Here is a 72,089-nt window from a genome sequence, read left to right as displayed (position 1 = left end):
AAAGGCAACGACTTGACCAAACAAGAAATTGAATCAGTACTGGTCAAGAAATTTGGAGAAACACTCACCAAGGGTGCATTAACCTGGTATTCTCTTTTATCTGAAAATTCTATTAATTCTTTTGCTGAGCTTGCAGATTCTTTTATTAAAGCACATTCGGGAGCACAAAAGGTTGAGAAAAGAATGGAAGATATTTTCAAAATCAAACAAGGGGATTCGGAGTTGCTTAGAAATTTTGTTGATAGATTCCAGCGTGAAAGAATGACTCTACCTCGTGTGCCTGACAACTGGGCTGCAATAGCCTTTGCAAGTAATTTAAATGACAAAAGTTCTAAAGCCACGAGACGACTCAAAGAAATCCTTCGAGAATTTCCTGCAACCACATGGAATGATATTTACAACAGGTATAGTACGAAGCTGCGAATTGAAGAAGATACCGTACCTAAGTTTCATCATGAAGAAAGGGGTGGTCCCCGAAGATCAGAAACCGAAAAAAGATCAGGTAAAAACAGGTACGATCCATATATGGGACCTGCAGGAAAAGACCCACGGTCGAAACAAGATAGCCAGCAAAATAAGCAAAAATCGAGGAACCGGGATTCTGGCTCTTCTTCAAAGTTCAGGAATGATCGGAACAGACAAGAATCACGAGATGATGACAGAAGTTTAAAGGCACGATTCGGTGGATATAATTTTAATGTCTCTACCTCCGAGCTCGTAGCTGTTTTAAGAAGCATGGGAGATAAGGTACGGTGGCCAAAAGAGATGCAGTCAAATCCAAATAGACGCAATCCAGATCATTGGTGCGAATTCCACAATGATCACGGGCACAAAACTTCAGAATGTAGATTCTTGTAGAGTGAAGTGGATCATCTATTGAAGCAAGGGTACCTCACTGAGTTATTTAGCGAGAAAGGAAAACAAGCTTATATGAAAAACAGGCAAGAGCCACCACAACCTCCTTCACCCAAGAGGACAGTGAATGTGATAAGTGGGGGAGAAGATATTCATGGCATAACCTACACAGCCTCCAACAAGGTTTCTAAGGTAACAATTACACACGGGAAACGGGTGCGGTAGGTCCTAGAAAATGAAAGTATTTCGTTCGATGATGCAGATACCGAAGGAGTGACAACTCCACATAATGACGCACTGGTAATATCTTTACTTGTACATGATACTAATGTAAAACGAGTTTTGATTGATCCAGGGAGTTCTGTAAATATTATATTACTAAGGGTACTACGAGAAATGCAAGCTGAAGACAAAATGATACCCAAGGCGCACACCTTGTCAGGCTTCGACAATTCAAGTGTAGTAACAAAAGGTGAGGTATTTCTAACAACTTTTGCTATGGGTGTTGTGAAGGAAACTAAATTTCAGGTAGTTGATATGGAAATGGCCTACAATATGATCATGGGGAGACCATGGATACACGATATGGACGTTGTCCCATCAACTCTACATCAAGTTATTAAATTCCCATCACCATGGGGAATTTGTCAAATTCGTGGAGATCAACAGATGGCTAGAAGTGTCAACGCTGTAACAAGTACGAGCACCGTAAATAAAGAAAAATAGCAATTACAGGAAACAGTTGAAGGTAAAAAAGATCAAACTTCAGCTGAACAAGAAAAGACAGATTTGGACTCAAGGCCTGACACAATTCAGGAACCTGAAGAAAATGAAAGCATCAAAACGACAATTGAAGAGCTCGAGGCAGTGATATTATTTGAGCAATGGCCTGAACGGAAGGTCTATGTCGGGGCCAATTTAAGCTTAAACATGCGAGGTATGATAATCGAATTTTTAAAAGCTAACTTAGACTGCTTTGCTTGGTCCCACGCTGATATGACAGGGATACCACCGGATGTGATGACTCACAAACTCAATGAGGACCCTTCTTTCACACCAATAAAGCAAAAGAAAAGAAAGCAAGGTGCTTTCAAGAACCAGGTGATTCAGGATGAGGTCCAAAAATTATTAAAAATCGGATCGATCCGTGAGGTAAAGTATCCTAATTGGCTAGCTAACACGGTGGTCGTACCCAAGAAAAATGGTAAGTGGCGCGTTTGTGTGGATTATACCGATCTAAACAAAGCCTGTCCAAAAGATTCCTTTCCTTTACCGCATATAGACCAACTAATTGATGCAACCGCAGGTCATGAACTTTTAAGTTTTTTAGATGCATACTCAGGATATAATCAAATTAAAATGGATCCTGGTGATGAAGAAAAAACTTCTTTCATCACAGACAGGGGGACTTACTGTTATAAAGTAATGCCCTTTGGCCTCAAAAATGCTGGGGCAACCTATCAAAGGTTGGTCACCAAAATGTTCCAAGAACATTTAGGGAAAAACAATGGAGGTATATATAGACGATATGCTCGTCAAAACCCAGCGATCTCATGATCATATTTCTCATCTATCTGTTACATTTGAAATTTTGCGAAAATTTAATATGAAACTCAACCCAGAAAAATGTGCATTTGGAGTTGCATCAGGTAAGTTTTTGGGTTTTCTTGTTTCTAACCGTGGTATTGAAGTGAATCCTTCTCAGATCAAAGCAATAGAAGAAATCCCTGATATCCTTACTAATAAAAAGGAAGTACAAAGATTAACGGGAAGAATTGCAGCTTTGGGGAGATTTATTTCCAAATCCTCAGAAAGGTGTTTTAAGTTTTTCTCTGCACTCAAAAAGCAAGATCATTTTGAATGGAATGAAGATTGTCAACAAGCCCTTAGAAATTTGAAAGCTTATTTGTCAAAACCACCGTTGTTGGCAAAACCAAAGGTGGGGGAAAAACTTCTCATCTATCTGGCCGTATCTGAAGTCGCGGTGAGTGCTGTTTTAGTCCGCGAGGACCAAGGTAAACAATCTCCTATTTATTATGTAAGTAAGTCCTTATTGGATGCTGAGACACGATACCCACAGCTAGAAAAATTAGCATTAGCTTTGATCATGGCATCTAGAAAATTAAGACCTTATTTTCAATGTCATCCCATTAATGTAGTTACTGCTTTTCCACTTCGAAATATTTTGCATAAACACAAACTTTCAGGAAGATTAGCAAAATGGGCTATAGAACTAAGTGAATATGAAGTTGTTTATCAACCCAGGACCGCTATAAAATCTCAAGTACTAGCTGATTTCGTGGCTGATTTTAGCTAGGGGATGCATTTAGAAGCAGAAAAAGAATTACTAGTTTTTAATGGTGCAAACCCGGGGACTTGGGTTTTATTCACTGATGGTTCATCTAATGTAAAAGAGGAAGGCCTAGGGATAGTCCTCGTACCACCTGCGGGTTAGACTATTAGACAGGCTATAAAATGTCATTCTATAACTAACAATGAAGCAGAGTATGAGGCTGTAATTGCAGGTTTAGAATTGGCACGAGAACTCGGCATAACACAGATTATAATCAAGAGTGATTCTCAACTCGTGGTCAATCAAATGCTGGGGACTTATACAGCCAGAGAGACACGAATGCAAGAATACCTCGCAAAGGTACGGGAGTTAATAAAGCAATTCCAAACTTGGAAAGTAGTGCAGATCCCAAGAGATGAGAATGTAGAGGCAGATGCTTTAGCAAATCTCGCATCTGCAGCAGACGTAGCAAACGATACAAATGCTTCAGTCATACATTTATTTCATTTCCGTTCTCGAATCTGATAAAAACGAGGTAAATTTTAATCATTTAACATGGGATTGGAGAAACGAAATTGTTGCCTTTTTACAGCACGGTACCGTGCCTAATGACAAAGGAAAGGCTCACGCGCTTCGCAAAAAAGCTGCTCGATATTGTTTATATCAAGGAAATCTTTATCGAAAGATGTTCGGTGGACCACTAGCAAGGTGTCTCGGACCCTCTCAAACAGAATATGTGATGAGAGAAGTGCACGAAGGACATTGTGGGAATCACGCAGGGGAACGGTCACTGGTAAGAACATTAATTCGCACAGGATATTATTGGCCTAAGATGGAAGAAGAAGCAACCGGTTTCGTGTCCAAATGTGATAAATGTCAAAGGTACGACAACAATATGCACAGACCAGCTGAGTTACTACATCCTGTTATAGCTCCGTGGCCCTTTATGAAATGGGGAATGGATATCGTAGGTCCACTTCCACAAACAAAAGGTCAGGTAAAGTTTCTACTTGTACTTACAGATTATTTCACTAAATGGGTAGAAGCAGGGGCATTTAAACAGGTACGAGAGAAGGAAGTTAAAGACTTCATATGGCGAAATATAATATGCCGCTTTGGAGCACCAAAGGAGATCGTGTGTGACAATGGACCACAATTCATTGGAGCTCAAATCACAGAATTTCTTCGAAGTTGGCAGATCAAAAGGATAACGTCTACGCCATACCATCCAGTAGGTAATGGACAAGCGGAATCTACTAACAAAGTCATTATCAACAACTTGAAGAAGAGGTTACAGGATTCAAAAGGTAATTGGCCTGAGGTGTTACCTGGAGTATTATGGGCTTATCGTACAACGACCAAAACAGGCACTGGAGAAACACCATTTTCAATGGTTTATGGTGCGGAAGCCTTAATTCCAGTTGAAATAGGTGAGCCAAGCACACGGTACGATCAGGCAACGGAGGAATCTAATGATGAAGAGATGCGGGTCAACCTTGATTTACTTGAAGGAAGAAGAGAAGCTGCATTGATAAGGATGGCAGCACAAAAGCAAGTAATTGAACGATATTACAATAGGAAAGCACGCCTCAGATTTTTCAAAATTGGGGACTTCGTGCTTAAAAAGGTGTTCCAATCTGCAAAGGCTGCTAACTCAGGAAAGCTAAGTCCAACATGGGAAGGACCGTACAAAGTCCGTGACATTGCGGAAAAGGAGCATACCAGTTGGGGACAATGGACGGCAAAGTTTTACCCTCACATTGGAATGTCGTCCACTTAAAAAGATATTACTTTTGAGAAAGTACCTACGGTCAGGTATCACCATTTAAAAATTTCTCTCTTGGATTATTAATGTTTTACTAACGATTTTAGATGCTAGGCAAAACACCCTAACTCGTGCCAAATGATGAGTCACAACCTGCAAGGCAAAATGGAGTATTCTTAAATTCCCAGCCCAGGGTTACAATTAATCTGAATGGAAATACACACGAGTTAGGCAGTCTTCATCTATAATCGCACCTCCGAGTCCCGTATATCTTTCTGTTTCAGGAAAAGGGCCAAAGTAAAAGAAATAAACAAGTGCTCGAGGCTTCATACTTCACCGCTCAAACACTTGGGGGACTACATATTGTACACAGATACGTGTAGAAGTGCATATACGAATATCGAACAAAAGTCGGCCACAAAGAAACAAGTGTTGAGAAAAAGTTACGAAGTCTTCAGCATTCATGAGAACAACAGAGTCATCTCTCAAAACTCATAAACAAAGTCACCTCTCAAACCCTTCTTAATATATAAAGATAGGGTCATGTCTATGTACTAAAACAGGTTATGAAGAAAAACCTTGTTTATTCTATGTTATGTACAAATCTGTTACAAAAAAAAAATAGTTACGAGAAAGTTGTAGATGTATTGTAATACATGTAATAGTCAAACAGTTGTTAAAGTTCATGAATAGAAACTTGCCAAAGTTGTTTCATACAAAATGTGTGTATTCCTATTTCTTTCATCGTATTATAAACACCATTATGAAGTTGAGACGTCTTCTTCATTAAGTGTCGATAAAATAAAAGGGTCCTCTTTTATAAGCCTCATGTTGATAATCCATAAGAAGAATCATAAAGCATTTTAAAAGAATAAAAATGCTAAGCTATTCTATAAGTCCTAGATAAATGGGCAAGAATAAAATATACGGAAGTACCAATAAAAACTTTCTTAATATAAAAGACTAAGTACAAACTTAGTCAGCAAAATATTTGTTTTTTACAAATGCCCCATTATGATAACTGGGGACTTCGTCAAAAGATCCCTTAAAGTTGCCAAGGGATAACACCACCAATTAATAAAAACAAAAATAACAATTTCATTTTCAGCTAGTCACTGAAGGGGTTGGAACATCAGAAGTTGCAATTTCATTTTCAAGAGTAATTTTAATTGGGCTTGGAAATTGAAATCACTGAGGGGAGCAAGAATCACAGGAGCTTCAGCTTCCATGGAATGTATCATAGAAGTTTCACCCTCGGGAGTCGGAATTGCAACCTCAATTGCTGCAGTAGCCACTTTTTCATTTAAAAGCTCTTCCGTTCCAGGAGCTTCAAGTGCAGGAGAAGGAGTATCAACAGGTTCTTGACTTTTCTCGATAGTGTCTAAGACTTTGGCTAATTCAGATTGCAAATCGAAGCTTTCCTGAGCAGCTTCCATCAGAGCATCACGACGAGATTTCAGGAAAGCCCAACTCACCTCTATGTTGAAGTTATCCTCCAGAAGTCCATACTCCCTTTCCCACATAGCAAGATCATTCTTCAATATTTGATGTTCAGCTAAATGGGAATCAAGGGAAGCTTCAAGGGAGGCATGAGAGCTCTTCAAAGCTCGAATCTCGTCAGAGGAGGTATGTAAGTCAGCTTGAGCTTGAGTCAAGCTTTGCACTAATTCTCCTGCATATTCTTCTTTCTTGGCTAAAAGTGCCTTAAGCTCCCTAACTTCTTCACTAGCCTTTGATAATTGTTCTAACATTGAGCACTCCAAAAGCTCTTTATCTCTTTTAAATTGGCTCGAAGAAGCCTTGGCAGTCGCTAGTTCAGAAGTCAAACCACGCTTTTGCTGTTCCAGGAGATTTCTACTTTCTTGCAACTCCTCTATGGTCCCCTGAGCATTCTCAAACTGTTCTTTCCAATTAGCTGCTTCAAGCTGGGCTCCCCTGGCTATTTCCTCGGCCTCATGGATGAATTTTTCAGACTCACGGGTTTTTCTTTCCAGAAGGGAAATTCTTCCCATCAATTCGGTACCAATGAGGTTAGCCTACAGAGACAACTCATAGAAATGAGGATTTGTAGATCGAAAATAAAAACTTGTTGGTAAAGGAAATATACCTTCAAAGTAGAATGAACTATGTCATTTATCAGAGTCAGGAAGCTGTAGCTCTCCATATTCTTCTTCTCAATATCACCGATTAGAGGCTCGAGCCAAACATCAGCTCTACCAGTTTTTCTCAAAAGGCTATGGTTGGCAGGAACTTCAAGAGTAACACTTCTCATAGCCATGGTTCTACTGCTAGAACCCGCCTCTGTATGCTGAACGAAGGGAGGAGGAGCCATGGAAGGAGGAGTAGTAGAAAAGGAAAACACAGCAGCATGAGCCATAACAGTCAAAGAAGGGATGGAAGGAGAAGATGAAGAAACTGACATAGGAACAGAAGCAGGTGCAGTTGAAACTGGCAAAGGAATGGAGGAAATAGGAACGAATGAGGAGATAGGAGCTTCATCAAAAATAGGGCCGAGCTCGCCACTCTCAAAACCACTATCAAAAAGACACTGATTTAATTCATTAGTATCTTTTGGCACGGTGTCCTCGTCAGAATGAATCAAAACAGGCTCGGTGGACGAAGTTTGAGCAGGGGTATCCTCAATTTCATCACTATTAATGACTCGTCTCCTAACTCTTGGCCTGGCAATTAAAGAGGTATCTTCCTCTTCCTCATTCTTAGAACTTTCTCCTATAGCTTTCCTTTTGGGAAGCGAAGCTCGAGCTTTGTTCAAATCAAGTGCAGCATTAGCAGACATGCGAATGACCATAGCTACTTCAGCTGTCATTCCTCTAACACCAAATCCTGATCAAAAGAAGGATACATAATCAACATTGAAAAAAGGTGCTTGGCATGTAAAAAAAACGTGTAAAAAGGGACATACCATGTGTTTTCACCTTCCAGCCATGTAAAGAAGAAATTGATTTCCAAGTTCTTTGATCCTTAGGAGCAATCTTCAAAATTGAATCTACCCAACCACGGAAGTTAGGAATAAGTTCCACATCTCCCATGGTTGCTACAAAAAACCAAAAAGAGACGAAGTGAGAAAAAGAATCAGAATTCTCAAAAATAGGTGTGGTAAATAAAAGGAAACTTACGTGCAAAATTTCACTTCTCAGGGAAAGGAATATTTGTTTCACCAAGCAAGTCCACCATACGTACAACAACATAATGGGTGTACTATCCACGATCCTTGTCATCTTCAGGGTTTACCAAAACCTTTTTGCTTCTTGCAGTTAAGGTAAAAACCCCATGGCGCATTAAATTGGGATGGTATAAATGAATAAGGTGAGAAAGGGTGAAGTCGACATTGGCTTTGGCAGATAAGTATCTCAGACAAGCCACTACTCTCCACACTAGGGGACCGACTTGGGCCAAACAGATTTTAAAGAAACGACAAAAGTTAATAATGACTGGGTCAACCGGAGGATTAAAACCCAAAGTAAATGGGTAAGTATAAACGAAAGAATAACCATTTCTAAAGGAAGAAATTCTTTGATTTGGGGAAGGAATTAACATTCGTAGACTATTGCTCCAGTTACAATCCCTTCTGATGGTAGGGATTGTAAGCTCGGTTACTAATGAAGGATAAGTATCAGCTTTTTCTAAATTTGCAATTTGCCTTTGAAGAGGCGTTCTATCACTCCCAAAAGACAAATCACTGGGAACAATTTCATCGATTAAGGTTCTTGAGAAGAATCAAGGATTTCTTTACCTTTAGAAGAAGGGGTCTTCGGAATAGAACTCCCTATATTAGGAGAAGAAGAAGCAGGACCTGATAAACCATCACGAGCGGACCCTAGGCCCAAGCTCCGAAGCCTACCTCCTCTGCCTCTCCTATGTCTTGTAGGGGCATTGGGGAAGTGATCAAGAATTTGAACTTTTCCAAGGTTAGGGTTTGGAGATGACATTGTTGAAGAAGGATGTACTAAAAGGGAGAGAAAATAAAAGTAAGTAAGAAATTGCTTGTTGAAGATCTATGAAGAAGAAGGTAAACGAAAGAGGGTTAAAAATGCTTATAATGACAACCGTCAAACATAGAAGTGCAATGAAGGAAAGCCTATAATAAAGACAAATATCATTTCGTGAATAGTGTGAATGAAGAAGTCTCGAAAAAAGGGGTAGAATTGCAGAATCAATCAGAAGGTGACACGTATGTAAAGCATTAAATGGAAGAGACAATTGAAGCGTCAGTATTTGTCATAATATTAATTACGGCAAAAATTTCCTTTTTATGAAAATCCACTTCCCAATTATTTACTTGATAAATAAATGGAAAGTGGGGGGACTATCTGTATTGGGAAAAAACTGAATTTACATTGTAGGAGATGTGGCATGACACGTGGACTGGTCAAACGGTCAAAACACAATAAATAGCCAAGAGGCACGGGTGACAACAGATAAGGGAAAAAGAAAGCAACATTGGTGCGGACCGTTACTAAAATAGGTACGAGTCTCGTACCTATCCAAGTCATCTAAAGACCGAAGATCGGAAGAAGTTGAAGATACGAATCTGATGACGTAAAAGAGTTTAAATATAGCATTAAATATCAAATACGTTAGAATATTGTTTTAAAAACAAATGATTGTGTAACGTTTCTTTTAATGTCATTTATTGCTCATAATTGCCTCATTAAGACAAAGGCATTACCTCTTCTCCTAGGATTAGCTATAAAAGGAGAATAACTCACCATCTGTAAGGAGACGAAAGATTATTGGGATCTTACTGAAATACAAAACTATTTACTGCTTTACCATCATTCTCAGAAGTATTTTGTTTTCGTCTCCTGATTATCAGTAACCCGAATTTCTTTTTAGCCTTGACCAAAGACTCAGATTTTTGGTTAAACAAATTGAAAGATGAAGTTGTTTGGGTTTTTAAGCTGCTGTGCTAGCCTTTCTTTTTGTTACTCTAGGGTTCCTCCCCCTTTTGTGTGTGAGATGTGTGTAGTTATTTATAGAGAGGATAGATTTTTAGGAAACTTCCTGGAAAGAGTATCGGGTGTAAGCTTGGGAAACAAGAAAATGAACTTGGGGTGTAAATTAGTTGCATAAGGACGAGAGGTATCCTATGTGTTCTTTTGTGGTGCCAAAAATGTGGGCATATTATGAGTACCAAAGATTGAGATTAAAAAAATGATGCATTGATTAGTTCTTCCCTTTTTTTTTTTTGCTGATTTTCATTTCTTGTTAACACATAAACAAAAATTAAAATCTACTCCTACTAAAATAAAAGCAAGAATCACTACATACTATTGAAAACTTCTAACTTAAAAATTACACTAGACTAAATATATTTATATTTTTGTAAACTTTTTCTTTCTTTGTAAACAAAGATAAAACTTATACTAAAAATGTGACTCTTTTTATCATTTTCAATTTTCTAAGTAAAACCTATAAAAAGGTAAAACAAGAGCTAAAATACGTAGGTTAAATTTTAAAATATATTACATACCAAAAAGTGATGAAAACTCAAATATAGTCAAAAATTAGGTGCTCACAACATCAAATAATGTAAGTGAAACCAATTACAATAGATAAATTTCAAATCTTTATAAAAATTTTCAAAAGTCAACCCCAGGCCCGCCCGGTCAAAATTCGAGTCCAAGGGTTGATCTTGTCTGCCCATAATCTCACGAGTATATATATGTATTTTCTTTTCGAATGCAGGACTAATTTTAAACCCTATAGGCATGGTATATAGAATGCAGGACTGATTTTAAACCCTATAGGCATGATATCTACCCTTTTCAAACAATATATATATATATATATATATAAGAACCCTTCCCAATTTTACTCATATCTCCAATATCTGTTTTACAAGAATTGTTATTATAGACCAAAGATGAATGAATTACAGAAATGATATTGCTAAATTATAGGGAGTCTGTATATGCCCAAAAAGTAAACCTAAAAATACCAGGCCTTCAACCAAGTATGAATATGCCAATATTCTAATAGTGCACCCAATGGTATCCTGGTGTGTCAAAGTTCCCAAGGGCCTCAGGGACCAGGGCAATGCTCACACCAATTTTTTTAAAGAAACCTTTTGTGAGCAAGTTTGGAGAGCCATCCCCAGTGTCTCAATGTACAGAGGAGTCTCATGGACTCCTAGGCAATTCTCACACTGGAGGGGCAGGACCTTAGATGATCTAAGAGTAGTAGTTGAAAATAGTGTATTAAAATAGGAGACAATTTTGTTTTTAGAAAGATAGTTTGGGTTTCAGAAGTGCATAGAAGCAGATTATCATATCACAAGAATCATGGGCAGCACACACTTAGTAGAAGGAGTTCAGCCCTGAACTCCATCAATCAACAACAGACAAGGCAAAGTTTCACATGGGCTTAATTCATTAGCTATTACCAGGTGATCATACATGCAAATATTAGTCATAAGGCTGCATGTTGGGGTTGTACAATCATACAAGAAGGTAATGAGGTTGAGAACATAGAAATAATGAATCAATTAGGATTTTGTTAGGGATGAGTACTTAAAACAGGGCAAGAAGAACATGCTAGTTGAGAAATAAATAGGCATAGGTCTAATTTACAGACATGTAGACATGTTGAAAGCAAGAAACATATAGGTTTAATTAAACATAAGTAGACAGGCTGAACAATAGGTTAAACAGAAGTAGACATGCTGATAATAGGACATATAGTTAAAGTAAATAGCAGTAAACTTGCTAAGTAGGAAAACACATAGATTTGATTAAATAGAAGAAACACATGCTAATTATAAGGAAACACATAGGTTTAATTGACTAGCAGTAGTGAAAGCATACCAGTTAAGAGATAACAATAAAAGAGTAAAATGAACAGGGTCCAAAGGTCTAGCCTTGGCTTCCAGCCTGCTAGACAATGTAACAAACAGCGAGTAGAAGATTGTGCTAAAGGAAGAGAGTAAGAACTTTGCGTGCCTTTCTATATCTATGTGCGTGTGTGTTAAAAGAAAAGAGTGAGGTTTATATAGCATTGAGTAGAGTAGAGTAAATAAGATAAAACAGTTTAAAGGTTTGCAAATGAGGCAAAGAAATAATCAGTCAATCAATTTAGGCATGACAGGGCTAATCAATAAACAAAATTCATGGGATTATATGAAAATTTACTTGTAATTGAGGCCCAAATAAGGTAAGTGGTGAGTCTGATACCCAATTAGAATCAGAACACCAAAATTCGGCAAATAACAGGCAATTAGTCACACAAATGAGGTAACACAAGTAAATTAGTGACCAATCTGGCGTTGGTAAGTTAATCAACCCACAAATTAAGCTTAGCAGGAGCAATTAAGGCAAGTAGTACTAGTTAGGAATCCAAAAATAAGAATAAAATTACAGGATGTAATCGCCTCAGTAAACAAAGTAAATTTCAAACCCTAGGAAATTTAGGTACTCAGTCAATCACTCAAAATAATGGGCAAATATTGAAGTGAATAATGAGATAATCAAACAAACTAAAGACCGTAATATAGTCATGAAAGAATTAGTAGAAAAAAGATAATCAAACACATAGGAACTTTAGAAAAGTTTTGTAGAAACAAGACAAAGTGAAACCCTAATTATTAGGAACATTAGGATCGATTAACAGTAAGGAAAGCAGAAAACCTTTAGAGAAAAATGCTATAGAAACTCGAAACCACTTCAGATCTACAGCAAATAATAAAGAATCAAAACCCTAATTTAGAGGAACATTAAAACTAGTCGATGATAAGAAGAACAGGAAAATTTTAAAGGAAACTACAGTATAAACTTCAAAACGTTTCAGATCTACAAGATCTGAACAGATTCAAAGTGTAAAAGATGAGGGTTTTGAGAAAATGACAGAGATGAAAGAGTTTCGAGCCATAAATACAAGATAATAACATTCACAAATGGAGATGACCATAGGTGAATTCTTAAACAGTTTCGAACAAAATCTGGGTTGGATCTCTTCGAGATCCTTTCATGAAACAACAAAATCGAACAACCAGAAAAGGTAAGAGGCTGGTAGGGGCCTCAAATCACCAGGGAACCCCATAGAATGGATAATAATCAAAGGGTTTGGGGGGGGGGAATTTAGGTGACAATGCTAGGGTTAGGGTTAGTTTCAGAGAGAACCAGAGAAGAAGTGGATCTAAGGGCTGCTGTCTTCAAAGAAATGGCTACGGTTAGGGGGGCGTTTGGGTTAAAAAAGGAAAGGGGGAATAGGGGTCATTGATCTCAGAGATCAACGATCAAGATCAGAGGGGTTTGGGTTGGGTAGATGTCTTTAGATTTTGGGCTGGGGTGATTTGGGCTTAGATTAAATTAAATTAGGCTGGGGAAGGTCCGATTTTAGGTATAATTAGAAGCTATTTGTTAAATATCCAATTTACTAAATAAAATAATTTTACAAATAGCTAATTAAATGATACAAAATAATTTTCATGCATGAAGGTCATTTAAAAATAATTACTTAATATTATAAAAATATAAAAAGTCATTTTCTGTATAGATATGTAGTTATGCATATATATGGGCTATTATTGCAAAATATGCAATTAGAGTTTTAAAAATGCATATGTAATTGTAAAAAATACAATTAAAACATTTAAACACTCACATGAGCATAAATGATGAATTTAGATGACTTAATCATTGTAAAGTAATATAAGGGATAATTATTGTATATTTATGTAATTAAAAATGCAGAAATAAATTGATTTAGGGCCTTTAAAAATTATAGAAAAATTGTAAAAATACTTGTGCATGTTTGTAAATGCATGTACAATGTTTTAAAAGTATGCATGCATATTTTAAATATATGAGGGAAAAATTGGGTATCAACAACCACCATTATTATTATTCAACCAAGACCAGATAATAACTAAAATAAAATAATTATGAAATGCGGAAGTGATATAGCAATCCAACAATTCTAATACATAACTATCCCCAAGAATCTAGTGTCACAATCTACGAACGACTAAGATTTACTACAAACATAAGTATGAAAGAAGTACAATTGTTCTCAAATAGAAGAGACAGAAGAAGGTTACTCCTTTTTGAGGAACAGTTACCTCCTAGATTACCTGCAAAACTCAAAATACGATGCATGCAAGTATATAAGTTACTGCGAGAATTTAAACGTGATGGAAATTCCCTTTTGACCATGAACGCTTGTCTTTAGATGGTGCAGATGAAATCCTTAGACTATGATGTCCCGGGCCATGAATTATGAGATAGAAGATTCACAGACCATGAAATGATGTTCTCGGGCTATGAGGATGATGCCTCTGAACCATGACACTTTTGAATAATGATGTGCAAGTTTGAGGGATCCTCAGGCCATGACATGGTGTCTTCAGGCTATGGGGATGATGCCTTCAGACTATTACGCCTTTGGACAAATTGGCTATACATCAGCCCATGAAATGCGGAGATATGATACCAAAAGAGATAGCAAGACAAGCTTAGTCTTGTGCGGAGTTTGGGGGCAGAGCTTAGCCCGAGGGAAGAAGATAGTGCCATGTTTAGAATAGAGCAACATTTATGCAGGAAGGGACAATGCTTAGTCCCATGAGAAGGCAGTGCTTAGCCTTATGCAAATATGCAGGCAAGGCTTAGCCTCATGTAGATAGGGAGGTAGGACTTAACTTCATTCATGATTGGAGACATGGCTTAGTCTCCTGCAAAGAGAAGGCAATACTTATCCTTATGTAAATATAGAGGCAGGGCTTAGCCTCATGCAAGATTTGAGACAGGACTTTGTTTCATGCAAAGGGTAGGCAATGCTTAGCCTTATACAAAATGTGGAGATAGGGCTTAGCCCCATGCAAGATTAGAGACAGAGCTTAGTCTCATGCAAAGAGAAGGCAATGCTTAGCCTTATGCAAATGTGGAGGTAGGGCTTAGCCTCATGTAGATAGGGAAGGCAACACTTAGCCTTATGCAAATATAGAGGCAGGGATTAGCTTCATGCAAGATTTGAGACAGGTCTTAGTCTCACGCAAAGAGAAGGTAGTGCTTAGCCTTATACAAAGTGTGGAGGCAAGGCTTAGTCTCATGCAAGATTTGAGACAAGGCTTGGTCTCATGTAAAGAGAAGGCAGTGCCTAGCCTTATGCAAATATGGAGGCAAGGCTTAGCCTCATGTAAGATTTGAGACAAGGATTAGTCTCATGCAAAGAGAATTCAATGCTTAGCGTTATGCAAATGTGGAGGCAGGGCTTGGCCTCATGCAAAATTTGAGACAAGGCTTAGTCTCATGCAAGGAGAAGGCAATGCTTGGCCTTATGCAGTGAACATGTAGCAAATAGGAGTAGAATATTTCTAGATGGAGATATATTTGCATTTGGTGGACTGATTGATAGTGAATTTGATATGTGTATGTTTGCAAATACTCCTGTTATATCCAACGTACCTGCACCCAAAGAAAAGTGGTAAGTTTTGTAAGGGGAGGTTGGTTCGTGCCTTCATTTGATGCCTTTGCTTCGCTCCATTCTAGAGGTTCTGTTTGAGTTGCCCTGGGTAACACCTGGCTGTTACGGAAATAGAGTTTTCGGAAATATGCATTTATTGATAAAAATGGAGTTATTTTAGAAAACATAGTGAAATAGCAATTAATTTTAGATGAACTAGTGACTATAATACATTTTAGAGTCATTACAACTTTCTTGTATTAGAATTTTGAGGGTCCTCCTTAAAATTCTACCCTAGTTTGGTAAATGATCCTTCGACCGTTTTGTGTGCAATGAAACTTGCTAAACCTTCTCCGGAATTTTGAGAATTCTTCTCAAAATTCTACCCCAATTTCTTAACCAATTTCTGACTGTCTGGCATATGATGGTGTTGGCTGGACTTGCTCCAGAATTTTGAGGGTCCTCATCAAAACTTTCCCCAGTTTCTGGTGCTGGGGGACAATGGAAACTTTATTAAGATATGATCGAACCCATAAGGCTACCTATGTATCCCCTCTTAAACGGGAATCAGGTCAAGCGTAGTTTAGTTACATCATATGAAGGAATGTAAACGATCTAAACATAGTATCTCTTGACAGCGTCTGAATTGATTGGTTATGGCCAGACTTCCCCATCCATTTTTGTAAGTATGCGTGCTCCTCCTTTTAGCACTCGGTGAACCATGTAAGGACCTTGCCAGTTGGGAGAGCATTTCCCATTGGCTTCATCTTGATACGGGAAGATCTTCTTCAGCACTAACTATCCCGGTGCGAATTGCCTTGGTTTAACCCTTTTGTTGAAAGCTCTGGACATTCTATTTTGATAGAGCTGACCGTGACATACTGCGTTCATTCTCTTTCCGTCTATAAGGGCCAATTGCTCGTAGAGGCTCTTTATCCATTCTTCATCGCTGAGTTCAGCTTCTTGTATGATTCTTAACGAAGGAATTTCTACCTCGGCTGGAATGATAGCTTCGGTACCATAAACCAGTAAGTATGGAGTTGCCCCAGTTGATGTGCAGACCATACTTCGGTACCCCAATAGGGCAAATGGTAACTTCTCGTGCCATTGTTTGTGATTTTCTACCATCTTCCTTATTATATTCTTGATATTTTTATTCGCAGCTTCCACAGCTCCATTCATTTGAGGCCTGTATGCTATAGAGTTTTTGTGCTCGATTTTGAAGGTTTTACACATGGATTTCATCAGGTCACTATTGAGATTGGAGGTATTATCAGTGATAATGGACTCGGGAACTCCAAATCGGCAAACAATACAATCCTTGACAAAGTCCGGGATGACTTTCTTAGTTACAACTTTGTAAGATGCAGCCTCTACCCATTTTGTGACGTAATCAATGGCCACTAAAATGAACCCTTGCCCGTTTGAAGTAGTGGGCTCGATCGGACCGATGAGATCCATTCCCCAGGCAGCAAAAGGCCAAGGAGCACTTGTTGCATTGAGCTCGTTTGGTGGTTCCTTTATCATGTCTGCATGTACCTGGCACTGGTGGTATTTCTGTACGTACCGAATGCAATCTGTTTCCATGGTCATCCAAAAGTATCTAGCTTTGAGTATTTTCTTGTCTAGAATAAAACCATTCATATGTGTTCCACAAGTTCCGGCATGTATCTCCTCGAGTAATCTGGAAGCTTCCTAGAGTTCTTCTATACAGGATCACTTCGCTTTGGAAGAAGTGATTGGATAGCCTCCGCAGAGTGCATTTTTGAGTATGGTTTACCTGCTCTGGATATTCTCCTCTAGCCAAATATTCTTTGATGCCATGGAACAAAGGTTTTCCATCCGTTTCTTCTTCAACATGAGCATAGTAAGCTGGCTGGTTGTGGATTTTCACCGTGATGGGATCGATGAAATTCTTGTCTGGATGTTGTATCATTGATGATAAAGTGGTTAATGCGTATGCGAAGTCATTTTGAATTTTGGGCACGTGTTTGAATTCAATCTTTGTGAATCTCTTCATTAACTCCAGCACATGATACAAGTATGGTAGTATCTTGGTGTTCTTCGTAGCCCATTCTCCTTGAACCTGGCGTATTAGAAGATCTGAATCACTAATTACCAACAGCTCTTGTATTTTCATATCGATGGTCAGTTTGAGCCACATGATGCAAGCCTCATATTCTGCTATATTGTTGGTGCACGAGAACCTAAGCTTTGTAAATACCGGGTAATGTTGGCCTATTTGTCACACCCCAAAATCCGAGGAGCGCAACCGATGCTCAACTAAGTAAACCCGACTAAGCTTGCCTGTTAGGTTTCATACTATCCAAATTCGTCTTTGAATAAAGAGGAAATGTAAACCATTAATCAAATTCTATAAACATGTCATTAATGATTCCATCTCATTTCCATTAACAACTTCGTTCACAATTTTGAAGATATTACAAGTTTTACACATCATTGCCAAACATCAATATTTCCACTCTAATTCCAATACCCGACACTACACACAACCTGTCTACGGAGCCTCTAAATACAACTGAAGAGTTAATATGGAAATGCCAGCAACAAGGTTCCGGCTACACCTTAAATACAATATACATGATAAACAGATGAAACAGGACACCGAAACGAAGTGGGGCTCACCAAGTCAGCTGAAAGGATGCTGCGGCACTAGCTGCGACCAACAGTGCCTGCTATAGAAACACCTACATCCATTTAAAGACATAGCGCCCCTAGCAAAAGGGACGTTGGTGCCATCGAATAGCACTAGTATGTATAACTAAACACCATCTAGTTAGAAAGAACTTTCATACAAGAGTAAAGAGGAAATCATAAAGACAACAAAGTTTCAAATAAGCACCATGTCAACAGTATAAGGAGGAACACATGATTTTCACAGAGTTCCTGAAATTTTAGATTGGAGAATCCCACACTGTTCATCATTATCCACTTTGCCACCGCTTCTTTGAATGGAGTCCGATCACGGCCCGATCGGCTAAGCCATCTCCCAGAGACGTTACCATTATTTCATTCACACTTTCCAGTTTCATTCATTAATACATTACCACTATGTGTATATATCATGACGTCCGATCATGGCCCGATCGGCTAAGCCGCCTCCCCGAGACATTACTATTTTCCATTATTTATCTCACTCCAATCTTTGGTTACACATATGTCATTTCAAAGGCACTTGGGGACACAACTATCATGTCATATCTTTGGCACTAGGCCACATTTCACATCATTTCCAATTTCAATGTTAGATTTGTAATTTAGGAAAGTAGGTGCACGCAAGAGCAATTTAAATTGTGAGCATAGATAAGACTTCACATAGATGGCACATTATATGCAGCTTCAATCTCAATTTAAGGTCTAAGCATTTCAATACAAAATTCACATCTTTTGCCTCTTTAAAGTTATCAAGATAGCACGTTGATCATGTTGAGACACATCTTTCACGCATATAAGGTTACAACACCAATTCATGTAAAATAACAATCGATGCAACAATATTCACCCAAACATCGATGAAGCTCGATTTCTAAAAGACGGGGTTTAAACAATACATACCTTGTTTAAGCTTTTCTTAAGTTACTACGACGTTTAAGAAATTCTAGCAATCCCAATCTACTTGAGACATAACAAAATTGGACGCAAATTAGGAAGGTATTCATGGTTTCATCTCATTTGAGTATTTTATCAAACACTAGTTGAGCATCTTGATTTCAAATCTCTTTTACAAGATTACCTTTATTCCCCAACCCAATCTTTACTTATTTATGTTCAACAATTTTCCCACAAACCTAATTTGTACATGCATGTATATATAATACTATTACACCCAAGAATCATACCTCAATAACCCATCTCACAATCTCTACAACACAACACAACCTAGGTTAGGCACCTATGGCTTCCAATCACGATCCCATGAGTTACAATACTTAATTCATACTCATATTTTCATAATAACTCCATATATGTAAGTCTAAGAGTAAAAGATTACCTCTCGTAGACCAAATCTTGAAAGACAACTTTTGGGATGTTCTTGAGATTTTGAAGAAATCCTATGAAATCCAATCAAAATCATGTCTTAACTAGTGTTTGAGAAGTGAAATCACCATGAAAACACACTTAAAAACTCACCTTAGGTGTGCAATCGGATGCCTTGGCCGGATTGGAGATGGAGAGGATGCCCTAGTCTTGAAAAATGACTTAAATCCTCTCATTTCCCATCCTTAGGTGTATTTAGAGGTCTGCTACTAGCGCTCCCACGCTAAGGCCACGCTCACGAAGTAGAATGCTTCTCAATATGCACGGCCGCGCTTCCGCCGCGCACCTGGGCACGCATATGATATATGCCTAGTAAAATGGTCTTGACTTTCTGTATACACCTCCAAGTGATGAAAGGTTTGATGTTTTGGAAACTAGACTCAAAGAGATTTAATTTGATAGGTTGTGAATTACACAACATCTTATATAGCCGGAGATATGATTGTCCAATTTGAGGTCTTGTGCGTACTCATTCACAACTTTAGTCCATTATGAAATTGTCCAACTTGGCTTAGACTTAGGCCTCTCCTTAGACATCAAATCACTTATAATATGACTTATACACTTATTAACATATCCAATTAATATCCATTATGTCATGAATCCTCATGTGCATACAAAATAAAATAATCAGCCTACCTTGGCACCACGAAATCTTAAATTACTTAGCAAAATTTTCTGGGGCTTTACATTCTCCCCCGCTTAGGATCATTCGTTCTCGAATGAGGATCAAGGTTCACTCATTATCCATCCTTATGTAACTTCAGTTTTTTTTCACGTCATGAAATATATCAACAACCCCGAATTTGGATAACTCCTTAAATTTCCAAAAATTTCGCTAGAGTTTCCTTTGTAACTAGGCCTATCAACCTGTCAGAGGGCCCCAGATACATATCCTAACAGCATATACATGTTCCATAGACATAACATAACTTGTACAACACCAACCATGGCTGCATAGGCAACATATATAACCAAAATGGAATAGTTTAACATAGATCAAATCAAGAGATAAGAGTTCATAGGAACCAAATGCATAAAAGCTATTACATGACTATTCAAACAAATGTGGGTACTTCTTTCTCACTTCTTCCTCGGCTTCCCAAGTGGCTTCCTCAACCTGTTGGTTCCGCCATAACACTTTTACGGAGGCAATTTCCATATGTCTCAATTTCCGGAATTGCCTATCAAGAATGGCAACTGGAATTTCTTCATAAAATAGTTCTTCGTTAACCTCAATAGCTCCAATTGGCACAATAGCGGACGAATCTCATACTACCTTCTTCAACATAGACACATGGAAGGCCGGATGTACCAACGACATCTCGGGTGGCAGCTCGGGCTTATATGCCACCTGACCAATCCTCTGAATGATTATGTACGGTCCGACATACCTCGTACTTAATTTCCCTTTCTTCCTGAATCGCATGATGCCCTTCATTGGGGAAACTTTCAAAAATACCCAATCATCTTCTTTAAACTCCAAATCTCTGCGATGAATGTCCGAATAATACTTTTGGAGACTCTGAGCTTTTTCAACCTCTCCTTAATAATCTTGACTTTCTCCATGGCCTGATGCATGAGGTCTGGCCCTATCAATTCTGCTTCTCCAACCTCGAACCACCCAATGTGAGACCTACATCTCCTACCATACAGTGCCTCGAATGGTGCCATCTGGATACTAGCATGAAAGTTGTTGTTGTAAGCAAATTCTATGAGTGGCAACTGGTCATCCCAACTACCTTTGAAATCAAGAGTACACGCATGCAACATGTCCTCAAGCGTCTGAATAGTCCGCTCTTCTTACTCATCGGTTTGAGGATGGAAATCTGTGCTAAGATTTACCTGCGTACCCAAACCTTGCTGAAATTTCTTCCAAAAGTTGGCAGTGAACTAAGCCCCTCGATCTGAAATGATTGAGACTGGAGTGCCATGCAGCCTGACCGTTTCTTTGATATATAACTGAGATACCATTCTACTGTGTCAGTAGATCTAACTGGCAAGAAGTGTGCTGATTTTGTGAGTCGATCCACGATCACCCAAATTGAGTCTAACTTGCGCGGAGTGCACGACAACCCTACCACAAAATCCATGTTGATCATCTACCATTTCCACATTGGAATTTCTATGCTTTGAGCCAATCCACCAGGTCTTTGATGTTCAGACTTCGCTTGCTGACAGTTCAGACATCTAGCCACAAAGTTCGCCACATCCCTTTTCATATCATTCAACCAATAAACTTCCCTGAGATCATGATACATTTTCGTAGAACCTGGGTGCACTGAATACCTGGAAGAGTTTTCTTATTCCACGATCCTATCCCGAAGACAGTCAATATCTGGAACACATAAGAGGCCTTGGTACCGTAGGGTACCATCATCCATGCCAAGGAAAAAAACCACGGTCTTGTGCTTATGAATCCCCTCTTTTAGTTGTGCTAACAATGGATAGTAGAATTGCTTCTCTTTTACTTTCGCCACAAGTGATGATTCAGCCCTATTATGCACAATCACTCCTCCTTTATTAGAGTCCGCAAGGCGAACTCCCAAACTAGCCAACTGGTGCACCTTCCCAGCCAACGGCCTCTGATATGCCTCCAAATGAGCCAGATTTCCCCTTGATTTTTGACTAAGAGCATCCGCCCCAACATTATCCTTTCCTGGGTGATAGAGAATATCGATATCATAGTCCTTGAGTAACTCGAACCATCTTCTCTATATCAGATTCAACTCCTTTTGTTTGAAAATATATTGAAGGCTCTTGTGGTCCATAAATATATCCACGCGGACCCCTTACAAATAATGTCGCCAAATCTTTAGTGCAAACACCACTGCTGCAAGCTCTAAGTCATGGGTTGGATAGTTCTTTTCATGATTCTTGGGTTTCCTAGAGGCATAAGTGATCACCTAGCCATGTTGCATCAATAGCGAACCATCTATATCACATTTCTCTTACATATGACCTCCTAGAAATTGAGTTCTTCAATAATTTCCTTGATATGGTTACCATCTTCTGTGAAAACTTGCAACCTGCTCTTCCAAAGTCTCAACAAATTACTGGATGAGTTTTCTTATAGGAGCTTTTTATTTCAAAGGAATAACATCTTCTAGCCTGCACACATACCTTAATATCCTCAACCTTCATGACATTGCATCAAATGTAAGGTAATATTGTGCTCCGCCTTTTCTTAGCCAACCTCTTCTCCCCATATATACCTTATAGAATTTAATAAACCACACTACTTTCCCTGTGAATATTCTCACAATCCCTCTTTACGGTTAAACACCGCCCAAAACACATATCAACACCCTTTATATGTATACAATTTAGGAAGAGTCACTGGCCCGAGAAGGGCATTCTCTGAAACTTGAGATCCTCCTCAATTCTTCAACAACGACTTTTGATTTTACTCTTAAGTGAATGACTTAGTCCACCTGATTCTATCCTCGATGAGTAACTCACCTCATTCCCCATATTGTAGCCATCAATAGAGTTCCCTGATATTGTGGTTTAATAGTTACCATGTTAAACATGTCTGGTCTGTAACAAGTGTTCATCCTCTTTCAATCTATTTTGAACCTTTTATTTGCCACTTGGGTAGATTGTGTTGTCTTTCCCCTTTTTTCGCCCTTTGGCCTGAACAATATGCTAGTACCATCTTTTCTTTCTAACTGGAACATTCATTCCCATTCTACTTTGCTCATAGTGCATAATTGATAGCATTATTATGCCACACACTTGTCTACCTCCCGTGAACTTGTAATATCATTGTGCCTGGTTGAGTGGGTTTATCATACCACAACTTCACCTCCAGCAGTCTCTCTTTCCATTTTATGTAGACATGTACTATCTCTATCCTTTAATTGATATTCGGTGTCACCCAAGTTGGTTGCATTACGGTTAGTCCTGTATAACTTTTATTAACACTTATGCTCTAAGCGAGTCCACCATTCTTATACAAGATATTTTATGATAACCATGATCATCTCAATTTATAGGTTTTCTCCCCATTTCTTCTCGCCTAGTTCTTCCTAGCAAGTGAATAGCCATACACTCTTCCTTATGTTATGTGGTCTTTTCCCTTAGTTATTTCATCCCGCTCACCTTTTAACTCTCGTTAGGATATCCGTGGGAAAGTGTGTTCATCCGCAAATCACTTCACACTTATTTGCTTGTAAGATTTCCATCAAGCCCAAATACCCTCTTGGGTTATTATAGCATCACATTTATTTCTCCCACTCATTCCGCCTTTCTTAACGTCTTGGAACTTTAGTTGAATCGCAGTTCCATAATTAACCCATTCTAAAAACTCGCAAAACATTCACCTTTGATCTATAGTACTTCCTTGGGTTGCATTGTCCCTGGCCCTCTAACAAGTATAGAACCCCTTTACAAACCTACTCTTAGTTTCTACGATCGTTGACCCTATCATTCACATTGCCCTGAATGAAGAATTTATATTCCTTAACCTTTCACCCTTTTATTTGTGGGGGGGGGGGAGTCCTAGTGGTCTATAATTAGCATATCCTTCCAGATAATCACGTTATCCATTATCACTTTTCTAGACTACGCATGTCTTCAACAAAATATTCAAACATCATAGCTACATGGTATTACTCTTGTTTCGTTGTATTTAAGTAGCCTCACCATGGCCCTTCCTCCCCCACTTCCGGCGAATGTCCCAAATTTCGACCCCGGTCTTGAATTTAGCAACTTGAGGAACATATGTCTCATGTCTGTAGCCCTTGTATATATGTTCAACTATTGGGAGATTTAAGTCGCCATGGTATTAACCTCATAACTTCTTTGCTCTTATTCAGCCTCACAAGCTTGGGATTCAAATTCCTCATGTCAATATCCATTAGGAGTGTAATATCACTTCGTACACTTCTGAATTTTTATAAAGTTCGTAGTACATGGGTCTTCTCATCATGGGTTCAATTGACTCTCCTTTCATAACTTCTTGTCTCCTAGGATAGACTTGCACTCTCATCATTAATTTCCTGGTCATGTCTCCCATATATCACGTGCTTATATAACTAATTTTCTTTCACACCTTAGGATCATTTACATACTTCTCATACTACCCACATGTGCTATTCAATCTTACATATCACTTATCAATTCAATGTTTCTTTAGAGGTGGTAATCATTTTTAACACTTTTCTCGAATAAATTATGCTTTTGGTGCTATGTACGCATCTCATATATTCGTACCATTCATCAACACGATACATGTACCATCTCCTTAATATTCGGTCCTTTGCCCATTTGTCATATCATATGACAACATTACTTGGAATAGACGAAAGATCATTTAAACTTACCTTGAAGCTCAACGCACGAGTTAGTAAACAATCTTAAAGTCAAGCTTTATCGCACAATATGGAGTGTTGAAGAAGGGTAACATTCCTAAAATGTCCATGTATCCTCAAACTTATAGATGTGGTCGACAACAAACCGATAAGAAGGACACTACTAGACACTGCTCCGAGACATCCTAGGACACTTTAAAACCTTAGGCTCTGATACCAAGTTTGTCACGCCCCAAAATCTAAGGAGCGCGACCGGCGCTCAACCGAGTAAACCCGACTGAGCAAGCTTGTTATGTTTCATACTACCCAAATTTGTCTTTGAATAAAGAGGAAATGTACACCATTAATCAGATTCTATAAACATTTCATTAACGATTCCATTTTATTTCCATTAACAACTTCGTTCACAATTTTGAAGATATTAGAAGTTTTACACATCATTGCCAAACATCAATATTTCCACTTTAATTCCAATACCCGACACTACCCACAACCTGTCTACGGAGCCTCTAAATACAATTGAAGAGTTAATATGGAAATGCTGGCAACAAGGTTCCGGCTACACCTCAAATACAATGTACATGATAAACAGATGAAACAGGACCTCGAAACGAAGTGGGGCTCACCAAGTCAGCTGAAAGGATGACGCGACACTAGCTGCGACCAACACTGCCTGCTATAGAAACACCTACATCTATTTAAAGACATAGAGCCCCTGGCAAAAAGGACATTAGTGCCATCGAATAACACTAGTATGTATAACTAAACACCATCTAGTTAGAAAGAACTTTCATACAAGAGTAAAGAGGAAATCATAAAGACAACAAAGTTTCAAATATGCACCATGTCAACAGTATAAGGAGGTTCACATGATTTTCACATAGTTCCTAAAATTTTAGATTGGGCCAACCCACACTGTTGCATCATTATCCACTTTGCCACCGATTCATTGAGCGGAGTCCGATCATGGCCCGATCAGCTAAGCCGTCTCCCGGAGACGTTACCATTATTTAATTCACACTTTCCAGTTTCAATCGTCAATACATTACCACCATGTGTATATATCATGGCGTCCGATCACGGCCCGATCGACTAAGCCGCCTCCCCGAGATGTTACCATTTTCCATTATTCATCTCACTCCAATATTTGGTTACACATATGTCATTTCAAAGGCAATTGGGGCCATATATCACGTCTTATATTTGGCACTAGGCCACATTTCACATCATTTCCAATTTCAATGTTAGATTTGTAATTTAGGACAGTAGGTGCACGCAATAGCAATTTAAATTGTGAGCATATATAAGACTTCACATAGATGGCACATTATATGCAGCTTCAATCTAAATTTAAAGTCTAAGCATTTCAATACATAATTCATATCTTTTTCCCCTTTCAAGTTATCAAGATAGCACATTGATCATGTTGAGACACATCTTTCAAGCATATAAGGTTACAACACCAATTCATGTAAAATAACAATCGATGCAACAATTCAACTTTAATCTTACCATATTCACACAAACATCGATGAAGCTCGATTTCTAAAAGACGGGGTTTTAGCCATACATACCTTGTTTAAGCTTTCCTTTAGTTACTACGACGTTCCGGAAATTCTAGCAATCCCAATCTACATGAGACATAACAAAATTGAACGCAAATTATATCAAACACTAGTTGAGCATCTTGATTTCAAATCTCTTTTACAAGATTTCCTTCATTCCCCAACCCAATCTTTAATTATTTATGTTCAACAATCTTCCCACAAACCTAATTTGTACATGCATGTATACATAATACTATTACATCCAAGAATCATACCTCAATAACCCATCTCACAATTTCTATAACACCAACCCAACCTAGGTTAGGCACCTATGGCTTCCAATCACCATCCCATGAGTTACAATACTTAATTCATAATCATATTTCCATAATAACTCCATATATGTAAGTCTAAGGGTAAAAGATTACCTCTTGTAGACCAAATCTTGAAAGACAACTTTTGGGATGTTCTTGAAATTTTGAAGAAATCCTATGAAATCCAATCAAAACCATGTTTTAAGTAGTGATTGATAAGTGAAATCACCATGAAAACACACTTAAAAACTCACCTTAGGTGTGCAATTGGATGCCTTGGCCGGATTGGGGATGGAGAAGATGCCCTAGTCTTGAAAAATGACTTAAATCCTCTCACTTCCCGTCCTTAGGTGTATTGAGAAGTCTACTACTAGCGTACCCGTGCTAAGGCCGCACTCATGAGGCAAAATGCTTCTCAATATGCGCGGTCGTGCTTCCGCCATGCACCTGGGCGCGCATATGACACATGGAAAGTAAAATGGCCGTAACCTTTTGTATACACCTCCAAATGATGAACGATTTAATTCGTCAGAAAACTAGACTTAATTAGATTTAATTTGATAGGTTGTGAATCATACAAAACCATATATAACTGGAGATATGATGGTCCAAAGTGAGGTCTTGTGCGTACTCATTCACAACTTTAGTCCATTATGAAATTTTCCAACTTGGTTTAGACTTAGGCCTCTCATTAGACCTCAAATCACTTAATATGACTTATATACTTATTAACATATCCAATTAATATCTATTATTTCATGAATCCTTATTTGCACACAAAATAAAGTAATTAGCCTACATTGGCACCACGAAATCTTAAATTACTTAGCAAAATCTTCTGGGGCTTTACACTATTTCTGATAACAAAACTACTCTAATGCCCACTTCTTTGAAGTTTGCAGCTCCATCGAATAACATTCTCCAACCATCGTAGGCTTCAACAATGTCTTCTCCTATGAATGATACTTCTTCATCAGGGAAAGACGTTTTTAAGGGTTCGTATTCTCTTCGCTCAAGAGTTTTAGTAAGGTGGTCTGCTAATGCTTGTCCTTTGATCGCCTTCTAAGTTACATAGATGATATCGAACTCACTTAATAGTATCTGCCACTTAGCTAACCTCCCGGTTGGCATGGGCTTCTAAAAGATGTACTTCAGAGGGTCCATCCTGGATATGAGTTATGTGGTATAGGCACAGAAGTAATGCCTTAATTTCTGAGCTGTCCAGGTTAAAGAACAACAAGTGCATTCTAATAGAGAGTATCGTGCTTCATAAGGTGTGAACTTCTTACTCAAGTATTATATGACTTGCTCCTTTCTTACTGTCTCGTCATGTTGTCCCAAAATACATCCTAAAGCTCCATCTAATACAAATAGATAGAGTAGTAAAGGTCTCCCAGGTTCTGGCAGGACTAGGACTGGTGGTAGGGACATGTATTCCTTGGTTTTGTCAAAAGCCTTCTGACATTCTTCAGTCCAACTCATCTCAGTGCCTTTCCTCAACATTTTGATGATGGGTTCACATATAACTGTGGACTGTGCTATGAAGCGACTGATGTAGTTGAGACATCCTAGGAAGCTCATCACGTCCTTGCTCTTTGGTGGTGGTAACTCTTGAATAGCCTTAACTTTGGACGGGTCCAACTCGATTCCTCGGCGGCCGACAATGAATCCCAACAGCTTTCTTACGGGAACACCGAATGCACACTTTGCGAGGTTCAGTTTTAGATTGTACCACCTTAATCTGTCAAAGAACTTTATCAAGTCTACTATGTGATCCGCGACCCTCTTGGATTTGATGATGACATCGTCAACATACACTTCTATTTCCTTGTGTATCATATCATAGAAGATGGTTGTCATGGCTCTCATGTAAGTAGCCCCAGCATTTTTTAGACCGAATGGCATCATCTTGTAGCAGTATACCCCCCACGGTGTGATGAAAGGTATTTTCTCTACGTCTTTTTCATCCATCCAGATCTGGGATAACCCACAAAGCAATCTACAAAGGATTGGAGTTTATGCTTGGAGTAATTGTCGTTCAGGATATGTATATTTGGCAGTGGAAAATCGTCATTAGGGATTGCTCTATTTAAATCTCGATAATCAACACATACTCTAACTTTCCTATCTTTCTTCAGAACAGGTACAATATTGGCAAGCCAGGTTGGGTACTCAACTACCCTGATGACTTTGGCTTTGATCTACTTAGTGACTTCCTCCTTGATTATTAGGCTCATGTCTGGTTTGAATTTTCTGAGTTTTGGCTTCACCGGCGCATACATTTGATTGGTAAGCAACTTGTGAGCCACTATGGATGTGCTCGGACTAGTCATGTCATCATATGACCATGCAAAGATATCCTCATACTCCTTCAATAAATGAATGTGCTTTTCCTTCTCTGACGGTGACAAGTGAATGCTTATGCGAGTTTCCTTGACGGTTTCGACATCTCCCAAATTTACTGCTTCGGTCTCGTCCAGGTTGGACTTATGTTTATTCTCAAAGTTCTCAACCTCCCTGACAATTTCGTTGGGTATTTCATCCTCTTCTTCTGAGTAACTATCCTTATGTTGCGTTGTCTCATTACATGTCACAGTCATCGATTTATCAGGAAAAGTAATAATAATGTTGTAGAAAGAAAAATGTGAAAGATAATAATGATTAATAAATAGCAATGCATTGATTAAATTTTCAAAATATCAAAATTAAGTACGGCTCGATGAATCGAGCAATTATTTTGAAACAAAATGCATCTTTAAAATAAAATACTGAAAACATATGAAAGGTCTAATATAGCTTATAAAAATAAATTAGGCTAAATGCTAAGCTACCCAGTGACTCGGCGGGCCTAGGATGGTGTGGCAGTCCAATTCCTGAGAACAACTCCCTTCTCCACAGTATTAATGGTGAGGACTTCTTCCTCCTCCTCCTCAATGATCGCACTACAAACTATATCCTCGTTCTCTAGGAACAAAATCCTTAACCCAGCTAAAGCTTCTTCCCCTACAGTTCCCCATATTGTATTAGCCCGGTGAAAAGTTTGAACCATATGTGTCATCGGTTGCTCGAGAGGGCAATAAGGACTATACCATGGCGGAGACCAATCATTGTACTCCTGCCAGGTGTACGGGTATCCCAACCCGAAAGTTGTGCCGTGACATTTCAACTATATCGGCTTGGTAATGCCCTGGAGTTTCTTTCCAATCCCTTTGCCGGGTTCATATCCAGACCATGCTAGTATGCTTTCTCTTTTGTTACTCCACCATTTGTCTTTCTCAAGTGCATTGATATGTTCAATGTGGTGATAAGTTTCCCCTCCTAGCCTTCTTCTGTTCTCGATAACCAGGATAGTTTGACTGGTGTAAATGGGGTTACTTCCATCTCCACGAATTATCACCTCCTGATGGTTCCATTTGAACTTCACGGCCTGGTGTAGTGTGGAAGCCATAGCCCCAACGGCATGTATCCAAAGTCGACCCAATAGAAGATTGTATTTAGCTGATATGTCAAGCACCTGGAATTCGATATAGGACCAAGTTGGCCCCATCTGCAGGCAAGGGTTAATCTCCCTGATCGTGGCCCTTTGAGACCCATCAAAGGCTTCCACGTTCACACTTTCTGCCCGTATCTCGTGGAAATCTTTGCCCAATCTTTTCAGAGTAGTCAACGAAATAATGTTGAGGCTTGAACCCCTATCTATTAAGACCCTGACTATGAATTTGTCTTCAAATTGTACCGTGATATGCAGTGCTCGATTGCGACTTAACCCTTAAGGCAGTTATTCATCTTCATGGAAGGTGATCTTATGACTCTCTAGCACTTGCCCTACCATGTTCGCCATTTTGCCGCAGGTGATATTGTTGGGCACGTAAGCTTCGTTTAACACCTTCATAAAAGCATTTATATGCACCTCCGAATTTTGCAATAGTGATAGGATGGAGATCTAGGCAGGGGTCTTGTTCAAATGATCGACGATAGAGTATTCCCTCACCTGTACTTTCTTCCAAAGATCATCTGATCTTGTTTCAATAATAGGTTGCTTAGTAGCAGCCTCCTTGCTCGATCCTCCCAAATGTTCGGGTGTATAGATCCTTCCCGTTATGGTCATTCCTTGTGCAACATCAGACTCTTCCATCTTTGCTTTTCCTTTTCACCTAGCTTCGGCAACATAATCCCAAGGTATGGTGTTGGAGTTGAAAGGATGTGTGGTTGCTACTGTCACTGTGAAAGGTGTGGCCACTTCTACCTCAAATAGAATAGGTGTGGCTACAGGTGGAGTTACCTCTACCTCAAATGGAACCGATGTGGTTGCCTCAACCTCGACTGATGGCTGCGTCTGCACCATAATAGGAGTGAGTGTAACTGTGGGTTTAAAGTCATCACCTTCTTGAATAAGCCCGATTGGCCCCTTAGGATCACATTCTTCATCCGTCTCTATCACATGTACCCCATCACCCCTATGATCTGGAAGAGGATTGTTGCGGACGTTGGGCACAACTTCCTTTGCTTGTATGACCTTGTTATCAATCAATGTCTAGATTGTATATTTCGAAGTTTGGCACTTGTCAATGGTATGTCCCTTCATACCAGAATTATATGCAAAGTTTTTGTTTGGGTTGACCATTGAGATGAGTTCTCCATTGTCACAACAGGAATAGGGGTGAAATAACCGTCGGCCTTCAATATTTCGTACAGTTGGTCAATGGGTTCAGCAATAGCGATGTATTGTCTGGGTGATTTGCGATCAAAGTTAGGTTAGGGTTTTTGGTAATTTGGGTGAGTTGGAGGTGAATGATAGAAGGTTGGCTAGGTGTTATAAGTGTGATAGGTAGTGACAAGTTGAGAATATCTGGGAGATGAGGGTTGGTATATGGGTGGAGGTGTTTGGTATGTGGGTGGAGGTGTTTGGTATGTGATATGCTCAAATTACACTTGAATAAATAGTGTAAGGCAGTTGGTGTCAAATATAATTACCCAACAAGGTTGGGGTCGAATCCCACAGGGAATAGGTGTGAAAAGGTTACTAGAATAGTGTGTTGCTTGACTAAAGTCATAATTCTATCCAGTTAATGGTAACACGAGTATAAATTGAGTTTGGTTTGAAGAAATAACTAATTTTAATGTTGAGAATGTAAATAAATTTGATTAGAGAAATCAAGGTTGTGTCCCCTTTAATGAAGTATAATGCTATCGGTATTAATATGTTATATTTCTAATGGAAGGTCCTTTTTGATATGCAAATGATGCCTAAATGACTACCCAATATTTTCCAATAGTTGGGTAGTATTTCCTCTTTATGATTTTTCCAAATACAAAAGAGTTGCAGTTAAATATAATTAATATATGCCAAATAAAACCCACTTATTTCTAAGCAATTCTATTAAACAAGGTTTAAAGCCTTGAGTCTTTGATATTTACTTCTACCAAATTCTAACCCACTTTCCCAAGCAAAGCAAGAATCTAATGCACTTGTTAATGTTTGCAACCACCAACAATAAATGAAGAATGAGAAGTAAATAAATATCAACCAACCATTATATATATATTCAATGTTAAACACCCATTAACATATCACCCATTTAGGGTCCACAACCTTAGTATTTAAAGTTAGCTACTCATACAAAAATACAAAAACAAGAGAATATTAGATGCCATAAAGCTTACAAAGTAAAAGATTCTTGACCCAAAAGATTCCAAAAGAGAGGAATATTAAAGCCTTGTGATGTAGTCTTAAAGTCAGACAAGACGAGCCCACAAAACCTCAAGAAATCTATTTATAGAGGGCCAAAATTCGGGACAAAAAGCAGACAAAAATGCCCTTTCCGGTTAAATATGCGACCGCATATCTGTCGCATAACAGACACACGGTCCGCATTCTCTTCATGCCCATCGCACTTCAGAACCCTAGTTTCCAGGTCGTCATCACATTGTTGATTTGCGATCCGCATTCCAGATATGCGATCACATTTTGTGTCCTATTATCAGCTTTTCTCTCCATGAGTTTGTTGTCCATTGTGCGGTCCGCAAACCTGTTATGCGATCGCATTCTGGATCGCATTTCTTGCACTGGACTTTGGCCAATATTCTGTTGTGGCTTGCGATTCTTTGCACTTTATGCGGCTTGCATGTAGGATTTGCGATCGCATCTTGGACCGCTTTTCCACATTTGTGATGCATCTTGCTCTTTTCTTGTCTTTTTGTGGCTTTTTGCTTTCATTTCCATGCTCTTAGGTCCTTAAACCTCATGTGCTGCAAAAACACTAAAATTACATAAGTATAGGAGATAATTGCATTCAAAACAAGCTAAAATCTAAGAAATTTGCATTGAAATGTGCCGAAATTCCCCGGCCCATCAACACCCCCAACTTAAACTCTTGCTTGTCCTCAAGCAACTAAAACAACACTATCCTATTATAGACTCCATCTAACAGATATGAAACAGTAATGACCGTGGATGGTGTCCGTTGTCAGTACTACAAACATGCATTTTTCAATTGTTTACCCTTCCTGAACCATCAATATTTACAAGGAACTAATCAACTTGTGAAACTTTGAGCCTCGACCAATTTGACAAAATGTTACCCTCAGCTAAGTGCACTTGTATTTGATTCCAAAAGCTCAACTTCTGTCCAACCTCATAGTTCATGTGCCCTCACTAGAAAGAAAGTCCCAAAATCACAATATTTACAATGACAACAAAAAGGGACGAATTTACAAATACACTCATTCTCTGAAAGACTTTCAAGTGTTACAACATACCATACCATAGGCTTGCCCTTATTTTAATTCGTTGCTTAATTCTAAGAATGCTCGGTTGGAGATCCCATAAAGACTTTTTAAGCTTGTAATGTAGGTTTAGGTAAGGGTCGGATAAGCATTTAGGTACAAGTGACTACACGCTCCTTGAACACTAATCACATTTTTCCTTCTTGTTGCTCTTTGCTTCTTTCAAACCACATAGCCTTTATTAGCTTCAACTTTTCCACCATTTAGCCACCTTAACTACCCCTTCAATTCTTTTCAAGACTCCATATATATAAAGACAAGCAATTCTTCTTTTTCTTTTTCTTTTTTTTTCTCTTGCCAATTTTATATATATTTTCTTATATTTTTCTTATATTTTTCTTTTGGAGCTTGAGTAGTTTCACACTTTCAGGTTCACTTTCCTACGCTCATTGTACAATCTTGCCGATTTACGACTTTACACCACACCCCCCAACTTAGGCTTTTAGCCTCATTCTCAATGCTCAAGGAGGGACGGGTTCAAAAGAGGAAATTATTTCACAAAAAAGGAAAGGTTTGTAATGAGGTAGCCAAAGAAAAGGTTAAAGGCTCAAATGGGGTGACTTGTGATACTATCTGTACAATGGGTGTCTTGAAAGGCTAACTGGTTTTCCAAAACTCACAAAGACTCCCTAAGGTCATTTCTCCAACCAAATGTAATTATTATAAGCATCGAAAAATCAACCGGGCAAGTTCTAGATGGCAAAAGCAAACACAAGAATTATTTACACAAAGAACTCACACACATGGCACACAGATTGTTTGGCTTACATAGTTTGAAGCCCTCGAGTGAACACTTGGCAACTCAAAGTTTTCATCATATATACATGTATAACTCTAGGTAGACATAGAGTCACAGAGCGAGCCTCAAGTTCCCACAGTTGATATAATTTTTTTTATAAATGGAAGGGTATAGGCTATATACAGACACACATGCTAAAGACTAGACACTTACACCAAACCGGTCAACATGTTTCATTCTACTATCCTGGTTCTACTATTACACCTTTGGAAAAGAACCTGGCGAAGAAAAACCAAGGGGAATTTATTGCTAAGTACTAAAGATGGACAACTATCTACTTGTTTTTTTATATACACAAGGATAACATAACTTCTGTACGGAAATCGCAAAACACTAATATATACAAACTCACGAATTACACAACATAACTTATGTACGGAAATCACAAAACATTAATATATATAGAATCACAAAATAAACATGAGTAAATACAAGAGCATAAACATGTACAACAGTTGCCAATGTTACAAAAGTATAAACAAGGCTACCACCCCCAACAAAAAAACATGCATTGTCCCTAATGCATAAGAACATAGAATAGAGTTAAAGGGGCTCCCTGAGGTGCACTAAGCGCTATGGGAGTCGGCAGCCGGCTGAGTGATGGTAGGGTTTCGCTCGGATGCTAAAGCTTGGACCGATGAGATCTCGGCCTGAGGAGTGACCTCCACTGATGGAGGAGGGATCTCTCGCTGGCCTAATACTAGAGCTGGGGCCTGTGAGCTGCTAACCTCGCCCGCTGATGGCTAAGTGGCCGATGGATCTACAAGGGCAGCCATATCTACTAGCGAATGTTGTATTGCCATCTGAATTGCTGCTTGCTCCTCGTCCTCAGCTGTAGGAGCAGCAATCTGCTTGCCCTTCTCTGGAGGGCTATCATTATTCGTGGACCATGAATCCTCATCATCCTCGCCCTCATAAGCCTCTTCACCCTCAAACTTAGTAGAGCGTCCAGAAACCTCCTCATTAGGAATATCAATCCGTACAAGAGGAGCTGGAGGATGGGAAGCCTCGGCAGTCGGAGGTGCGATGTCTGTCATCAAAGTGGTGAAGTCAAGACCCAAATCTGGTGCTGATGTGTTTGCTCTCTGCTTACCTTCCTTGGGCAGGAGGGATAATAGATCGAACTCCAAATTATGCATCTTATGGGGCTCGGTCTTCATAGTGGCAACCTCTTCCTGGAGCTTAGGCAGGTCACAAACCTCACCTCGCTCTATCTTCTAAACCCTCAACTCAAGCTGTTGTACGCGATCCCCATAATTTGCTTGTTGTTGTTGGAGGGCTGTCACTGAGGACTGTATCAGAGTCAAGGCCTGTTTGATAAGGTTCGGTAAGGTCTTCAGAAGCTGGTCTACCTTAGCATTGGCATGCTGAGCAATGAGACCAAGCCTCGAGATGGCTGGCAGTGCAGTAGAAGGCTGAGCAATGGTAGACTAAGAGGCGGCTTATGCAGTGGAAGTGGATGCAACAGGAGCCTGAGGGGACATAGGAGTCTGGGACTCTGAGGGCTCTACATCAACTGGAATCGGAGTCTGAACCTCTGGGGGAGTAACAACATCACTAATACGTGTGATGTCAATATCCTTCAGCACCTTCCCTGTCTTGTCAGAGTGTGATATGAGTGGGACATTCACATCCTTGCAGAGGGTTGTGATCAAACAAGGAATGGCAGTGAAGTGGCTGTCTGCCTTGCTCGGATCCCTAACTCTTGGAAGATAAGGGCACACACATCGATCTTGATTCCCGTCATAATGCATGCAATGAGAAGAGCCTTCTCAATGCTTATGTTAGTCTCATTTGTGGACGGTATTAGTCGAGAGGTGACAAAACTAAGCCAAAATCGACCCTCTCGTGTGAGATCCTCCTTGAATATTTTGTGTACAGGATTGATCGAAGCAGGGGTCCCCTTTGCTATCATAGATGCTATCCAACTCCACTTATTCTCCCGGTTTACCCATTTGGCTTGGTACTCAGCTGTGCCCAGGCTCTAGTCAGGGATGTAAAATTTATTAATAGTCTTAGCATTGCAGCTCACGTCTTTCCCCGTAACTAATACAGTATCACAGAATACCCTGTTGCGCTTGTGGTGAGCAGTCCTGGAAGCTCCGTATGAGGCATAGAACTCACAGACAAGGGTTTCATTGTAGTCATCTGGCAGCTCAGTGAAACACCCATTTTCTAGCTTTTATGTTCTCCCAATTATGGGGGTGCTGCTCTTTATGTCCGTTCATGCTCACTTGTTTCTCAGCAAGGATTTTTCTCTTTGTTATCCCTTCTCTATAGAGTTCCTTAGAACCATCGATTGTAAACCAGAGTTGGTAGTCATCGCCCCTTTTTCTTCTTGCCTCTTCCTGTAGGTCTATTGAAGGCAAGGTATCCTCCTCATCAGACTGGGAGGGACGTGCCGTAGTAGGATCCGGTCGTGGATATTTTGATGGTGTTGCTTGATGAATGGTGGAGGCCCTTTTATTGGAAGAGGATGCGTGTTTCTTGGGAGCCATATCTGCATAGAAATACCATGTGCGCAACCGAGTAGGCAACAGTGAAAAGAAAACAAAAAAATAAAAAAAACAAAGAAGAAGTTTAGAATGCTACAGGTATGCGGTCGCATAACCACTATGCGGACCGCAAACTTGTCGCAAACTTGCAAGCTCTTGAAATGATCCAAATATGCGATGGATTATGCGATCGCATAACCACTATATGGACCACATAACCATCACAAACCTGATTGCTCAGAAAACCAAATCAGGAAATGCGATCGCAAATTCCACCACAAAGTAGGAAATGCGATCACAAAATGGCTGCAAAAATCATATTGTGAAACTGGGTGTAATGTGTTAGTATGCGGTGAGTTTGCGGTCCGTATATCAATTATACAATCGCAAACTCGCCACATTTCATCATCTTCCTCAGCCAATCTAGGGTTCAGTTATGCGGCAAAATGCGGACCACATTTTGATTTTGCGAGCCACAAATGTCGTCGTTCCCAACGATTGAACTGATCCTTAGTAATGGAGGACCTAATTTTCACTACCCAGTACCCCCAAAACACATTACTTATGAAGAGAACACTGCGAACATGTATCTAATTACAAAGCACGAAAGAAATACACAGACGAAAAGAAAACATGAAACAACAACATGGGGAACAAGAATAGGAACAAATGTGCAACCAAAGCTTGCAATAATGGAATTGGGAAAAGGAAAACATACCAGTGATGTTGTTTATGAGCACACACTTGGGGTATTAGATTACGCACTAGTTGATTTTGCCTTCTCTGTTCCTTTTCTCTTCGTTAGTTTTTTTTCTTTTTTTTTCATTTTTTTTGTTTTGCTTCTGATAAAATAAAAAAAACTTACTTTTTGTTTGTTTTGAATGAAGATATGTGAGGGTGATACCTACACGATTTGCGGTGGGTAAGTCACCACATAACATACTATGCGACCACATAAGTGTTATCCGGTGGGTTCAAGTGAGATGCTGAAGGGCCAGAAATGCGGTGCTCTATGCGATCGCATAGTTGTAATGCGGTCCGCAAAGTTCACTACCTTGTCGCATTCTTACCACCAACATTAGCCAAAATCACTATTTTGATTTGCGACCAAAATGCGGTCCGCATAGTGAAATGCAACCGCATTTTTGTAGAACACTTCACATGGTGATTTTTCTTCCCTTTCTTATGCAATCTTACCCAGAGTTATGATCTTTTGAATCCCCTGCATTTTAATACACACATTAAATTGCTCAATTAAATCTATCTATTACAAAACTAAAAATTTAAAGAACAAAAAGGGTGTTACCACACATGGGTTGCCTCCCATGAAGCGCTTGATTTAACGTCGCGGCACGATGAAGTTGGCGTGTCTTTTGCTTCACTCATTTGTCGGGCATGGACCATCTTGGAGAGCCAACTGTTCTACCAAATGTTTTTCTCCATTTGTGCCGAAGTAGTGCTTGATTCGGTGGCCATTGACTTCGAATGTTCGGAGCCAATCTTTCGATGCTAGTTCCATAGCTCCAAAAGGAGAGACATTGACCACTTTGAATGGACCGGACCATTTTGATTTGAGTTTGCCCGGAAAAAATTTACGCCTTGAGTTAAAGAGCAAAACCAAGTCACCCGACTTGAACTCTCTTTTCAAGATTTTCTTGTCATGGATGTACTTCATCCTTTCTTTGTACACAGCTACACTTTCATAAGCATGGAAACTGAATTCCTCCATTTTATTGAGTTGTGTTAACCTCAAATTTGCAGCTTCAGCCTAGTCCAAGTTCAACCTCTTTAAAACCCACATGGCCTTGTGCTCCAATTCCATGGGTAATGACAATCTTTTCCGAAGACTAACCGATAAGGAGAAGTACCAATAAGAGTTTTATATGCCGTGCGGTACGCCCAAAATGCGTCATCTAGCTTCCTTGACCAGTCCTTCCTGTTTGCATTAATAGTCTTTGCTAGAATGCTCTTGATCTCCTGGTTGGAAACCTCAACTTGACCACTATATTGGGGATGATAAGGTGTGTCCACCTTGTGTTTGACACCATACTTTTCTAGTAGCCCCGTGAAAGCATTGTTACTGAAATGGGACCCACCATCACTAAGAATGGCCTTAGAAGTGCCAAACCGAGTGAATATGTTTTTCTTCAAGAATGCGGTCACACTTCTTGCCTCGTTGTTTGGTAAGGCAATTGCTTCAACCTATTTGGACACATAGTCCACAACTACCAAGATATATTTCATCCCACCAAAGCTCACAAAGGGACCCATAAAATCAATTCCCTACACATCGAAGATTTCTATCTCCATCACAAAGTGCATTGGCATTTCATGCCTCTTGGAGATTGATCCTTGCCTTTGACATTGGTCACAAGCCTTGAACATTTGATTGACATCATGATAGATTGACAGCCAATAGTAACCACATCCAAGCACCTTATCCGCCGTTCGATTTCCTCCATGATGACCCCCAACTGATGAGTCATGGCATGCCTTTAGAATTGACATAATCTCTTCTTCTGGAACACACCTTCTAACAATATTATCAGCATAAACACGAAACAAGAATGGTTCCTCCGAATAGTATTGCCGGCAGTCTCTCAAGAACTTCTTCTTTTGATAGGATTCCAATCCGTCCGGAATAAGGTCACTAACCAAATAGTTAGCAATATCGGCATACCAAGGAGCAAAAGTGCTAGATAGTGCCAATATGTGTTCATCTGAGAATGCATCGTTTATTTCAAGATATCCCTTTGTTCTCCCTGCCTCTTTAAGCCTTGATAAATGATCCACTACTTGATTTTGAGTTCCCTTGCGATCCTTAACCTCGAAGTCAAATTCTTGCAACAACAAGACCCATCGAATCAACTGAGGCTTTGCATCATTCTTTGCCATGAGATAGCAAAGAGCAGCAGGATCTGTGTACACTATCACCTTGGATCCCAACAAATAAGCCCAAAACTTCTCAAAGGCATATACAATGGAAAGAAGTTCTTGCTCAGTTACCGTGTAATTCATTTGTGTCCCATTGAGTGTCTTTCTTGCATAATAAACCGGGTGGATAACCTTATTGTGACGTTGGCCAAGCATTACTCCAATAGCTACACCACTGGCATCACACATGAGCTCGAAAGGAAGAGACCAATCGGGTGTGACAATAATAGGTGTCGTGGTGAGACTTTGCTTCAATTCCTTAAAGGTTTTGAGGCATTTCTCGTCAAACACAAATTTGGAATCCTTCATAAGGAGTTTGCACATAGGATTTGCAATCTTGGAGAAATCCTTAATGAAGCACCTATAGAACCCGGCATGTCCCAAGAAACTTCGAACACCTTTAATGGAAGTAGGTGGAGGAAGCTTAGAAATAATCTCGATCTTTGCCCGATCAACCTCTATGACACATTTTGAAATTTTATGCCCCAACACAATGCCTTCATCCACCATGTTGGTCACTTCACATCTCTTAAGCACTTGTCTAAGATTGTTAAGACAATGCTCAAAAGAATCACCTACCACCGAGAAGTCATCCATGAAAACTTCTAGAAAGTCCTTTACCATGTCAGATAAAATGGACATCATGAATCTTTGAAAAGTAGTCAGAGCATTACATCCTCCAATGCTATGTTGATTTGTTTGTGACCGGAATATCCACCAAGGAAACAATAAAATGACCTTCCACTAGCCGATCAAGCATTTGATCAATAAAAAGCATAGGGAAATGGTCTTATGTGGCACTGTTGAGCTTCCGATAATCCATACACACCCTCTAACCGGTCATCGTTCTTTTTAGGATGAGCTCATTTTGCTCATTTTCAATTACGGTCATGCCTCCCTTTTTTGGCACGCATTGCACCGGGCTCACCCAAGAACTATCGGCAATAGGGTAGACTACCCCGACATCCCACCATTTGATGATTTCTTTCTTCACCACCTCTTGCATTGACGGGTTCAACCGTCGTTGATGTTCCACACTTGGTTTCGTTTCACTTTCCAATTGGATTTTGTCCTCGCAAATTCCTGTGGGAATACCTCGGATGTCCGCAATTGTCCATCCAATAGCTTTCCTATGCTCCTTCAAGACTTCCAACAATTGTTATACCTACACATCATTCGACAAAGAAGAAATAATTACCGTTAAAGTATCATTTGAGCCAAGAAATTTATACCTCAAGTGTGGTGGGAGTGGTTTGAGCTCTAGTTGTGGAGGTTCGATAATAGAAGGCTTTGCGGGTGGAGTGGCTCTATTCTCCATGTAGATAGAGAGCTTTGTCGGAGCATAAGTGTAGGACCCAAGCCCCTCCAATGCATTCACCGATTCCATATACCCCTCAATATTTTCACCATCAAAGTTCACCAAAATAGCCGTCAATGCCTCGCTGAGGCCTTGTTATTCCATTTTCATTTCAACTGCATCCTCTCCTTCATCAACAACATCGATCACCAAGATGTGTTCATAATCATGTGGTAGTTTCATACCCTTGCTTGCTTGGAATGGTCTCCCCAAGATGATAGGGATCTCTTTGTCAACTGCACAATCAAGGATTATGAAGTTGGCGGGTAAATGAAATTTTCCCACCTTCACAAGTACATTATCAACAATTCCCACCGGTCGTTTGATGGAATGATCGTCCATTTGCAATCTCATACTTGTGGGCCTTGGCATACCTAATCCTATTTTCTTGTAAATGGCAAGAAGCATCAAGTTGATGCTAGCTCCATTATCACAAAGGGATCTTGCAAAATCATGTGCCCCAATGGTACAAGTAATGGTGAAAGCTCCCGCGTCTTCTTTCTTTTGAACGGTGGATGTTACAATGATGGAACTAACCCGATGAGTAACATTCACCACTTCATTTTTGGTGCTTTTATTCTTGATGATCAAATCTTTCAAATACTTAGCAAAACCCGGCATCTCTTGAAATGCTTCCACAAATGGAATATTCACCATTAATTGCTTGAGAATGCCGTAGAACTTTTCAAGTTTGCAATCATCAACCTTCCTAGCGAGTCTTTAAGGGAATGGAGGAGGAGGTCTAGGAATAGGTGGAAGCATTTTTGGTGTCTCTTTTACCCTTTCCTTTATCTCTTCCCGGTTCTCTTTTTGCACTTGCATATCCTCCGAAATCTTCTCAATTTTGACAACACTTGGCTCTTCAACCTCAACCCCTTTCTCGAACTCTTCTACCTCAACCAGTTGTTCGCCCTCTCCTTGTAGTACCTTACCACTCCGAGTAGTAATTGCCATGACATGAGAAGTTGGGTCACTCCCACTACCCTTTGGGTTCGCAATTATGTCACTAGGGAGTGTTCCCTTTTGCTTTAGATTTTGTTCCCTAGAGAGGTCTCTCATTTGCATCTCTAATTTTTGAATGGATGTGGTATGATAGCCAACAAGCTCGATCATGTTCCTTATAGAAGTCTCGAATTTTTCTTGATTTTGCAATACCCGTTCAAGCATACTTTCCAACTTAGACTCATTTGAGGAACCTTGATTTGAATATTGACCCTTTGGGGGAACATAAGGCTTTGAACTCCGGTTTAAGAAGTTGTTGTTGTTGTTACAATTTCCTTGGTTTGAGTCACTTTGGATATTTCGGCATTGTTGGGGGCCTTGCCATTGCGGGTTTGGCCTCCATTGATTTTGTTGTGCTTGACCTTGGTATTGTTGCCTTTGATAGCCTCCTTGAGAGTTTTTGACATAATTTTCTTCCTCAAAATCCTCATTTGATATGGGTTGCACATCCTCAACCACATTTGCCTTCTTCGTTTGGCTTTCAGTGAACATCTTTGTCAACACATTGACATTTGTAGCAAGCCCTACAATCACTTGATCTCTCTCTTGATTTTCCTTGATAATGTTGCTCAAGGAAGGAGAACCATATGTAATTCCACATGTGGTGTCCTCGGAATGCCATGCTTGATTATGCTTTGCCATTTTATAAAGTATTTGTGTCAGCCTTGCCAATGATTTGTCCATGAAAGATCCGTCAGCTGCATTTTTGGCTATAGATTGGTTCACAGGATCCAAGCCCATGTAGAATTTTTCCAACAAGATAGAATCTGGAAAACCATGGTTGGGAGACCTCACCAAATATAATTTGAAATCATCCCATGCCTCATGTAGATGTTCTCCCGGTAATTGCTTGAAAAAGAAGATTTTATCTTTGAGCTCAGACTTCTTACTTTGCAGGAACGATTTAGCTAAGAATAATCGGACAAGTTCGGGCCATGAATGAATAGAGTCTGTGGCAAATTTTGAAGCCATTACCTTGCTTCCCCAGCTAGTGAGTACTTGAAGCACCTCAACCTTAGAGCATCATCTGAGACATTGTTCTGCTTATGCATCGCACATATACCCAAGAAGTTTCTGAGATGTTGTGTCAGATAATCATCAGTGGAATTCCTGAAAAATCCCTCCGCTTTGAGCATAACAATTAAACCATGTTGCACCTTGAGAGTTGTTGCACCCACGACCGGAGGTTCAATAGCATTTGTATCCTCAATATACTCCTCTATGTCCGCAAAAGCATTTTATTCCATTTCCGCCTCCATTTATTCTTCATATTCGGCCATGTTCTCCTATCAACACCAAGCAAAACAAGCAAAGTGTGATGGAATAGACTAACACGTAAAGTAAAGCACACACTGATTAGTAATTTCAAAACCGTAGTACCCAGCAACGGCGCCAAAATTTGATACACTCAAATTACACTTTAATAAATAGTGTAAGGCGGTTAGTGTCAAATCTAATAACCCAACAAGGTTGGTGTCGAATCCCACAGGGAATAGGTGTGAAAAGGTTACTAGAATAGTGTGTTGTTCAACTAAAGTCGTAATTCTATCCAGTTAATGGTAACAAGAGTATGAATTGAGTTTGGTTTGACGAAATAACTAATTGTAATGTTGAGAATGTAAATAAATATTATTAGAGAAACCAAGGTTGTGTCCCCTTTAATGAAGTGTAATGCTGTCGGTATTAATATGATATATTTCTAATGCATGGTCCTTTTTGATATGCAAATGATGCTTAAATGACTACCCAATATTTTTCAATAGTTGGTTAGTATTCCTCTTTATGATTTTTTCAAATATAAAAGAGTTGCAATTAAGAATAATCAATATATGCCAAATAAAACCCACTTATTCCTAAGCAATTATATTAAACAAGGTTTAAAGCCGTGAGTCTTTGATATATACTTCTACCAAATTCTAACCTACTTTTCCAAGCAAATCAAGAATTTAATGGCACTTGTTAATGTTTGCAACCACCAACCATTATATATATAAATATCAACCAACCATTATATATATATATATTTAATGTTAAACACCCATTAACATAACACCCATTTAGGGTCCACAACCTTAGTATTTAAATTTAGCTACTCATACTAAAATACAAAAACAAGAGAATATTAGATCCCATAAAGCTTACAAAGTGAAATATTCTTGACCCAAAAGCTTCCAAAAGGGAGGAATATTAAAGCCTTGTATTGTAGTCTTAAAGTCAGACAAGATTAGCCCACAAAACCTTAATAAATCTATTTATAGAGGGCCGAAATTCGGGACAAAACATGGACAAAAATTCCCTCTCTGGTTAAATATGTGATCGCATATATGTCGCATAACAGACATGCGGTGCACATTCTCTTCATGCCCATCGCACTTCAGAACCCTAGTTTCCAGGCCGTCATCGCATTGTTGATTTGCGGTCTGCATTCCATATATGCGATGGCATTTTGCGTCGCATTTTCCACCATCAGCATTTCTCTCCATGAGTTTACGGTCCATTATGCGGTCCGCAAACCTGTTATGCGATCGCATTCTGGACTGCATTTCTTGCACTGGACTTTGGCCAATATTCTGTTGTAGTTTGTGATTCTTTGTACATTATGCGGCTCGCATGTAGGATTTGTGATCGCATCTTGGTCGCATTTCCATATTTGTGATGCATCTTGCTCTTTTCTTGTCTTTTTGTGGCTTTTTGCTTTCATTTCCATGCTCTTAGGTCCTTAAACCTCATGTACTGCAAAAACACTAAAATTACATAAGAATAGGAGATAATTGCATTCAAAGCAAGCTAATATGTAAGCAATTTGCATTGAAATGTGACGAAATTCTCCGTCACATAAGTGTGTAGGTGGAGGTTTTTGGTATGTGAGCGGAGGTTTTGGGCCTTGGGCCACCATTACTGCTACCACTTCTTTCTTCTTTGATAAGGCACCTGATTGCAATGCTTTGTTCATGGCCTGTAGTGCCTCGAAATTTGTCACCATCCCACTTTTGATACCCTCTTCAATCCTTTCTCCAAGTTTGATGATATCGGAGAACTTGTGATTCTCAGTGACCATTAGCCTTTCATAACACTGTGGATCCTGTGCCCCGACAAAGAACTTGTTCATTTGTTCTTCTTCTAGAGCTGGTCTGACCTTGGTTGCTTTCGACTTCCACCGAGTAGCATACTCGTGGAAAGTCTCAGTTGGCTTCTTCTTTAGATTTTGGATATAGAAGACATCTGGTGCATTCTCCGTATTAAACCTAAACCGATCCATAAATTCGGAGGCCATGCTCACCCAATTGGCCCACTTCTTAGGGTTATGGCTTATGTACAAGGACAGGGCATATCCAGTAAGACTTCTTATGAAGAGCTTCATTCAGATCCTTTCATACTTTCCGACCCTGATAAGCTTGTCACAGTAAGTTCAAATGAACCTTGGATCACTTGTTCCATCAAACATTTCGAACTTGGGAGGTTTGTAACCCTCTGGCAGTTCCACGTCTGGTTGTATGCATAGATCATTATAATTCAGATCTTCTATCCTTTTACCTCCTTCAACACCATGAACTCGACTTGTTAATTTCTTGAGTTCCTCGGCCATGTTCTTCATGAGTAGGTCCTTCTTAGTGGATTCTGGTGTGGAGTAAGGCACGGTTTCCACATATATTGGGTTGTTTTGGTGAGTGCCAGGGATTTGGGTGTAGTGGTGGTCGTTGGTTGAGTTTTGAGGATTGGGGATGGGTTGTGGTGTGTTTTGAGAAGTGTGATAGGTAGCAGTTTGTGGGTACTGGATTGGTTGATGATGGTGTTGTGTAGGGGTTGGTATCGGTAAAGAATTGGGGTTTTGAGGTGTCATATTGATGGGGTGCGGGAGGATTTTGTGGATGCTGGTTTGGTGTATTTTGGAAATGTGTTGGGTTTTTTGTATTTTATTGGTTAATGTCTGGGACGTTCTGAGTGAGGGAGAGGCTTGCTATGTTGCGGACCTGCTCAAGTTCTCCTTGTAACTCCAGTATCTTTTGTTCCAATCCCAAAACTAAGTCATTTTGTGCCGGAGTACTCCGACCGTCTAAAATTTCCGCATTCTCAGCATTTTTTTCGAATACCAGTCAAGTCATCCATCTTAGCTTTTCCTATACTTTTCGTATTATTTGGAGGAGGAGGGGGTGGAAGGCCTCTAGATTTGGTGTGATATGATGATGATACCATTATGTGCGAACCAACCCTAGGAGATGGAAATAATAATAAAAAATAAAGAAAAACAAAAGGTAAACAAGTTAGTAAGGATTCTAAAAAGTTTGCAGTATTTAAACACATATTGCAGGAATTTAAATTTATGTCCTAATTTGGGAGCCTCGTTGTTCCCGAGGTTGGCCTAGCGACAAATAGATTTGGAGAAGTTCAGTGCTAATAATTGCCTCATTTCATTAAGATAAAATATACGAACCCCCAACGACACTAAATGAGATAAGTCACTAATAGCACTTGGTCTTATTACATTTGAAAATCAAATAAACCTAATCTACTTGGTCCCAGTAGGACCTTCTCCAGGCTGGATGCTCTTGTTGATCAGATCCCCCAATTCGCACAGGTTCAACTATAAGAATGCCTTTACCAAATTTCCTCCTTCGTTTCCCTCAACGTTCTGACAATCGGTGACTCTTTTCCTCATTTTCCCTTCCAATTCCATTAGACTATACTCCAGATATTCCAGCCATTCACTGTATTTAACAACCCTCTCTTTCCACTCATTGATCATCTCCATATCGGCCTTATGTTGCTCCATATGCTCGGCTTCAGACTCGCAAACTCTTTTGCGCTATTTGTTATACTTCACCTATGCTTCGGCAACTTCGTCTATGACCCTGTTTCCTAGACCAACCCTTGGCTCGAATATTCCTGTTATGTTATCTTCTAACCATGATGGGTAAAAGTACACATGACCAGTATGATATCGATCTGGCTCGAAGGTATCCTTTTCCACGATAATTTTCAAATGCCACATGTGCTGAGCTTCACATTTGTATGGGATGTCGTCATCCTGAAAATCTGCCCTATAGTGACTCATTTGGGCAACTCACGGTATGACCTGACTGTCTCATAACCTTGAGGGGAGCATAAGGGTATATGCCACTTAACCCAATCAATACCAAGTTTGGAACATCACTAGAGCTGATGATAAACTCGTCGGTAGTGAACCACTCAAACATCCATTGAACCTGGTCCTCAATCAAATTGTTGAAAAACTGTACCCATCCTACAACATCTTTTGGTTGAGCAAACCTGTCTGGGATATAGGTCATTTTCTTGATATGATGGAAGGCTATATGATCACTCCACGACCTTCATGGAAATTCCTGAAGGTATTGACCCTTTTGGAAATGTTCTAATAGCCAAACTTGCAGCAACAAATTGCAACCCTCGAAGTATCTGAACCCTTTATAATAGTGCTCCAAGGTCTGGTACATATCTTCAATGATCATAGGGACAATGGTATATGTCTTCCCCTCAATCCTTTCCATCAAAGTTTTGGCCACCATGGCCGGCCTGGTGTATATTTTGTCCCTTTGGATTGGAAACACTAGCATACCTAAGAAACACACGATAAACACAAAGACCCTACGGTGAATCTAACCCAAGGAGGTGATGGAGAATTCATCATCAAAAATACAGTAAGACCTGTTATGACCGTATCATTCATAGAGGAAATCGAAGGGTATGTAGGCGTTTTTTAGGCATTCCATGTAATCATTCTTCTTCAACCCCATCATCTTCAAAAAACCCCTAGTAGTGCGATTTTCAGGTACCAATAAACCACGGTTATCCCAAGGCAACCTAGTGAATCCCCCTATTTCTTCCAAGAGAGGGGCCATTTCTATGTTTCCAAAGCGGAACACAACCCTTTATTTGTCCCCGAACATGGTGGCAGTCTAGATTAACATTTTGTTTGGCTGCAGGTCCAACCAAGAAGGCAAGTTTCCTAAAACCCTTTTCACATGATTTTGGTCACTTGATGGAAGATCCCTCTACCAATCTAGCAATTGTGATGGTATGTTGCCGACCATGCCGAACTTGGGGAATTCGTGCCCCATTTTCTGCAAAACAAATATGGTTAGGCCATTTCCCCCTCCAAGTTCGTATTTTTTTCAACAATGATTAGCATATTAGCACTTATTTTTAAAAAATTAATGCACATAATTGTGGTTGCATCCGTTGGGATTAAAAAAAACCAGATGGACTTTTGGACGAGGCTTGTCTTAAAGGGTTATTATGTGGATAACATATTAACCCGACTAAGTTTGACCATGATGCACATACAATTAATCAGAGTAAGGTTTCTATGGGGGTCTAGACTGGTACCCTCAAGCGGACAACTTGAGGGGGAAAAGCACGGAACCGTCGATTGCACCGTTGATCAACTACTTGTACCACAAATATGCCTTTCCGAATTTAAAGTGTGATATATAGGAAGAGCGCAAACACTCATCAAGCGTTGCTATAGGATTGATTGCGCACGAGTGTAATATGATGTTGAGCATGATTTATGTAGCAATAAATAGCATGTTGTCACGTATTTGCACGTTAAAAATGATGAATGCGATATTTAAATAATTGAAAGACAGTTAAGAAAGAAAACTAGGAGACAAGTTAGTTTCAGGAAATAAAGGATATCATGAATGCTCGAGAAATAGGCAATTTGTCACGACCCAAACCGATGGGCCGCGACGGGCACCCGGTACCTTACTCAACCGAGAACCAACGTAACCTATCCTTCTTATTACATCATCATATACACATGACATACGATCCTAATAGGCCAACATAATAATTTATAAACTAAAAACATAGGCCGACAAGGCCGCACAGTCTTTCACGTACACGACATATGTCTACAAGCCTCTAAGAGTATATAAATGTCATAAAGGTCAGGACAGAGTCCCACCATACCAAACAATATCGTCTAAATCATACTAACCAAACAAGCAACTCCGGAGCAAATGGAGCGCACCAACATCTTCCGCTGAGCTAATAGCCTATTTTGAAGGCTCTCGACCTGTTTATCGGGACCTGCGGGCATGAAACACAGCGTCTCCAGGTAAAAGGGACGTCAATACAAATAATGTACCGAGTATGTAAGGCACATAAATAAGTACATAAGAGACATGAAAATATATAGGGTACATGACTCAACCTATAAGTCTGAATAACTTTGTAAATCATAAATTACTTTTCGCGTTATGCATATGCGTATGAATGTCATCTCATTCATAGGTATATGTTTCATAACATCATCAGCCTCTGAGGGCATCCCATCATATCATATCGGCCACTAAGGGAAAAATCATAATCGTATACCAGCTGATCAAATGATGTTGCGTATATAATGCCATAACCTTTCCCATATCCCATATACACATATATACGTACATATATACACGTATATAACGCCGTTTGAATCATATTTCAGCCACTGTGGGCAACACCATCATCATATACCAGTTGATCAGGTGGTGGTGCGTATGTAACGCCGTAACCTTTTTCCCCTATCACATATAAATATAATAAACATATATACTCGTATATAATGCCATCTGGTCATGGGTCAATGCATATGTATAAATGGATGAAATGCATGAAAAATACGTAATAATCTTAATATTCCTTACGGATAACCTTTTTCAACTGTATTATTCTGATACACATGAATAGGAAATAATAATACTTTTCAAAGGGAATCAAGAATATAGACACCCCTAATAACTCTATGAATAAAGTAATTTATGGAAACTGTGTATTTACTCGTTTCTTCAATATAATTTAGACCATTCCAAAAGAAAGAAGGGATGACCTTAACATACCTGCATCGATGTCACATTGGTTAAACAACAAAATTTCATTAAAAGTGGATAACATAGCAGAGACATAGGACAACTAGTTTGGCTTCAGCAGGCAGCTCACACTAAACTCAACTAGTTTCCAGCCCTTATATAGCTTTCTATTAAGTTCACACCCAAATTACTCGACATTATCCAAGTTACTATTTCAACCAATTGCATAATACTTGAATGCATAACATGTCAGCAAACAAATTTTAGCTTCACCGTTCAAGGCCTTGTTCAGTTCAATTAAGTCTCAGGAAAGTATAAGATTTTTGAACACATAATGTGTAGAGAACGGACCTAAGTGTAATTTATAATGTAAAATGTGCATTGAAGATAAAGTTCATCCATTATTCAGAATAGATGAACCCATAGTACTGCATATGGAAAGGAGGCAATTTGTAATATTAAAATACCAAATGGCCACATGACTCATGTTTTAGACTTTGCCACGTAATCCAAGATAACTATTAGTCATTTGGTCAAGAATTGGCTTATTGCCACGTGGGGTTAGGGAATTGTAGTCTTTATCCACTAATTAGTTAATTAGGTAATGTCCCGCTACCCGGTAATTAATCAATTACCCGCATAATTGAAAATTATCTCAAATTACTTAAAATTCTACTTATTTTTAATACACCTTACTATCATGGCCATGGGGTACCTTGTATGGTACTAGTCCATAAATAATGGGTACTTTAGCTCGGGCCAAATTTTATCCCAAAATGTCATATTTCGATGAAATTCTTTTTCTTCGATTTGCTTACCTTCTCACTTTCACGAATTTACTCATTACTTGTTTTAAATAGCATAATTCATGTAACCTCAAAATAATCTCATTCCCGAGCTTGCGTCGATTAGCGTTACAACGAAACCTTAATGTCCGAAAATATGGGATGTAACATCTCATTCTCGAACTTCCATCAATTTACTTATGACATACTTTCACGCACGAAAACATAGGGTGTAACATCATTCCCCCCTTTAGAACATTCGTCCTCGAATGTTGACAGATGCACTTATCATTCTTATAGCTTATGCCTTCCGAATACTTTAGTACTTTCCTTGCCATATAGACAACTATTCTGTGAATAATTTGAAAGGTTAAGGTATTGCCCTCTTTAGGCTTCTTTCTCATACCATGGCGTGTGGTCGGAATCCTTTAATTCTCATAATCATTGCTACCTTTTTATCATGCAGTCTATATGACTCTGACCTTGTAAATGTACCTATGCGACTCTTCTCCCCTTTTTCCTCTAGTTTTTAGCCAATCTCTAGACCTCACTTTGTGAACATATACATAACTATAACAAGGTGCTCCTCTGGGAACCTATAGGTATACTGAAGTTCTTCGCTCAGTACTTTGTCGAACTTGTGAATATTACTATATCCTGTTTCATAGCCCCGGTTATCCATCCGTATGACTTTACTACATCAAGGTAGGCCATACTATACCATAACTCCTACGTCAATTTCTCATTCCTGAAGTCTGCTATCAAATTCCAGGTTACTTTCATTTCTTATCAAATATGTATAAATCTATATCCTTTAATGCTTCCATATTACTATTCATCTTAAGAATGATGGCCTAATCTTATATCATACTTTATAACTTTTATCCATCCATTATTGATTCACCTCAATACTGATCTATAATCTACCCCTGATAACTTAACTTTTTATGTAACATTGCCACTAGGGTCCATGTTTCATCAGGGAACATCTAAAATGATTAGGCTGATCCACCTAGGGCGATACCATGCTTTCATAAGCGTATTTCACAGCATCCCAATGTGATTCACCTTATGTGGGTATTTTAATCCTGTACAATTCATGAAATTATTACTCAATCGAAGGCTCAAATGTCATCCTTTATTTATCAAAATTACACCCTTATTCTACTGCCAGGGTAGCATTCCACATGCTACTAGTCATAAACCCATTTGAGTTTATTCAGGCTATACTGAGCTTTCTATGACTTAGAGGAACCGTCAGCTCCTTTGTTTTCACAGACTTAATCTCGAGGACTTATCCATTTTCATCACCTTCTCACTTGCCTTCTTCTTATCCTTACTCTTGTCTTTCTAAAACCTTGTCGTTCTATTATATTTTAGCTTGCGATCAATTCTCATGCATATTCTGGAACACCAAGCAAGACACTGCATTGTCTCTAGCCCTTCTTTTACTTTCTAATTAGACCTTTCGGTACTTAGAAAACATAGGATGGGAAGTATTCCATTGACGACACTGCTATTATTCCTGGATATTGAATCCCAGTGCTTCTAGCCTTATATCCTAAGTAAGGACTATTCACAACCTTTCTGTATTTGAGTATCTCGTACGTTGTCCCACTTCACCTTTCTTACCTTAAAATCTTGCATCGTATCTTATATCTCTTTCATGACCTCCCTTCCACATAGGTATAATTTACGTTCACCACTTGAACCTCTATTATAACACTTACACCTCCGGGCATACATAAAGCTGGAGTTTCATACTGACTTCTTATGAGATTGGTAATTTTCGAACTGGATTTATCGTAGAGCCGTTATAGAATATGGTTGTTGTACTATCTCTATTGTACCTCTAATTCTGTTATGTTCTCAATCATGATTCCTATAACTTTCTAGGTCCAATAATCGGATTCCTAATTTACTTTTTTGATGTAACCCTTTAGTTTCCTCTTCCTTCTAATCTACATTTATGTAGGTTTAAGCTATTTTCCGATTTGTGGCTCATGGTGTTAGTTACTACTTTATCCCTTCAAGGATGCTATGGAATATCCATGATTCAATCTTCTAATAATTCGATCCTTTTTCTGTGACCTGGGCTCAATTCTTTCTTTTAATGTATACCAGAATCTTCTACGGTTGTATATGCTGCATATATAAAACTCCAAACCCTTAAGTGAGTTCTTAGCGTAACCAACTCTGGATTATTGATTGAGTAATTTCTTTTTTTCCATCATAGCTTTCTTTAAATGTAAGCTATTACTTTTCCTGATCTTTTCCCCCCTTGTTGCATCCATACTTAGCTTATCTTAGTGCCTATATATATTGAAATTCCATACAACTCATATGATCCTGAATATCACTTCTGATTTTACTCCTTGTTCATTAGACACTATAGGTGCCACTTTCTTAGGGAGTGCATACAATGTTGTTTTGAGACTGTTGTCACACGGCCATTTCCTCTTTAGGTCGTTGTACTAAGGTTGAAGCCTACTTCCTTATTTCTTCAGCTAGTCTTTTGTCGTAGTACTTAGGGAAGACCCTCTGACTCTTGTAAAGATGTGAGCTTATTATACAGTATTCCCGATAGATTGTTTTTGATGTTTGTAAGTAATTATCCTTAGTTACTTACCTCCATACTCATCTGCTTTCACGACTACTTTTGGACTGAAGTTTTTGACTGTCTTCCTAGTGGAACTATCTTTTATTTTCGTAACACTCATACGGTACCTTTAACTACCCCAACTCCTATTTGAATATTTCTCAAGTATTTCAATGTCATAACTATGGGGCTAAATTCACTATATTGGGTTTTACGATCTTTATCTTGCACAACCTGTTGTCTTGTTCTGTATCCTATTGACTAGCCATATCTAGGCTCTTTCTTAATCAACTACTAACTACTCGTTGGCCCATCCTCATGTCAATATTTCGCGAAATCTTTCTTGGGTTATTTCCTTGGTCTTAACTTATATCTCGCACTGGCTCCTTAATTATCAATAACATCTCGGGCAAGAACCCTTACTTCTTCTTCTTGACGTCACATTTGTATAATGTTCTGGAATCGTAGCATATCTGTAGCATTTGGATAAGTGCAATCTCATCCCTTTATCATTTTTATCGCATTCTTCCTTTTATTATTCCATATTCCCCCCTTTAGGGGAGTACCAAGAGTTGGAGCTACGACGACCTGCCTATAAATGTTTCACCTTTTCACCTTTGGCATCCTTTCACATCATCGATGACTCTTATTCGCCTTGTAGTAATCCTTCCGTACCAAGGTTAGAAAAATCCCTTACTCACGAGGGTGAAATTTAGTATAACTGGCACATACAGTCCCTTATGATGAACTTTGCTCACATTGCTTGCTGTAGGGAAGCGTCATCCTGAATGACCATTCTCTGAATTTCTCATGAATCTTCTTCTATTGTCCATGCTATCATCGCCGGAACGAAATCTGAAATTCGCATGATACAGACCATTATCAAATCACTCAATCCCTAATTCATGTTTAGTTTATCTTGTTCACTAGTTCATACTGGTTCTATTACTCTGGTGTCTAACTTTTTCTCTTGGTAATCGCGCTACAGTTGAGAACTTATTTCTCGAAATGAGGACATGGCTATATGGACTATAATCTTTTGTTGTCCTTAGGCCTGTCACCTCGTCTTTTCCTTCACTTGACTATAGATTTTGTAATATTGTCATCTTTTGAAATATCGTTGTCATCCGTGTATCACATCTTACTCATAATGATTTATTAACTCTTTTCTTATTTCCCGGTAACATTTATGCCTATCATTTTATTCTTAAAACTTGAACAAGACATTCTTTTGCTCTTAGATTCTCTTTACTCTATCCAATGGCTCTTCAAGTTTCTTAATGTTCTTGTTTTACTAGGGACGCGAGCCACACTAAGGTAATATTTATCCATTAAGGCTTATAGTGCATGTCTTTGTAGTACTCATACCTGGCTGCACTATTTCAGAGTGCACCATCTGGTGTCTCATAAAGAGATCTATTAGCGTATTTGCAATATCCTTCAGAAATGTCAGCTGACGCAAACAATTCATCCATCATATCTTCTTATACTACTTTTGTTAATCCCCATAGGTCATATCTGGAATGGGTGCAACCAATTATATATACCTCTGTTACTGTTGAATATAACTCGAAAATCTTATGTTTCTCTGCCTCATTACAAACGTTGTTAACCTTCATTAACTGGGTGCCTCGTACCCTTCTTCATCTTGCTTCTTTTATTTGTTGAAACTTGTTTTTATCTTTTAAATCTCTCATTGTCTTTCACCATAAAGATGGATAGGCATTCTTGCGTTATGGCTTCTTATCAGGAAGCTTACACCTTTTAGTATACCCATGATTTGCTAAAGACCTCACATTTACTCATCGTAGGCATTATACAAAAATCCAAATCCTCTGACTCAACTCGTCCACAACTATCTCTCTTTCGAACCTCATTCCGGATGTAGGTATTGTCTTACTACGAATAAAATAAATTCGGAATTTGAATTCTTATAAGTGATCTCTACCATACGATCTGGAGTAAGAAGAAAGAGTGACAATCCTAAATGCTCTGTAGCCTCCTGCTTATAAGTGTGGTGTACGACACACCCACAGACACGACTTGTAGACTCCCTAGGATAGAACTGCTCTAATACCACTTTTGTCACGACCCAAACCGATGGGCTGCGATGGGCACCGGATACCTTACGCAACCGAGCACCAACGTAACATATCCTTCTTATTACATCATCATATACACATGACATACGAGCCTAATATGCCAACATAATTATTTATAAACTAAAAACATAGGCCAACAAGGCCGTACAATCTTTCAAGAACACGACATATGTCTAGAAGCCTCTAAGAGTACATAAATGTCATAAAAGGTTGGGACAGAGTCCCACCATACCAAACAATACATGTCTAAATCATACTAACCAAACAAGCAACTCCGAAGCAAATGGAGTGCACCAATATCTTCCACTGAGTTGATAGCCTAATTGGAGGGCTCTCGACCTGTCTATCAGGACTTGCGGGCATGTAACACAGCGTCCCCAAGCAAAAGGGACGTCGGTACGAATAATGTACCGAGTATGTAAGGCACATAAATAAGTACATGAGAGACATGGAAGAAATATAGGGTACATAACTCAACCTGTAAGTCTGAATAACTTTGTAAATCATAAATTACTTTTAGCGTCATGCATATGCGTATGAATGTCATGTCGTGCATAGGTACATGTTTCATAACATCATCAGCCTTGAGGGCATCCCATCATATCATATCGGCCACAGTGGGCAAAATCATCATCGTATACCAGCTGATCAGGTGGTGGTGTGTATATAACGTCATAACCTTTCCCATATCCCATATACATATATATATATATATATATATATATACATATATACGCGTATATAACGTCGTTTGAATCATATATCAGCCACTATGGGCAACACCATCATCATATACCAGTTGATCAGGTGGTAGTGCGTATATAACGCCGTAACCTTTTTCCCGTATCTCATATAAATATAATATGCATATATACGCGTATATAATGCCATCTGGTCATGGGTATTGCATATGTATAAATGGATGAAATACATGAAAAATATGTAATAATCTTAATATTCTTTTCGATTAACCTTTTTCAACTGTGTATTATTCTGAGACACATGAAAAGGAAATAATAATATTTTTCACGGGAATCAAGAATATAGACACCCCTAATAACTCTATGAATAGAGTAATTTATGAAAACTATGTATTTGCTCGTATTTCTTCAATATAATTTGGACCATGCCAAAACAAAGAAGGGATGACCTTAACATACCTGCGTCGATGTCACATGGGTTAAACAACAGAATTTCATTAAAAGTGGATAACATAGCAGAGACATAAGACAACTAGTTTGGCTTCAGCAGGCATCTCGCACTAAAGTCAACTAGTTTCCAGCCCTTATATAGCTTTCTGTTAAGTGCACACCCAAATTACTCGACATTATCCAAGTTATTATTTCAACCAATTGCATAATACTTGAATGCATAACATGTCAGCAAACAAATTTCAGCTTCACCTTTCAAGGCCTTGTTCAGTTCAATTAAGTCTCAGGAAAGGATAAGAATTTTGAACACATAAAGTGTAGAGAAAGGATCTCAGGGTAATTTATGATGCAAAATGTGCATTGAAGATAAAGTTCATCCATTATTCAGAATAGATGAACCCATAGTACTGCATATGTAAAGGAGGCAATTTGTAATATTAAAATACCAAATAGCCACATGACTCTTGTTTTAGACTTTGCCACATAATCCAAGATAACTATTAGTAATTTGGTCAATAATTGGCTTCTTGCCATGTGGGGTTGGGGGAATTGTAGTCTTTGTCCACTAATTAATTAATTTGGTAATGTCGCGCTACCCGGTAATTAACTAATTACCCGCATAATTGAAAATTATCTCAAATTACTTAAAATTCTACTTATTTTTAATACACTTTATACACCTTACTATCATGGCCATGAGGTACCTTGTATGGTACTAGTCCATAAATACCCGATATTTTAGCTCGGGTCAATTTTTATCCCAAAATGCCATATTTCGACGAAATTCATTATCTTCGATTTGTTTACCTTCTCACCTTCACGAATTTACTCATATCTTGTTTGAAATAGCATAATACTTGTAACCTCAAAATAATCTCATTCCCGAGCTTGCGTCGAATAGCTTTACGATGAAAACTTAATGTCCAAAAATGCGGGATGTATCATCTCATTCCCGAGCTTCCATCAATTTACTTATGGCATACTTTCACGCACGATAACATAGGGTATAACACAATTAAATCCAAATAAAGGGAAAGGGAAATGGTACACATGTATTAACATAATAAATCATGCTTAAGACTAATTTACAAAAAACAAATTCTTTATGGTAAAAGCCTAAAATATCCCCAGCAAAGTCACCATGCTGTCACGCCTCCTTTTTCCTTGCGGAGTCCGAGTTTCGACATTCATTTGGGAAAAACTCATTTCCTTTTGGTAATTGGGCATGTAATTTGAAGAGTCGCCACCTAACGGATTTAAGGAGCGTTAGGGCACCTAAAGCAAATAACTTGTAAGGGATAGGCAAAACAAATAGGACCGTCAGACAAAGGAACAGTTAAAGGCTCACGCTTACCTCCACAAATAAGCAAGCAATTGCACGTCTCAAACTACACTATTTTAGACACTTTAAAAAGGGCCTATAGAAGGATATCTAGGTGAGCACAAAGAAGAAGATATGCAGTGTTTTATTAAAGCGAGGCAGAAGGTACTTAATCAGTTTCCTACTAATTATAGGACTAGCTGAATCTGGGCAGTTCACAAACAAAGGAAAGTTTTATAATTTTTAGATTTTAATCGCCCTACAGGCTTGCCTAGGCATGAATCAGAGATTTTCTATGAACATGATATCTAATTGTTAATCAGAACTGCAATAAACCAGTAAACAATTTTAAGAAGGCAGTTTGGTTCATTAGGTCCTATAAGTATGTTGTCTAGGTGTAGAAAATGATTTCAAACTTATAGACATGGTATCTAGATGCGAGAATTGATTTAAACCTTATTGGCATGTTGTCTAGGTGTAGAAACAGACTTAAAATTTATAGACATGGTATATAGATGCAGAAATTGGTTTTAAAACCTTATAGAAATGGTATCTAAATGCATAAATTGGTTCTAAAACCTTATAGACAAGGTATCTAAATGCAAAAATTGGTTTTAAAACCTTATAGACATGATATCTAAATGCAGAAACAGATTTAAACCTTATTTGTATGCAAAAATTGGTATAAGCCTTGTTGGCATGCAGAGACTGATTTTAAACTTACAGGCATGGTGTTTAAATAAACGAACATCGCAGTAACCTATAGGCATGATATCTAGAATGCAGGACTGATTTTAAACCCTATAGGCATGGTATCTATGCTTTCCCAACAATATATATATAAAAACCCCTCCCAATTTTACTAATATTGCCAATATCTGTTTTATAAGAATTATTATTACAGACCAAAGATGAATGAATTACAGAAATGATAGTGCTAAATTATAGGGAACCTGGATAGGCCCAAAAAGTAAACCTTGAAATACCAGGCCTTCAACCAAGTATGAACATGCGAATATTCTCATAGTGCACCCAATGGTATCCTGGTGTGTCAAAGTTCCCAAGGGTCTCAGGGACCCCGGGCAATGCTTACACAAGAAAACTTTTAAAGAAATCGTTTGTGAGCAAATTTGGAGAGCCAACCCCAGTGTGTCAAAGTTCAAAGGAGTCTCATGGACTCCTAGGCAATGCTCACACTGGAGGGGCAGGACCCTAGATGCTCTATGAGTGGGAGTTGAAAATAGTTTATTAAATGGAAGACAGTTTTGTTTTTAGAAAGATAGTTTAGGTTTCAGAAGTGCATAGAAGCAGATTATCAGATCATAAGAATCATGAGCAACACACACTTAGTAGAAGGAGTTCAGCCCTAAACTCCATCAATCAACAACAGACAAGGCAAAGTTTCACATGGCCTTAATCCATTAGCTATTACTAGGTGATCATACAGGCAGATATTGGTCATAGGGCAGCATGCTGGGGTTGGACAATCATACAAGAAGGTAATGAGGTTGAGAACATAGAAATCATGAATCAATCAGGAGTTTGTTAGGGATGAGTACTTAAAATAGGGCAAGAAGAATATGCTAGTTGAGAAATAAATAGACATAGGTCTAATTTACAGACATATATACACGTTGAAAGCAGGAAACACGTAGGTTTAATTAAACATAAGTAGACATGCTGAAAACATAGGTTAAACAGAAGTAGACATGCTGATAATAGGACACATAGTTAAATTGAATAGCAGTAAACTTGCTGAATAAGGAAACACATAGGTTTGATTAAACAAAAGAAATACATGCTAATTATAAGGAAACACATAGGTTTAATTGAATAGCAGTAGTGGAAGCATACCAGTTAAGAGATAGCAATAGAAGAGTGGAGTAAACAGGGTCCAAAGGTCTAGTCTTGGCTTCAAGCCGGGTAGACAATGTAACAAATAGAGAGTAGAAGATTGTGATAGGGGAAGAGAGCAAGAACTTTGTGTGTCTTTCTATGTCTGTGTGTGTGTGTGTGTGTTAAAAGAAAAGAGTGAGGTTGATATAACATTGAGTCGAGTAGAGTAAATAAGGTAAAGTAGTTTAAAGGTTTGCAAATAAGGCAAAGAAATAATCGGTCAATTATTTTAGGCATTACAAGGCTAATCAATAAGCAAAAATCATGGGATTATATAAAAAATAACTCAGAATTGAGGCCCAAATAAGGTAAGTGGTGAGTCTGATCTGATAGCCAATTAGAATCAGAACACTAAAATTCGGCAAATAACATACAATTAGTCACACAAATGAGGTAACACAAGTAAATTAGTAACCAATCTGCGTTGGTAAGTCATTCAACCCACAAAATAAGATTAGCAGGAGCAATTAAGGCAAGTAGTACTAGTTAGGAGTCCAAATATAAGGAAAGTAAATAAAATTACAGGATGTAATCGCCTCAGTAAACAACGTAAATTTCAAACCCTAGGAAGTTTAGGTACTTGATCAATCACTCAAAATAACGGGCAAATATGGAAGTGAATAATGAGACAATCAAACAAACTAAAGACCGTAATATAGTCATGAAAGAATCAATAGAAAAAGATAATCAAACACATAGGAACTTTAGAAAAGTTTTTGCAGAAACAAGACAAAGTGAAATTCTAATTATTAGGAACATTAGGATCGATTAACAGTAAGAAAAGCAGAAACCCTTTAGAGAAAAATGCTATAGAAACTCGAAACCACTTCAGATCTACAACAAATAATAAAGAATCAAAACCCTAATTCAAAGGAACATTAAAACTAGTCGATGATAAGAAGAACAGGAAAATTTTAAAGGAAACTGCCGTATAAACTTCAAAACGTTTCAGATCTACAAGGATCTGAACAGATTCAAAGTGTAAGAGATAAGGGTTTTGAGAAAATGACAGAGATGAAAGAGATTCGATCCATAAACACAAGATAATAGTACTCACAAACGGAGATGATCATAGGTGGATTCTTAAACGGTTTCGAACAAAATATGGGTTGGATCTCTTAGAGATCCCTTCATGAAACAAAAAAATTGAATAACCAGAAGAAGAAAGAGGCTGGTAGAGGCCTCTAATCACCAGGGAACCTCGTGGAATGGGTAATAATCGAAGAGTTTGGGGGAAAATTTTAGGTGACGACGCTAGGGTTAGGGTTATTTTCAGAGAGAACCGGAGAAAAAGGGGATCTAAGGGCGACTGTGTTCAGAGAAATGGCTAGGCTTAGGGGTCCTTTGGGTTATAAAAGGAAAGGGGGAATGGGGGCCGTTGATCTCAGAGATCAACAACCAAATCAGAGGGGTTTGGGTCGGGTAGAGGTCTTTAGGTTTTGGGCTGGGGTGATTTGAGCTTAGATTAAATTAAATTGGGCTGGGGAAGGTCCGATTTTGGGTATAATTAGAAGCTATTTGTTAAATATCCAATTTACTAAATAAAATAATTTTAAAAATAGCTAATTAAATGATACAAATGATTTTCATGCATGAAGGTGATTTAAAAATATTTTTTAATATTATAAAAATATAAAAGTCATTTTCTGTATAGATAATATAGTTATGTATATATATGGGCTATTATTGTAAAATATGCAATTAGACTTTTAAAAATGCAAATGTAATTGTAAAAAATACAATTAAAATATTTGAACACTCATATGAGCATAAATGATGAATTTAGATGACTAAATCATTGTAAAGTAATATGAGAGATAATTATAGAAGATTTAAATAATTAAAAATGCAGAATTAAATTGATTTAGGGCCTTTAAAAATTATAGAAAAATTGTAAAAATACTTGTGAATGTTTGTAAATGCATGTACAATATTTTGAAAGTATGCATACATATTTTAAAATATATGAGGGAAAAATTTGGTATCAATAACCACCATTATTATTAATTCAACCAAGAACAGATAATAACTAAAATAAAATAATTATGAAATGCGGAAGTGATATAGCAATCCAACAATTCTAATACATAGCTATCCCCAAAGATCTGATGTCACAATCCACGAACGACTAATATTTACTACAAATATAAGGCTGAAAGAAATACAAATGTTCTCGAAATAGAAGAGATAGAAGAAACTAAAATGGGGAAAGGGAACTTTAGGCTCTGCGAACACCAACAGATCTGCCTTGGTCTCCCTAGATTGAAGGTAGCAACCTCGAATCTACTCACAAGGTTCGGTAACGATATTTGCACAAAAAGTGCAGAGTGCAGTATTAGTACAACCGACCCTATGTACTGGTATGTGTTGAGCCTAACCTTGGAGAAGTAGTGACGAGGCTATGACACGCCCACCATATAAACCTATGCAGTTATATCATATACGAGCAGAGCAATAATAACGAAAAATAACAGATGAAGATGGGAAGGGGAAACATGCTGCGAGAAATATCAAATCCTAACAGTAATTTAATAGAGAAGGATAATGAACACCATATTTGCATCAACAGGGATAATGAAACAAAACACGTGCACGGTATCACCCTCGTCCTTTTAATCTCGTTCTCACCATAAGAAACAACAGAAATGGCACGTCATCGCCCTTCGTGCATTAACTCTCATAATCATGGCACATCATCACACTTTGTGCATTAGCTCTCAAATCATGGCACGACATAACCCTTCGTGCATTAACACTCACAATATCGGCACAGCATCACCCTTCGTACATTAACACTCACTCAAAATATCATGCACGACATCACCCTTCGTGCTTTAAAATCTTCCTCATCCAAACAATAGAAACAATACACCCCGGCAAGGGAATCAACAATTGAAACAATAACATCCCGGCAAGGGAATCAACAATAGAAACAATAACATCCCAGTAAGGGAATAAGCTATAACCAATCTCGTTTCAATAGTTAACTCCCCAAAATAAGTCTCAACTTGAGTCAATACTCAACAATGCTCAATTACCAATAAAATATCATAAGTCATTTTCAACATGGATAATCATCAATTTAGGCATGAACATTGCATAATAAGAGTCACAACAATCATAGTATAAGACTCACTCATATGATCGACACCAACGTATAGATACTCGTCAACACATCTATACGTCCTACTCAACACTAACATGTAGCAAATAAGACCACAACACCTATTTCTCTCAAGCTAAGGTTAGACCAAACATTTACCTCGAATCCACGACCAAAAATCAAGCCTCAATTACCGCTTTAGTGCTTGGTTCCACTTCCAATCGGCTTGAATCTAGTCATAATTTACTTAATAACATCAATAAACGCTAATTAAATCAATTCTAATGCATGAGTATAGATTTCCCAATGTTTTACCCAAAAAGTCAAAAATCTACCCCAGACCCGCTTGGTCAAAACTCGAAGTTTGTACCAAAACTCGATTACCGATTCACCCACGAACTCAAATATGCAATTGGTTTTGAAATCCAGCCTCATATTGTGGTCCAAATCCCCAAATTTCGAAATTCCTAATTTCTACCCAAGAACACCCAATTTCCCATGAAAAATCCTAGATTTTGAGATGAAATCATGTAAAAAGATAAAATAGATTGAAGAAAAAGAGTAAAAATTCATTTACCTATGATCTGGGGATGAACTCTAGGAAAATCTCCCTTTGGAGTTTAGGTTTTGAAATTTTGAAGAATGAAGTGAAAATCCCGTCTAAATGATGTTTTGCTCAGGTGCAGATGTTGCAATTGCGATAGGAGCTTCACAACTGCGAAGCTCACAAATGCGAGATAGGCTTCGCAATTGTGAACCTACTGCATGTTTTCTCCTCTTGCAATTGCAAGCAATTTGTCACAATTGCGATATTTGACGCTCCATGTTGACTTCGCAATTGCGAATGGATGTTCGCAAATGCGAACAAAAGCTAGCCTGGGCTTCTTCACAATTGCGATAAAGCCCTCGCAATTTCCAAGCCTGTTAGGGTCGCAATTACGAAGCCTGACCTCGCAATTGCGAGATCAGATCCTGCAACAATACCAGATGCAACAACAATTTTTTTCTAAGTCCAAACTCACTCCGTGGCCATCCAAAATACATGCGAGCCCTCGGGGCTCCAAACTAAATATGCACACAAGTCTAAAAACATAATACAAACTTGCTCGTGCGATCAAATCGCAAAAATAACATCTTAAACAACGAATTTAACACAAAAACTCATGAAATTCATAAAGTAGTTCAAAATTTATATTTTCTCAACCAAGGGTCCGACTTATATCAACTCTCTTCTGTTTTTCACCAAATTTCACAGATATGACCTAAATACTATATTAAACCCATACCGGGCTACAGAACCAAAATACGTGCCCGATACTAATGAGTCCAAACATTATTAAATTTCTAAATATCTTTATATTTTTCAGAAAATAATTTTCTTCAAAAATTCATTTCTCGAGACCCAAAATTCAATTCCGGACATACATCCAAGTCCCATATTTTCCTACGGATCCTATGGGACCGTCAAATTATGTGTCTGGATCTATTTACCAAAAAATTTTGACTGACGTCAAATTTAAACAATTTTTAAGGCCAAATTCCATATTTTTCTTAAATTTCACTTAAAAGCTTTCTAGAAACGTGCCTGCAGTGCGCACGTAAATCGAGGAGAAAGAAAATAAGGGTTTCAAGGCTTCAAAACCCGAATTTGGATTCTAAATTACAAGATGACCCATTTAGGTCATCAAATTCTCCACCTCTAAAACAACCGTTCATCCTCGAACGGACATAGAAAAGTACTTGAATCGGTGAACAAATGGGGATATCTACTCCGCATATCGGACTCGGACTCCCAGGTCACTGCCTCAACAGGCTGACCTCTCCACTACACACGAGCTAAAGGGAAATTCTTCGATCTCAACTGACAAACCTGCCGGTCTAGGATAGCTACCGGCTCCTCCTCATAGGTCAAGTCCTTGTCCAACTGGACAGTGCTGAAGTCTAACACGTGGGATGGATCTCCATGATACTTCCGAAGTATAGACACATGAAACACTGGATGCACAACTTATAAACTCGGCAGCAATGCAAGTCTGTAAGCCATCTCTCCCACTCAATCAAGAATCTCAAAAGGTCCGATGAACCTAGGGCTTAGCTTGCCCTTCTTACTCAATCTCATCACGCCCTTCATGGGCGACACCCGAAGCAACACTCGCTCTTCGACCATGAATGCCACATCACGAACCTTACGGTCGGCATAACTCTTTTGCCTTGACTGAGCTGTACGCAGCTTATCCTCAATGATCTTAACCTTGTCCAAAGCGTGCTGTACCAAATTTGTACCCAACAACCGAGCCTCCCCAGCTCAAACCACCCAACTGGCGATCGACACCACCCACCATATAATGCCTTACAGGGAGCCATCTGGATGCTCGACTGATAGCTTATGTTGTAGGCAAACTCCGCTAATGGCAAGAACTAATACCAAGAACCTCCAAAGTCAATAACACAGGCGCGGAGCATGTCCTCCAAAATCTGAATAGTATGCTTGGACTGTCCATCCATCTGTGGATGAAATGATGTGGTTAACTCGACCCGTGTACCCAATTCACACTGAACTACCCTCCAAAAATGCGAGATAAACTGCGTACCCTGATCAGAAATGATATACATAGGCACACCATGGAGACGAATAATCTCCCGAATGTAGGTCTCAGCGAACCGCTCTGAAGAATAGGAAACTGCCACAGGAACGAAGTGCGCAGACTTGGTCAGCCTATCCACAATAACCCATACTTTGTCGAACTTCCTCTAAGTCTGTGGGAGTCCAACAACGAAGTCCATAGTGATCTTAGGAATCTCAGTCTTCTGAAACAAACCATCAGGTCACTAATGCTCGTACTTTATCTGCTGACAATTCAAACACTGAGCTACATACGCAACAATATCCTTCTTCATCCTCCCCCACCAATAATGATGTTGCAAGTCCTGATAAATCTTAGCGGTGCCCGGATGAGTAGAATACCGGGAACTATGGGCCTCCTCTAGAATCAACTCATGAAGTCTATCCACATTAGGCACACAAACTCGACCCTGCATCCTCAAAACTCCATCATCTCCAACTGTAACCTGCTTGGCACCACCATGTAACACTGTGTCCCTAAGGAAAAGGAAATGAGGGTCATCATACTGTAGATCCCTGATACGCTCAAATAATGAAGACCGAGCAACTGTGCAAACTAGAACACGATTGGGCTCAGAAACATCCAACCTCATGAACTGATTGGCTAAAGCCTGAACATCCAAACAAGCGGTCTCTCATCGACTAGAATATATGAAAGGCTGCCCATAGTAGCTGACTTCCTACTCAAAGCATCAACTATAACATTTGCCTTCTCCGAATGATACAAGATAGTGATATCATAGTCTTTCAATTGCTCAAACCTCCTACTCTACCTCAAATTTAGTTCCTTCTGCTTGAACAAGTATTGTAGACTTTTGTGATCCGTGAACACCTCACATGACACGCCATATAAATAGTGCCTCCAAATGTTCAGCACGTGAACAATGGATGCTATCTCTAAATCATGAACTGGATAATTTTTCTCGTGAATATTCAACTATCATGAAGCATAAACTATAACCTTACCATCCCGTATCAATACCGCACCAAGACCATTACAAATTGCGTCACAATATATTGTATATGACCCTGAACCTGTGGGCAAAACCAACACCGATGCCATAATCAAAGCCGTCTTGAGCTTTTGAAAGATCGCCTCACACTTGTTTGACCACCTGAACTGGCACCCCTTCTGGGCCAACCTGGTCATCGGGGCTGCTATAGATGAAAGCCCCTCCACAAACCGATAGTAATAATCCTCCAAACCCAAGAAACTCCGGATCTCTGTTGCTGATGTGGGTCTAGGCTAGTACTTTTCTTCCTCTATCTTCTTCGAATCTACCTGAATACCCTTCGCGGATACAACGTGACCCAAGAAGGAAACTGAACTTAACCAAAACTCATACTTCGAAAACTTAACATACAACTGACTGTCTCTCAAGGTCTTAAGAATGACTCGATAATGCTTCTCATGCTCCTATCGGCTATGGGAATAGATCGAATTATCATCAATGAAGACAATTAAGAAGGAATCCGAATACGCCCTGAATACTCGGTTCCTTAAATCCATGAGTACTACTGGGGCATTTGTCAACCTAATGACATCACCAGAAACTCGTAATGCCTGTACCGAGTGCGAAAAGCTATCTTAGGGACATCAGATGCCCTAATCCTAAACTGGTGGTATCTTTATCTCAAATCAATCATCGAAAACACTTTGGCACCCTGAAGCTGATCAAACAAATCATCAATCATTAGCAATGGATACTTGTTCTTGATGGTGACCTTATTTAACAGTTGATAATCTATACACATCCTCATCGACCCATCCATTTTCTTAACAAACAACACCGGTGCACCCCAGGGCAAGACACTAGGTATGATAAAGCCATTATCAAGCAAGTCTTGCAGCTGCTCCTTTAATATTTTTCAACTCTGGCGGGGCCATGCATTATGGCGGAATAGAAATGGGCTGAGTGCCTGGAGCCAAATCAATGCAAAAGTCGATATCCCTGTCGGGTGGCATCCCCTGTAGGTTTGCAGGAAATACTTCTGGAAACTCTCGAACAACTGACACAGAATCCATAAAAGAAACCTCCACTAGAATCCCGAACATATTCTAAGTAATCCAAACACCCCTTATCGACCATACACCGAGCCTTCATATAAGAAATAACCCTACTAACAAAATGAGAAGGAGTCCCTCTTCACTCCAATCGAGGCAAAGGCAAACCAACATTCTAAGGCCACAGTCTTGGCATGATAGTCCAATATAGTGTGGTAAGGTGACAACCAATCCATCCCAAAAATAACATCGAAATCAACCATATCAAGGAGTAAGAGGTCTACACTAGTCTCAAGACTCCCAATAACGACCATGCACGAATGATAGACACGATCTACAACAATAGAATCGCCAACCGACATAGACACATATATGAGAGAACTCAAAGAATCACGAGGAACAACCAAATATGAAGCAAAATAAGAAGACACATAGGAGTTTGTAGACCCAGAATCAAATAGAACTGAAACATCTCTACTACAAACCAAAACAGTACCTGTGATAACAGCATCGGAGGACTCAGCCTCAGGCTTGGCTGGAAAAGCAAAACATCGAGGCTAGGCCCCACCACTCTGAACTACGCCTTTGGGATGGCCTCCTGTTAGCTGGCCTCCACCTCTAACACCTCTACCTCCACCTCTAACTGTTTGACCCCTGCACCTCGCTGGCTGAGCGGGCGGTGGAAAACCCGTTTCCTGAACCATGGCACAAGATGCTTGAATCTTGAGGGTAAAATCTAGTAATGTGCCTCGAATCGCAACAAGTATAACAAGTCATCGGTTGCCGGGACTGCTGATCCTGGAATTGACCCTGACGGCCTGATTGGCCACCCTAAAAACTCTGGAGCAGAGGTGCACTAATAGTAGCTAATGATGCACTGTAAAGTAGCTGATCTGAATACTGTATATGAGAACCACGACCACTTGGAGCACCGTGAGAAACCTTTAGTGCTGAATGAAATGGCCTGGGAGGATGGCCCCTACCAAAAGAATCCCTACCTCCAGACGAGGCACCACTGAACCTACTAGAATGACGGGGCCTTTTTGTTAGACACCTGACCACTCCTGGAAGGAAATCTCGCTCCATGTCTTCTTAGCCATCTACAATCGAATAGGCTGAGCATGTCCCTCAATAAACCTCCTCTCTCCCTCTCTCGGTGGGGAGTATAAGAAGAGCATGACGATCCAAATCAACAAACCTAGTCTCATACTGGGTGACAGTCATACAACCCTGCTAGAGGTGCTCAAACTGCCTCCGATAATCGTCTCTCCGAGTGATAGGGAGAAACTTCTCCAAAATAGCTGAGAGAACTGATCCCCATTCAGAGCTGGTGATCCAGCTTGTCTGGACAAACAAGAATACCTCCACCACTTCTTAGCGGAACCTGATAGAACCTTGTGATAACTTTCCAAATAATCATGGGGATCCTCTGAATATTTACCGCCATAAGTGGTAGTAAAATGCTAGGTGAACCTGTCTAGCCTCCACAAGGCATCAGTAGACATAGCTAACCCATCACCGGTTTATGCCACAAAACCCGATGAAACTATCCCAACTGAGCTGTTAGAGTCTGAAATTGGGGAGCATCTGTTCCGGGGTGCGAGTAGCAGGAGTCTAGTCTCCTCCTCCAGCATGAGATGCAGCTGGTGCTACAGAGAATATGCTTGCCTGAGTTATACTCTCCATAAAGCCCACTAGATGGACCAGAGCATCCTAGAGTACCGGGGTGGCGATGAACCGCTCTGTGACGTGAGCTGGCCTGCTGGAACTGTTTGAGCCGTAACCTTATCCTCAAACTCTACTTGAGGCTTTGCCGCTGGTGCTGCTGCCCGAGCTTTGGGCTAAGACCTACCTCTACCTCGGCCTCTGCCCATCATAGGAGCTGCCACTGGGGCTCAGGCTACTGGTCAGCTGAGGAAGCAATACGTGTTCTCACAATCTACGAAAGAACAGAGTGGAAGTTCAATTAGCATTGAGAAATCAAGTCGCACGACATAAAGGAATAGATGTGAAATTTTGCTAAACTCTGTAGCCTCTCGGGGATAAGAACATACATCTCCGTACTGATCCTTCAGACTCTACCTAGCTTGTTCGTGAATTGTGAGACCTAGGCAACCTAGAGCTCTAATACCAACTTGTCATGACCCTAATTTCCCCACCTTCAGGAATCGTGATGGCGCCTACTCATGAAAGCAAGGCAAATCGACAGTTACAGTTTTACAACAATATTATTAATTCAACTAGGAACAGATAATAACTAAAATAAAATAATAATGAAATGCGGAAGTGTTATAGCAATCCAACAATTCTAATACACAACTATCCCCAAAGATCTGGTGTCACAATCCACGAATGACTAAGATTTACAACAAATATAAGTCTGAAAGAAGTACAACTATTCTCGAAATAGAAGAGATAGAAGAAACTAAAATAGGGAAAGGGGACTTCAGGCTCTGCGAACGCTAGCAGTTCTACCTTGGTTTCCCTGGACTAAAGGTAGCAACCTCGAATCTACTCACAAGGTTCAGCTTCGAGATCTGCACAAAAAGTGCAGAGTGCAGTATCAGTACAACCGACCCTATGTATTGATAAGTGTCAAACCTAACCTCGGTGAAATAGTGACAAGGCTAGGACACGACAACCATATAACCCTGTGCAGTTAAATCATATACCCACAGAGCAATAATAACGGAAAATAACAGATAAAGATGGGAAGGGGAAATATGCTATGAGGAATGTCAAATTCTAACAGTAATTCAATAAAGAACCATAATGAAAACCATATTTGCATCAATAAGGATAATGAGATAGTAACACGTGTACACCATCACCTTCGTGCTTTTACTCTCGTTCTCACCATAAGAAACAACAGAAATGGCACGACATCACCCTTCGTGCATTAACTCTCATAATCGTTACACGACATCACCCTTCGTGCAGTAGCTCTCAAATAATGGCACGGCATCACTCTTCATGCATTAACACTCACAATATCGGCACAACATCACCCTTCGTGCATTACCACTCACTCACGATATCATGCACGGCATCACCCTTCCTACTTTACGCTCTTCCTCACCCAAACAATAGAAACAATACATCTCGGCAAGGGAATCGACAATAGAAATAATAACATCCTGGCAAGGGAATCAACAATAGAAACAATAACATCCCGGCAAGGGAATCATCAATAACAATCTTGTTTCAATAGTTAACTCCACGAAAGAAGTCTTAACTTGAGTCAATACTCAACAATGGTCAATTACCAAAAAAATATCATAAGTCTTGTTCAACATGGATAATCATCAATTTAAGCATGAACAATGCATAATAAGAGTCACAACAGTCACAATATGACTCACTCGCATGATCGACACCAACATATAGATAGTCGTCACCACATCTATACGTCGTACTCAACACTAACACGTAGCAAATAAGACCACAACACCTATTCTCACAAGCTAAGGTTAGACCAAATACTTACCTCAATTCCACGGCCAAAAATTAAGCCTCAATTACCATTTTACCTCTCGGTTTCACATCCAATCCGCTTGAATCTAGTAATAATTTACTTAATAACATCAATAAACGTTAAATAAACCAATTCTAATGCATGAGTATATATTTCCAAGGTTTTTCCCAAAAAGTCAAAAATCGACCCTAGGCCCGCTTTGTTAAAACTCGAAGTTCGAACCAAATCGGATTACCCATTCACCCACGAACTCAAATATGTAATTGGTTTTGAAATCTGACCTCATATTGAGGTCCAAATCCCCAAATTTCCAAATTCCTAATTTCTACACATTAGCACCCAATTTTCAATGAAACACCCTAGATTTTGAGATGAAATCATGCAAAAAGATTAAATAGATTGAAGAAAAAGAGATAAGATTCATTTACTTATGATTTGGGAAGGAATTGCCCTAGGAAAATCGCCCTTTGGAGTTTAAGTTTTGAAATTTTGAAGAATGAAGTGAAAATCCCGTCTAAATGATGTTTTTCTCAAGTGCAGATGTCGCAAATGCGATAAGAGCTTTGCAATTGTGAAGCTCGCAAATGCGAGACAGGATTCGCAATTGCGAACCTGCTGCATGTCTGCTCCTCTCGCAATTGCGAGCAATTTATCGCAATTGCGATCTTTGACTCCCCTGTTGACTTCGCAAATGCGAACAAATGCTAGCCTGGGCTTCTTCGCAATTGCGATAAAGCCCTCGCAATTGCCAAGCCTTTTCGGCTCGCAATTGCAAAGCATGTCCTTGCAATTGCGATATCAGAGCCTGCAACAATACCAGATGCAACAACAATTTTTTTTAAGTCCAAACTCACTCTGTGGCCTATCCAAAACTTACCCGAGCCCTCGAGGCTCCAAACCAAGTATTCAAACAATGAATTTAACACCAAAACTCATGTAATTCATAAAGTAGTTCAAAATTTCTATTTTCTCAACTAAGGATCCGACTTAGTTAATGTTTTTCCATATAAATTTCCTTGCATTCTGCCTCGACCTTGTTAATTTTAGTGCGAATATTTATGACTTGAGCTAAATAATGATATTTTTATGGATAGAGGTCAATCAGAGGTGATATGGAAGAATTGTGCATAAATTGAAGCTAAAATGGAATAAATTAGAGGATTATGTTTTTTTTTCATCCAAGTTTGAGCCTGACACAATTCAAAATGCAAAAGATAGCATTATATAAAGTTGGGCGTCCAGTTTTGCGCCATGCATGATTCAAAACGCCGAAGC

The 72,089-nt window shown here is 39.1% G+C and overlaps 3 protein-coding genes across 3 annotated transcripts; all 3 read right to left on the bottom strand.

Moving 5' to 3' along the window:
• Positions 1 to 21,493: 21,493 nt before the first annotated feature.
• On the bottom strand, positions 21,494 to 22,865 carry LOC138886157 (uncharacterized). Its single transcript, XM_070167194.1, has 4 exons — positions 22,854 to 22,865; positions 22,515 to 22,529; positions 21,756 to 22,105; positions 21,494 to 21,635 (listed from the first exon to the last, which is right to left on the bottom strand). The coding sequence occupies exons 1-4, from the start codon at positions 22,863 to 22,865 to the stop codon at positions 21,494 to 21,496; spliced, it is 519 nt and encodes a 172-aa protein (XP_070023295.1).
• Positions 22,866 to 41,034: 18,169 nt separating this feature from the next.
• On the bottom strand, positions 41,035 to 41,595 carry LOC138886156 (uncharacterized). The gene has a single exon (XM_070167193.1). The coding sequence runs from the start codon at positions 41,593 to 41,595 to the stop codon at positions 41,035 to 41,037; it is 561 nt and encodes a 186-aa protein (XP_070023294.1).
• A 63-nt stretch (positions 41,596 to 41,658) lies between these two features.
• Positions 41,659 to 42,912, bottom strand: LOC138886155 (uncharacterized). Its single transcript, XM_070167192.1, has one exon. It carries the CDS (start codon positions 42,910 to 42,912, stop codon positions 41,659 to 41,661), a length of 1,254 nt encoding a protein of 417 aa, XP_070023293.1.
• Positions 42,913 to 72,089: the final 29,177 nt, after the last annotated feature.

The sequence above is a fragment of the Nicotiana sylvestris genome, chromosome 2, assembly GCF_000393655.2.
Source record: "Nicotiana sylvestris chromosome 2, ASM39365v2, whole genome shotgun sequence".
Taxonomy (NCBI): domain Eukaryota; kingdom Viridiplantae; phylum Streptophyta; class Magnoliopsida; order Solanales; family Solanaceae; genus Nicotiana; species Nicotiana sylvestris.
Note: the sequence above shows the minus strand (reverse complement) of the source record. Positions and strands in the feature narration are given on the sequence as shown.

Coding starts and splice junctions, on each gene's coding strand:
- LOC138886157 (XM_070167194.1), bottom strand. Junction 21,636..21,755: donor ATGGATGATGGTACCCTACG/GTACCAAGGCCT, acceptor TCATGATCTCAG/GGAAGTTTATTGGTTGAATG.
- LOC138886156 (XM_070167193.1), bottom strand. CDS start 41,595: ATGGTGAATATTCCATTTGTGGAAGCATTTCAAGAGATGCCGGGTTTT.
- LOC138886155 (XM_070167192.1), bottom strand. CDS start 42,912: ATGGCTTCAAAATTTGCCACAGACTCTATTCATTCATGGCCCGAACTT.